Genomic DNA, 72,089 nt, shown 5'->3' with positions numbered 1-72,089 from the left:
TGTGATATTCTGCACGGTGATATTTTGCTCTGTTCAGCTAAATAAACACAATGAAAATTAATTTTGTTTTATTTTTAAACCTTTTCAAGTGTTGCGACATGAAAGTTTAAATTTAAACCTGGGATTCACATTATATGTATTATGTAATAGCACACACGTTGCTCTGGAACTTCTAACCTCTCAAAGCGCAAGGAAGGACAATTAGGGTCCTAGCCAGATGTTGTATATTGCTATTCTGATGTTATCAGTACCTTATTCTAGTATTTGTGATTCCTTCTTGGGGAATTTTCAATTGTTAGTAGGTAAAATTAAAACAAAACAAATCAGACCCCAACAGGATAACAAGTATTTGAAGAGTAATCTTTAGCGCCTAGAAAGTTTCCTAGTGTGGAAATGAGAAGGCCTCTCAGAGGTTGCACATGAAGTATCTCAAACTTGCCAACACCTAGAAGTGGCTGTTACGTTATGCTGAAGCTTTGAGTGTCTCGTTGTACATGGAATGTTTCCAGTGTAATAAAGATGTAATGTTAGGGATAAATCCATTTGTCGAAAATTCTCATGAAATGCTTCCTTATCCACAGATTTGAACTTTAAACCTGCTGAAGGAGCTTTATAATACTCACTTGGGGGCCTATCTTTAGGATAAGTCATAGTGTAACTGCAGCCATCATGATTTTGCATACACACACACACACATACACACACACACACAAACACACATACACACACACTAAGTGATAACTCCTAGTGTTCTATAACTTGACCCAGTGTCATCAGTGTAGAATACCATTAGTTTGCAGTTATATTCTGATTTCAGAGTTATATTCTGATTTCATAGGTATATTCTGATTTCATATGAATAGAAACATTAAAAATAACATCATTATCAGGGCAAATAGGGCTTTTGCAGTAGCATTCACTACAGAGGTAAAATAGCAACTCAACTGAAGCTGCTATATGCTATCAGAAAGATGATTTCCAGGTCATCTTGGCAGTACTTTATGTTTCTGATGGAGACAGTGACTGTTTACTTTATCTCACATTATACCTTCTACATTGCTGACCAAAGGGTTGATGGCTCCCTCTCTGCTCCTTAGCACCGTTAGGCTTGGAAAATTCATCTTTCTAAAACTTTATGTCAATAGGGAATTCTTGAACGCTTCTGTGGGGAGTAAGCTTGCATTCAGAAGGCTTTCTCAGTGGAACTGCGCTCTATGAAAGTCTGCTGGAAAAAAAAGTGTGTGCTATAATTTCAATTATTTAATAGGACTTATGAAAACGTTCTTTGTTGAATACTTAAAAGCCACCAATTACACCATATTTATTTTAGTATGTAGGGCAATTAGCTTGATTAATGTAAGGCATACTTGTGGGGTTCCTGTGAGAGGCAATGGTCTTAGTATTAAGGTAAGTTAATTTCCTGTTGCCTAAGTAAGGATAAGTATTTCAGTCATTTGAGATTTGCTCTTAGATTTGTGTATTCAATCTAATGTATCAAAAGACAGGAAAGGGAAAAAAAAGTCTCTTTCCTGTACCTGATCAAATAGATACAGACGGCTTGTTTTTCTTTCTCTGTACCACTTGTTCATTTGTTGAAACATGAGCCTGTTTCAAAAGCAAATTATTAAATGGATTATTCCCTCCCCCGCACCCAAACACATAGAAAATTTGATTCTGATGGCCTAGAAAGGGCCAAGTGGTATATACAGGAATTATCTGCCGTGGTAGTTGTGTTGAGAACTTTAGAATCTGTTTTTCTACTACATTCCCCTTATTCGTCACTTAGTGGGAGTGATCATGAAGCCTCCTTTCATGCCTCTCGCATCACCACACTGTTAAGAGCGAATGTCACAAGCTGGCAAACAGATTAATTACAAATAATAGCATTTTGTTTGGTTTCTAGATTTTTTCTTTTTTTATTGAAAAAAAGAAAAATTTCTGCCTCCTTCCAGCCTCCCATTTCCTTCCCCCTCCTCCCACTCCTCTCCCCCTCCCCCCACTCCTGTCCCCCTCCCTCTCCAACCCAAAGAGCAGTCAGGGTTCCCTGCCCTGTGGAAAGTCCAAGGTCCTCCCTCCTCCATCCAGGTCTAGGAAGCTGAACGTCCAAACTGGCTAGGCTCCCACAAAGCCAGAACCTGAAGTAGGATCAAGACCCAGTGCCATTGTCCTTGGCTTCTCAGCAGCCCTCATTGTCCGCCATATTCAGAGAGTCCGGTTTTATCCCATGCTTTTTCAGTCACAGTCCAGCTGGCCTTGGTGAGCTCCCAATAGATCAGCCCCACTGTCTCCGTGGGCGGGTGCACCCCTTGTGGTCCCGACATCTTTGCTCATGTTCTCCCTCCTTCTGCTCCTCATTGGGACCTTGGGAGCTCAGGCCAGTGCTCCAGTGTGGGTCTCTGTCTCTATCTCCATCCATCGCCAGATGAAGGTTCTATGGTGATATGCAAGATATTCATCAGTATGGCTATAGGATAGGGTCATTTCAGGTTCTCTCTCCTCAGCTGTCCAAGGAACTAACTGGGGATATGGCCCTGGGCACCTTGGAGCTCCTCTACGTTCAAGTCTCTTGCCAACCATAAGATGGCTCCCTTAATTAAGATATATATTTCCCTGCTCCCATATCCAACCTTCCTTTATCCCAATCATTTCATTTCCCCAAGTGCCCCCCATTCTCCCCTTCTCACTTTTCTCTTCCCATCTCCCCTTACCCCTATCCCACCCCACCCCCAAGATCCCAATTTTTTGCCCGGCAATCTTGTCTACTTCCCATATCCAGGAGGATAACTATATGTTTTTCTTTGGGTTCACCTTCTTATTTAGCTTTGTAGGATCACAAATTATAGACTCAATGTCCTTTATTTATGGCTAGAAAACAATTATGAGTGAGTACATCCCATGTTCATCTTTTTGGGTCTGGGTTACCTCACTCAGGATAGTGTTTTCTATTTCCATCCATTTGCATGCAAAATTCAAGATGTCATTGTTTTTTTACCCCTGAGTAGTACTCTAATATGTATATATTCCACACTTTCTTCATCCATTCTTCCATTTAAGGTCATCTAGGTTGTTTCCAGGTTCTGGCTATTACAAATAATGCTGCTATGAACATAGTTGAACAGATGCTTTTGTAATATGATAGGGCATCTCTTGGATATATTCCCAAGAGTGGTATTGCTGGGTCCAAGGATAGGTTGATCCCGAATTTCCTGAGAAACCGCCACACTGATTTCCAAAGTGGTTGCACAAGTTTGTATTCCCACCAGCAATGGATAAGTGTACCCCTTCCTCCACAACCTCCCAAGCAAAGGCTATCATTGGTGTTTATGATTTTAGCCATTCTGACAGGTGTAAGATGATATCTCAAAGTTGTTTTGATTTGCATTTCCCTGATCGCTAAGGAGGTTGAGCATGACCTTAAGTGTCTTTTGGCCATTTGAACTTCTTCTGTTGGGAATTCTCTGTTCAGTTCAGTACCCCATTTTTTAAATGGGTTAATGAGCATTTTAAAGTCTAGTTTCTTGAGTTCTTTATATATTTTGGAGATCAGACCTTTGTCTGTTGCGGGGTTGGTGAAGATCTTCTCCCAGTCAGAAGGTTGCCTTTTTGTCTTAGTAACAGTGTCCTTTGCTTTACTGAAGCTTCTCAGTTTCAGTAGGTCCCAGTTATTCAATGTTGCCCTTAATGTCTGTGCTGCTGGGGTTATACATATGAAGCGATCTCCTGGACCCATATGTTGTAGGGTACTTCTCACTTTCTCTTCTCTCAGGTTCAGTGTGTTCAGACTGATATTGAGGTCTTTAATTTATTTGGACTTGAGTTTTTTGCATGGTGATAGATATGGATCTATTTTCATTCTTCTACAGGTTGACAAGGGGTTGTGCCAGCACCATTTGTTAAGATGCTTTCTTTCTTCCATTGTATACTTTTAGCTCCTTTATTGAAAATGAGGTTTTCTTAGGTTTTTGGGTTAAAATCCAGGTCTTCTATTCGATTCAATTGGTCAACTTTTCTGTTTTTATGCCAATACCACACTGTTATCATTACTGTAGCTCTGTAATAGAGCTTGAAGTCAGGGATGGTAATGCCTCCAGAAGTTCCTTTATTGTATGAAATTGTTTTGGCTATCTTGGATTTTTTGTTTTTCCATATAAAGTTGGTTATTGTCCTCTCCAGATCTGTGAAGAATTTTGATGGGACCTTGATGGGTATTGCATTGAATCTATAAATTGCCTTTGGTAGAATTGCCATTTTTACAATGCTGATCCTCCCAATCCAAGAGCAAGGGATATCCTTCCATTTTCTGGTATCCTCTTCAATTTCTTTCTTCAAAGACTTAAAGTTCTTGTCAAAAAGATCTTTCACTTCCTTAGTTAGAGTTACCCCAAGATATTTTATGCTGTTTGTGGCTATCATGAAAGGTGATGCTTCTCTGATTTCCCTCTCTGCTTCCTTATCCTTTGTGTATAGGAGGGCGACTGACTTTATGCAGTTAATCTTGTATCCTGTCACATTACTAAAGGTGTTTATCAGCTGTAGGAGTTCTTTGGTAGAGTTTTTGGCGTTGCTTATGCACACTAACATATCATCTGCAAATAACGAAAGTTTAACTTTTTCCTTTCCAGTTTGAATCCCCTTGATCCCCTTATGTTGTCTTATTGCTATTGCTAGAACTTCAAGCACTATATTGAAGAGGTATGGAGAGAGTGGACAGCCTTGTCGTGTTTCTGACTTTAGTGGGATGGCTTTTAGTTTCTCTCCATTTAATTTGATGTTAGCTGTCGGCTTGCTGTAAATAGCTTTTATTATATTTAGGTATGACCCTTGTATCCCTAATCTCTCCAAGACTTTTATCATAAAGGGATGTTGAATTTTGTCAAATGCTTTTTCAGCATCTAATGAAACGATCATATGGTTTTTTTCTTTCAGTTTATTTATATGATGGATTACATTGATAGATTATCATATGTTGAACCAGCCCTGCATCTCTGGGATGAAGCCTACTTGATCATAATGGATAATTTTTCTAATGTGTTCTTGGATTCAGTTTGCCAGTATTTTATTGATGATTTTTGCATCGATGTTCATGAGTGAGATAGGCCTGTTATTCTCTTTCTTGGTTGAGTCTTTGTGTGGTTTTGGTATTAGAGTAACTGTAGCGTCATACAAGGAAGTTGGCAATATCTCTTCTGTTTCTATATTGTGAAATACCTTAAGGAATATAGGTATTAGGTCTTCTTGGAAGTTCTGGTAGAATTCTGCATTGAAACCATCTGATCCTGGGCTTTTTGGTAGGGAGGTTTTTGGTTACAGCTTCTAATTCTTTGTGACTAACAGGTCTATTTAGATTGTTCACCTGGTCCTGGTTTAACTTTGGTATATGGTATTTATCTAAAAAAGTGTCCATTTCTTTTACATTTTCCATTTTTGTGGCATATAGGCTTTGTAGTAAGATCTAATGATTCTCTGAATTTCCTCTGTGTCTTGTTTATGGCCCCCTTTTCATTTCTGATCTTATTAATTTGCATATTCTCTCCCTGCCATTTGATTAGTTTGGATAGGGGTTTATCAATCTTGTATTTTTTTTTGTTTCGCCTACAATATTTAATTCTTTTTTTATTTAATTTTATTTATTTATTAAGGATTTCTGCCTCGTCCCCAAAACTACTTCCCATTTCCCTCCCCCTCCCCCGATCAACCCCCCCCCCCATCTGCTCGAAGAACAATCAGGGTTCCCTGACCTGTGGGAAGCCCAAGGACTGCCCACCTCTATCCAGGTCTCGTAAGGTGAGCATCCAAACTGCCTAGGCTCCCACAAAGCCAGTACATGCAGTAGGATCAAAAACCCACTGCAATTGTTCTTGAATTCTCAGTATTCCTCATTGTCCGCTATGTTCAGCTAGTCCGGATTTATCCCATGCTTTTTCAGACCTAGGCCAGCTGGCCTTGGTGAGATCCCAATAGAACATCCCCATTGTCTTAGTGTGTGGGTGCACCCCTTGTGCTCCTGAGTTCCTTGCTCGTGCTCCATCTCCTTCTGCTCCTGATTTGGACCTTGAGATTTCTGTCCGGTGCTCCCATGTGTGTCTCTGTCTCTGTCTCCTTTCATCGCAAATGAAGGTTAATATTCATGAGGATGCCTATGTGTTTGTCTTTGGATTCACCTTCTTATTTAGCTTCTCTAGGAACATGAATTATAAGCTCAATGTCCTTTATTTATGGCTAGAAACCAAATATGAGTGAGTACATCCCATGTTCCTCTTTTTGGGTCTGGCTTACCTCACTCAGGATAGTGTCTTCTATTTCCATCCATTTGTATGCAAAATTCAAGAAGTCCTTGTTTTTTTACTGCTGAGTAATACTCTAATATGTATATATTCCATACTTTCTTCATCCATTCTTCCGTTGAAGGGCATCTAGGTTGTTTCCAGGTTCTGGCTATTACAAACAATGCTGCCATGAACATAGTTGAGCATATACTTTTGTTGTATGCTAGGGCCTCTCTTGGGTATATTCCCAAGAGTGGTATTGCTGGATCCAGGGGTAGGTTGATCCCGAATTTCCTGAGAAACCGAAACACTGTTTTCCAGAGTGGTTGCACAAGTTTGCATTCCCACCAGCAATAGGTGAGTGTACCCCTTTCTCCACAACCTCTCCAGCAAAGGCTATCATTGGTGTTTTTTATTTTAGCCATTCTGACAGGTGTAAGGTGGTATCTTAAAGTTGTCTTGATTTGCATTTCCCTGATCACTAAGGAAGTTGAGCATGACCTTAAGTGTCTTTTGGCCATTTGAACTTCTACTGTTGAGAATTCTCTGTTCAGATCAGTGCCCCATTCTATAATGGTTTGATTAGCCTTTTGCGGTCTAGTTTCTTGAGTTCTTTATATATTTTGGAGATCAAACCTTTGACAGTTGCAGGGTTGGTGAAGATCTTCTCCCAGTCAGTGGGTTGCCTTTTTGTCTTAGTGACAGTGTCCTTTGCTTTACAGAAGCTTCTCAGCCTCAGGAAGTCCCATTTATTCAATGATGCCCTTAGTGTCTGTGCTGCTGGGGTTATACGTAGGAAGTGGTCTCCTGTGCCCATGTGCTGTAGAGTACTTCCCACTTTCTCTTCTATCAGGTTCAGTGTGTTCGGACTGATATTGAGGTCTTTAATCCATTTGGACTTGAGTTTTGTGCATGGTGATAGATATGGATCTATTTTCATTCTTCTACAGATTGACATCCAGTTTTGCCAGCACAATTTGTTGAAGATGCTCTCTTTTTTCCATTGTATACTTTTAGCTCCTTTATCGAAAATCAGGTGTTCATAGGTTTGTGGGTTAATGTCAGGGTTTTCTATTCGATTCCATTGGTCGACTTCTCTGTTTTTATGCCAATACCAAGCTGTTTTCAATACTGTAGCTCTGTAATAAGAGTTTGAAGTCAGGGATGGTAATGCCTCCAGACAATCCTTTATTGTATAAGATTGTTTTGGCTATCATGGGTTTTTTGTTTTTCCATATAAAGTTGATTTTTGTCTTCTCCAGATCTGTGAAGAAGTTTGATGGGATTTTGATGGGGATTGCATTGAATCTATAGATTGCTTTTGGTAGAATTGCCATTTTTACTATGTTGATCCTCCCAATCCATTTGCAAGGGAGGTCTTTCCATTTTCTAGTGTCTTCTTCAATTTCTTTCTTCAAAGACTTATAGTTCTTGTCAAATAGATCTTTCACTTCCTTGGTCAGGGTTACCCCAAGATATTTTATGCTATTTGTGGCTATCGTAAAAGGTGATGCTTCTCTGATTTCCCTCTCTGCTTCCTTATCCTAAGTGTATAGGAAGGCAACTGATTTTTTGGAGTTGATCTTGTATCCTGCCACATTACTAAAGGTGTTTATCAGCTGTAGGAGTTCTTTGGTAGAATTTTTGGGGTCGCTTATGTACACTATCATATCATCTGCAAATAACGAAAGCTTAACTTCTTCCTTTCCAATACGAATCCCCTTGATCTCCTTATGTTGTCTTATTGCTATTGTTAGAATTTCAAGCACTATATTGAAGAGGTATGGAGAGAGTGGACATCCTTGTCGTGTTCCTGATTTTAGTGGGATGGCTTTGAGTTTTTCTCCGTTTAATTTAATGTTAGCTGTCGGCTTGCTGTAAATAACTTTTATTATATTTAGGTAGGACCCTTGTATACCTATTCTCTCCAAGACCTTTATCATAAACGGGTGTTGAATTTTGTCGAATGCTTTTTCAGCATCTAATGAAATGATCATATGGTTTTTTTCTTTCAGTTTATTTATATGGTGGATTACATTGATAGATTTGCGTATGTTGAACCAGCCCTGCATCTCTGGGATGAAGCCTACTTGATCATAATGGATAATTTTTCTTATGTGTTCTTGGATTCGGTTTGCCAGTATTTTATTGAAAATTTTTGCGTCGATGTTCATGAGTGAGATCGGTCTGTAATTCTCTTTCTTGGTTGGGTCTTTTTGTGGTTTTGGTATCAGTGTAACTGTAGCTTCATAAAAGGAATTTGGCAATGACTCTTCTGTTTCTATATTGTGAAATACATTAAGGAGTATAGGTATTAGTTCTTCTTGGAAGTTCTGGTAGAATTCTGCATTGAAACCATCTGGTCCAGGGCTTTTTTTCGAAGGGAGATTCTTGATAACCATTTCTAATTCTTCGTGAGTAACCGGTCTATTTAGATCATTCACCTGGTCTTAGTTTAGCTTTGGTATATGGTACTTATTTAAAAAAATGGCTATTTCTTTTGTATTTTCCAGTTTTTTGGCATACAGGCTTTTGTAGTAAGATCTAATGATTCTCTGAATTTCCTCTGTGTCTGTGGTTATGTCCCCCTTTTCATTTCTGATCTTATTTATTTGCATGTTCTCTCTCTGTCGTTTAATTAGTTTGGATAGGGGTTTGTCGATCTTGTTGATTTTCTCCTAGAACCAGCTTTTTGTTTCATTGATTCTTTGGACTGTTTTCTGTGTTTCTATTTTGTAGATTTCAGCCCTCAGTTTTATTATTTCCAGTCTTCTACTTCTCCTGGGTGCGTCTGCTTCTTTTTCTTCTAGAGCTTTCAGGTGTGTTGTTAAGTCCCCAATGTATGCATTCTCCGTTTTCTTTAAGTGGGCACTTAGTGCTATGAACTTTCCTCTTAGGACTGCTTTCATAGTGTCCCATAAGTTTGAGTATGTTGTTTCTTTATTTTCATTGAATTCCAGGAAGACTTTAATTTCTTTTTTGATTTCTTCCTTGACCCAGGTGTGGTTCAGTAGTTGACTCTTCAGTTTCCATGATTTTGTAGGCTTTCTGGGGGTAGCATTGTTGTTGAATTCTAACTTTAATCCATGGTGATCCGATAAGACCCAGGTGGTTACTAATATTTTTTTGTAACTGTGGAAGTTTGCTTTGTTACCAAATATGTTGTCAATTTTCTAGAAGGTTCCATGAGCTGCAGAGAAGAAGGTATATTCTTTCCTCTTTGGGTGGAATGTTCTATAGATGTCTGTTAAGTCCATTTGATTCATTACCTCCATTAATTCTCTTATTTCTCTGTTAGGTTTCTGCCTGATTGACCTGTCCATTGGTGAGAGAGGAGTGTTAAGTCTCCTACTATTAGTGTGTGTGGTTTGACGACTGCCTTGAGTTTTAGTAATGTTTCTTTTGCGTAAGTGCGTGCTTTTATACAAGGGACATAGATATTCAGGATTGAGACTTCATCCTCATGAATTGTTCCTGTTATGAGTATAAAATGTCCTTCTCCATCTCTTCTGTTTGATTTTATTTTGAAGTCAGCTTTGTTAGAAATTAGTATGGTCACACCTGCTTGTTTCTTAGGTCCATTTGCTTGATAAGCCTTTTCCCAGCCCTTTAATCTGAGTAGATGCCTGTCTTTGTGGTTGAAGTGTGTTTCTTGTAAACAGCAGAATGTTGGATCCTGTTTTCGTATCCAATCTCTTAGCCTGTGCCTTTTTATAAGTGAGTTGAGTCCATTGACATTAAGTGATATTAATGACCAGGGGTTGTTAACTCCAGTCATTTTTTGGTAGTAGAGTTTGTGTGTTTCCCTTCTTCGAGTTGTGCTGGTGAAAGTTCTCTACATGTCTGAGTTATTGTGGACATTGTTGGACTCCTTGGTTAGTGCTTTTCCTTCTATTACTTTCTGTAAGGCTGGATTTGTGGCTACGTATTGTTTAAATTTGTTTTTATCCTGGAAATTTTGTTTTCTCCATTTGTAGTGAATGAAAGCTTGGCTGGGTATAGTAGTCTGGGCTTGCATCCATGGTGTCTTAGTTTCTGCAGTACATTGATCCAGGACCTTCTGACTTTCATGGTTTCTATAGAGAAGTCAGGTGTAAGTGTGATAAATTTACCTTTATAAGTAACTTGACCTTTTTTGCAGCTCTTAATATTCTTTCTTTATTCTGTATGTTTTGTGTTTTTATTATTATATGGCGAGGGGATTTTTTTTTTGATCCAGTCTATTCAGTGTTCTGTATGCTTCTTGAACCTTCATAGGTATATCTCTCTTTAGGTTGGGAAAGTTTTCTTCTATAATTTTATTAAATATATTTTCTGGACCGTTGAGCTGCACTTCTTCTCCTTCTTCTACTCCTATTATTTTTAGATTTGGTCTTTTTATTTTTATTTTTTTTTTAATAATTTTTTTTATTAAGAAAAGAAGAAAAAAAAACATAAACAAAAAACAAGTTTCCACCTCCTCCCAGCCTCCCATTTCCCTCCCCCTCCTCCCACCCTTCTCCCCCTCCTCCCACCCTTGTACCCCTCCCCCCACTCCTCTCCCCCTCCCTCTCCAGTCCACAGAGCAGTCCAGGTTCCCTGCCCTGTGGTAAGTCCTAGGTCCTCCCCCCTCCGTCCATATCCAGGAAGGTGAACATCCAAACTGGCTAGGCTTCCACAAAGCCAGCACACTAAGTAGGATCAAAACCCCGTGCCATTGTCCCTGGCGTCTCATCAGCCCTCATTGTTCGCCATGTTCAGAGAGTCCGGTTACATCCCATGCTTTTTCGGTCACAGTCCAGCTGGCCTTGGTGAGCTCCCAGCAGATCAGCTCCACTGTCCCAGTGGATGGGTGCACGCCTCGTGGTCCCGACTTCTTTGCTCATGTTCTCCCTCCTTCCACTCCCCATTGGGACCTTGGGAGCTCAGTCCAGTGCTCCAGTGTGGGTCTCTGTCTCTGTCTCCATCCATCACCAGATGAAGGTTCTATGATGATATGCAAGATATTCGTCAGTATTGCTCTCGGATAGGGTCATTTCAGGTTCCCAATCCTCAGCTACCCAAGGAACTAACTGGGAACCTCATGTTGGGCACTTGGGAGCCCCTCTAGGGTCAAATCTCTTGCTCACCCTAAAGTGGTTCCCTTAACTAAGAATTGTGGTTCCGTGCTCCCCTATCCACCTTTCCTTTATCCCAATTCTCCTGATTCCCCAAATCCCCCCTCCTTCCCTTCTACCTTTTCTCTCCCCATCTCCCCTTACCCCCATCCCACCCCACCCCCAAGATCCTAATTTTCTCCCCGGCAATTGGGTCTACTTCCCTTAGCCAAGAGGATAACTATATGTTTTTCCTTGGGTTCACCTTCTTACTTAGCTTCTTTAGGTTCACCTATTGTAGACTCCGTGGCCCTAATTTATGGCTAGAAACCAATTATGAGCGAGTACATCCCATGTTCATCTTTTTGGGTCTGGGACACCTCACTCAGGATAGTGTTTTCTATTTCCATCCATTTGCCTGCAAAATTCGAGAAGTCATTGTTTTTTACCGCAGCGTAGTACTCTAGCGTGTGTATATTCCATACTTTCTTCATCCATTCTTCCATTGAAGGGCATCTAGGTTGTTTCCAGGTTCTGGCTATTACAAATAATACTGCTATGAACATAGTTGAACAAATGCTTTTGTCATATGATAGAGCATCTCTTGGGTATATTCCCAGGAGTGGTATTGCTGGGTCCAGGGGTAAGTTGATCCCGAATTTCCTGAGAAACCGAAACACTGACTTCCACAGTGGTTGCACAAGATGGCATTCCCACCAGCAATGGATGAGGGTACCCGTTCCTCCACAGCCTCTCCAGCAAAGGTTATCCTTGGTGTTTTTGACTTTAGCCATTCTGACAGGTGTAAGATGATATCTCAAAGTTGTTTTGATTTGCATTTCCCTGATTTCTAAGGAAATTGAGCACGACTTTAAGTGTCTTTTGGCCATTTGAACTTCCTCTGCTGAGAATTCTCTGTTCAGTTCAGTGCCCCATTTTTTAATTGGGTTTATTAGCATTTTAAAGTCTAGTTTCTTGAGTTCTTTATATATTTTGGAGATCAGACCTTTGTCTGTTGTGGGGTTGGTGAAGATCTTCTCCCAATCAGTAGGTTGCCTTTGTGTCTTATTGACTATGTCCTTTGCTTTACAGAAGCTTCTCAGTTTAAGTAGGTCCCATTTATTCAATGTTGCCCTTAATGTCTGTGCTTCTGGGGTTATACATAGGAAGCGATCTCCTGTGCCCAGCTCCTGTAGGGTACTTCCCACTTTCTCTTCTATCAGGTTCAGTGTGTTCGGGCTGATATTGAGGTCTTTAATCCATTTGGACTTGCGTTTTGTGCACGGTGATAGATAAGGGTCTATTTTCATTCTTCTACAAGATGACATCCAGTTGTGCCAGCACCATTTGTTGAAGATGCTTTCTTTCTTCCATTTTATACTTTTAGCTCCTTTATCGAAAATCAGGTGTTCATAGGTTTGTGGGATAAAATCCGGGTCTTCTATACGATTCCATTGGTCGACTTCTCTGTTTTTATGCCAGTACCACACTGTTTTCATTACTGTAGCTCTGTAATAGAGTTTGAAGTCAGGGATGGTAATGCCTCCAGAAGATCCTTTATTGTATAGGATTGTTTTGGCTATCCTGGGTTTTTTGTTTTTCCATATAAAGTTGATTTTTGTCCTCTCCAGATCTGTGAAGAATTTTGATGGGATCTTGATGGGGATTGCATTGAATCTATAAATAGCCTTTGGTAGAATTGCCATTTTTACTATGTTGATCCTCCCAATCCAAGAGCAAGGGAGGTCCCTCCATTTTTTGGTATCCTCTTCAATTTCTTTCTTCAATGCCTTAAAGTTCTTGTCAAATAGATCTTTCACTTCCTTGGTTAGATGTACCCCAAGATATTTTATGCTCTTTTTGGCTATTGTGAATGGTGAAGCTTCTCTGATTTCCCTCTCTGCTTCCATATCCTTTGTGTATAAGAGGGCGACTGATTTTTTGGAGTTGATCTTGTATCCTGCCACATTACTAAAGCTGTTTATCAGCTGTAGGAGTTCTGTGGTGGAGTTTTTGGGGTCGCTTATGTACACTATCATATCATCTGCAAATAACGAAAGTTTAACTTCTTCCTTTCCAATTCGAATCCCCTTGATTCCATTATGTTGTCTTATTGCTATTGCTAGAACTTCAAGCACTATATTGAAGAGGTATGGGGAGAGTGGACAGCCTTGTCGTGTTCCTGAGTTAAGTGGGATGGCTTTGAGTTTCTCTCCGTTTAATTTGATGTTAGCTGTCGGCTTGCTGTATATAGCTTTTATTATATTTAGGTATGACCCTTGTATCCCTAATCTCTCCAAGACTTTTAACATAAATGGATGTTGAATTTTGTCAAATGCTTTTTCAGCATCTAATGAAATGATCATATGGTTTTTTTCTTTCAGTTTATTTATATGCTGGATTACATTGATAGATTTTCGTATGTTGAACCAGCCCTGCATCTCAGGAATGAAGCCTACTTGATCATAATGGATAATTTTTCGGATGTGTTCTTGGATTCGATTTGCCAGTATTTTGTTGAGGATTTTTGCGTCGATATTCATGAGTGAGATTGGCCTGTAGTTCTCTTTCCTGGTTGAGTCTTTGAGTGGTTTTGGTATCAGAGTAATTGTGGCTTCATAAAAGGAGTTTGGTAATGACCCTTCTGTTTCTATCTTGTGGAATACATTAAGGAGTATAGGTATTAGATCTTCTTGGAAGATCTGGTAGAATTCCGCATTGAAACCATCTGGTCCTGGGCTTTTTTTGGTAGGGAGGTTTTTGATAACCTCTTCTAATTCTTCGCGACTAACAGGTCTATTTAGATTGTTCACCAGGTCCTGATTTAACTTTGGTATATGATATTTATCTAAAAAAGTATCCATTTCCTTTACATTTTCCAATTTTGTGGCATATAGGCTTTTGTAGTAAGATCTAATGATTCTCTGAATTTCCTCTGTGTCTGTGGTTATGTCCCCCTTTTCATTTCTGATCTTATTAATTTGCAAATTCTCTCTCTGCCGTTTGATTAGCTTGGATAGTGGTTTGTCAATCTTGTTGATTTTCTCCAGGAACCAGCTTTTTGTTTCATTGATTTTTTGTATTGTTTTCTGTGTTTCTATTTTGTTGATTTCAGCCCTCATTTTGATTATTTCCAGTCTTCTACTCCTCCTAGGTGAGTCTGCTTCTTTTTTTTCTAGAGCTTTCAGGTGGGCTGTTAAGTCTCCAATGTGAGCTTTCTCTGTTTTCTTTAAGTGGGCACTTAGTGCTATGAACTTTCCTCTTAGGACTGCTTTCATAGTGTCCCATAAGTTTGAGTATGTTGTTTCTTTATTTTCATTGAATTCCAGGAAGACTTTAATTTCTTTCTTTATTTCTTCCTTAATCCAGCTATGGTTCAATAGTTGACTGTTCAGTTTCCATGACTTTGTATGCTTTCTGGGGGTAGCATTATTGTTGAATTCTAACTTTAATCCATGGTGGTCTGATAAGACACAGGTGGTTACTAATATTTTTTTGTAACTGTGGATGTTTGCTTTGTTACCGACTATGTGGTCGATTTTCGAGAAGGTTCCATGAGCTGCAGAGAAGAAGGTATATTCTTTCCTATTTGGATGGAATGTTCTATAGATGTCTGTTAAGTCCATTTGATTCATTACCTCCACTAATTCTCTTATTTCTCTGTTAGGTTCCTGTCTGATTGACCTGTCCATTGGTGAGAGAGGAGTGTTGAAGTCTCCTACTATTAGTGTGTGCGGTTTGATGGCTGCCTTGAATTTTAGCAATGTTTCTTTTATGTACGTGGGTGCTTTTATATTAGGGGCATAGATGTTCAGGATTGAGACTTCATCCTGATGAACTGTTCCTGTTATGAGTATAAAATGCCCCTCTCCATCTCTTCTGATTGATTTAAGTTTAAAGTCAACTTTGTTAGAGATTAGTATGGCCACACCTGCCTGTTTCTTAGGTCCATTTGCTTGATAGGCCTTTTCCCAGCCCTTTACTCTGAGTAGGTGCCTGTCTTTGTGGTTGAGGTGTGTTTCTTGTAAACAGCAGAATGTTGGATCCTGTTTTCTTATCCAATCTCTTAGCCTGTGCCTTTTTATAGGTGAGTTGAGTCCATTGACATTAAGTGATATTAATGACCAGTGGTTGTTAACTCCGGTCATTTTTTTTTAGTCGTAGAGTTTGTGTGTTTCCCTTCTTTGTTTTGTGTTGGTGAAGGGTCTCTAGATGTCTGAGTTATTGTGGTCATTGTTGGACTCCTTGGTTAGTGATTTTCCTTCAATTACTTTCTGTAAGGCTGGATTTGTGGCTGCGTATTGTTTAAATTTGTTTTTATCCTGGAAAATTTTATTTTCTCCATTTATAGTGAATGAAAGCTTGGCTGGGTATAGTAATCTGGGCTTGCACCCATGGTCTCTCAGTTTCTGCAGTACATCTATCCAGGACCTTCTGGCTTTCATGGTTTCCATAGAGAAGTCAGGTGTAAGTCTGATAGGTTTACCTTTATAAGTAATTTGGCCTTTTTCCTTTGCAGCTCTTAATATTCTTTCCTTATTCTGTATGCTTTGTGTTTTGATAATTATATGGCGAAGGGATTTTTTTTTTTGATCCAGCCTATTCGGTGTTCTGTATGCTTCTTGCACCTTCATAGGAAAATCTTTCCTTAGGTTGGGAAAGTTTTCTTCTATAATTTTATTAAATAGATTTTCTGGACCATTGAACTGCCCTTCTTCTCCTTCTTCTACTCCTATTATTCTTAGGTTTGGTCTTTTTATTGTGTCCCATATTTCCTGAATGTTTTGTGATGAGAGTTTGTTGGACTTGCTGTTTTCTTTGATCAGTGTGTTTATTTTCTCTATGGTATCTTCAGAATCCGAGAGTCTTTCTTCTATCTCTTGTATTCTGCTGGTTATGCTTGTTTCTGTAGTCTCTATTCGTTTACCTAGATTTTCCATGTCCAGACGGCCCTCTGTTTGTGTTTTCTTCTTTGCCTCCATTTCAGTTTTCAGGTCTTGAACTGTTTCCATTATCTGTTTGATTGTTTTTCCTTGGTTTTCTAGGGTATCATTCACTGATTTATTCAATTCTTCAAACTTTCTGTTATATTTCTCATCCATTTCTATAAGGGCGTTTTTTACATGCTGTTTAAGGGTGTCAATCACTTTCATGAAGTCAATCTTTTCTCCTTCCTCTTGATTAAGGGGTTCTTGTCCTCCCGTTGAGAGGTCGCTTGTTTCTGGTAGCTTCATGTTGCTTTTCAGCTTGTTGGGCGAATTCTTGCCTTGACGTCTGCCCATCTCTTCTTTCAAATGCTCCCTATGGATCTTCTTTTACTGGATTAGGTCTCCTTGCCTTCCAAACGCTGTCTCTCCCCAATGTTGGCTCTCCCAATGCTGGGTCTCCTGGCGCCGAAAGATCAGGCCTCCGTGCTGGTTGGGCAGCTCGCAGACAAAGCGCCTACCCCGCTTGGTGCAGGCAGGCCACAGAAACAAAGGAACTGCTGCCCCCCGGGAGCCCCGGGTACTCGGACTCAGCGCCCAGATAGGCTGGGCTGGGCGATGCCACGCGCCAAAAGAGGGCAGTGGGGGCGAAGTGGGGAGGGCTCTGGACGGAAGCTGGGTGGGCCAGGAAGAAAGAGGCAGCACCCGGGGAGTAGAGGCCCTGCAGAGAGCCCAAGCAGGACAGGGGGCCAAGAAACCCCCGAGCTCCCCGTCCCAGGCTGGCGCCATGGGCCAGAAACTCACCCCAATGCTGGGTCTCCTGGTGCCGAAAGATCAGGCCTCCGTGCTGGTTGGGCAGCTCGCAGACAAAGCGCCTACCCCGCTTGGTGCAGGCAGGCCACAGAAACAAAGGAACTGCTGCCCGCCCGGGAGCCCCGGGTACTCGGACCCAGCGCCCAGATAGGCTGCGCTGGGCAATGCCACGCGCCAAAAGAGGGCAGTGGGGGCGAAGTGGGGAGGGCTCTGGACGGAAGCTGGGTGGGCCAGGAAGAAAGAGGCAGCACCCGGGGAGTAGAGGCCCTGCAGAGAGCCCAAGCAGGACAGGGGGCCAAGAAACCCCCGAGCTCCCCGTCCCAGGCTGGCGCCGTGGGCCAGAAACTCACCCCAATGCTGGGTCTCCTGGCGCCGAAAGATCAGGCCTCTGTGCTGGTTGGGCAGCTCGCAGACAAAGCGCCTACCCCGCTTGGTGCAGGCAGGCCACAGAAACAAAGGAACTGCTGCCCGCCCGGGAGCCCCGGGTACTCGGACCCAGCGCCCAGATAGGCTGCGCTGGGCAATGCCACGCGCCAAAAGAGGGCAGTGGGGGCGAAGTGGGGAGGGCTCTGGACGGAAGCTGGGTGGGCCAGGAAGAAAGAGGCAGCAGAGAGCCCAAGCAGGACAGGGGGCCAAGAAACCCCCGAGCTCCCCGTCCCAGGCTGGCGCCGTGGGCCAGAAACTCACCCCAATGCTGGGTCTCCTGGCACCGAAAGATCAGGCCTCCGTGCTGGTTGGGCAGCTCGCGGACAAAGCGCCTACCCCGCTTGGTGCAGGCAGGCCACAGAAACAAAGGAACTGCTGCCCGCCCGGGAGCCCCGGGTACTCGGACCCAGCGCCCAGATAGGCTGCGCTGGGCGATGCCACGCGCCAAAAGAGGGCAGTGGGGGCGAAGTGGGGAGGGCTCTGGACGGAAGCTGGGTGGGCCAGGAAGAAAGAGGCAGCAGAGAGCCCAAGCAGGACAGGGGGCCAAGAAACCCCCGAGCTCCCCGTCCCAGGCTGGCGCCGTGGGCCAGAAACTCACCCCAATGCTGGGTCTCCTGGCGCCGAAAGATCAGGCCTCCGTGCTGGTTGGGCAGCTCGCAGACAAAGCGCCTACCCCGCTTGGTGCAGGCAGGCCACAGAAACAAAGGAACTGCTGCCCGCCCGGGAGCCCCGGGTACTCGGACCCAGCGCCCAGATAGGCTGCGCTGGGCGATGCCACGCGCCAAAAGAGGGCAGTGGGGGCGAAGTGGGGAGGGCTCTGGACGGAAGCTGGGTGGGCCAGGAAGAAAGAGGCAGCACCCGGGGAGTAGAAGCCCTGCAGAGAGCCCAAGCAGGACAGGGGGCCAAGAAACCCCCGAGCTCCCCGTCCCAGGCTGGCGACGTGGGCCAGCTGGTCTTTTTATTGTGTCCCAGATTTCCCGAATGTTTTGTGATGAGAGTTTGTTGGATTTTCTGTTTTCTTTGATCAGTGCATTTTTTTGCTGTATGGTATCTTCAGAATCTGAGATTCTTTCTTCTATCTCTTGTATTCTGTTGATTATGCTTGTTTCTGTAGTCTCTATTCATTTACCTAGTTTTTCCAAGCTCAGCCCGCCCTCTGTTTGTGTTTTCTCCCTTGCCTCCATTTCAGTTTTCAAGTCTTGAACTATTTCCATTATCTGTTTGATTGTTTTCCCTTGATTTCCTAGGATATCATTCACAGATTTACTGAATTCTTCAAACTTTCTGTTATTCTTCTCATCCATTTCTTTAAGGGAGTTTTTCACCTCCTGTTTAAGGGCCTCTATCACTTTGATAAAGTCAATTTTTTCTACTTCTTCTTGATTAAGGTGTTCATGTCCTCCTGTTGTGAGATCGCTGGGTTCTGGTGGTTTCATGTTGTTTTTCAGATTGTTGGGTGAATTCTTGCATTGGCGCCTGCCCATCTCTTCCTCCGAATGCTCCCCTATGAATCTTCTTTTACAGGATCAGGTCTCCTTGCCCACTGATGTACCTTCCCAGTGATGGCTCTCCTGGTACCGAGATCATATCTCCGTGCTGGTCAGGTAGCTTGTAAACAAAGGGCCTTCCTTGCTTGCTGCAGGCAGGCTACTGAGACAATGGAACTACCACCTGGCCGATTGCCCTCACGACTTTGTCCCAGTGCCCAAACAGGCTGAGCTGGGTGATGTTATGTGACCCAGTGATGGCTCTCCTGGTGCTGAGAGCAGATCTCCATGCTGGTCGGGAAGCTCATAAACAAAGGGCTTACCTTGCTTGCTGTAGGCAGGCTATTGAGACAAAGGAACTACTGCCTGCCCGGTTGCCCTCACAGGCTGAGCTGGGTGATGTTATGTGCCCGAAGAGGAGAGGGAGGCGGGGGGGTGGTTCTGGAGGCAAGCTGGGTGGGATAGGAAGAGAGAGGCAGTATAGCCCCTTCAGGAAGACCAGAAAGTGTAAGTAGATGAGGAATGTCTGAGTTCCACGTCCCGGGCTGCTGCTGCAGGTCAGAAACTCATACTAGAGAGTTTTTACCTCTACCAATCTGGTTTCTAGATTTTTAATCTTTTGAAAAATTGCCATTGGATGTATACACACACACACGCATATGGGATACAGTATTATTTTTGGTATACCTTCACATTGTGAATGGATTACATTAAACTCGTTAGCAAATCTCCTATCTCATGTAATTATACTTTGAGGTGAAAACATTTGAAATCTTTCAGAAGCAGTTTTATAACACAGAAGGCTGTTACTAATTGTGGTCTCCATGTAGTGTAACACGTCCTTAAAGCTTTTTCTGTTTACCTTGAAGCTTTCTTCCCTTTGACCAACATCTTCTTTTTCCATTCCTTCTAGATCACATTAAATTTGTTTAGTATAATGAGCAAAAATGTGATATATCCTGTGTCTAATAAATACTAGTCCATCCATTGTACAATGTAGAGCTGTAATTTGGCATGCTCATGGTGCATCCAGCTGGGCGAGTGCAGGATTCAGCATGTGAGATGACTTTTTGAGTCTGGTCACATTTCTGGTGGATTTGTACAATCAGCACTTGTCACAATGGCTATTTATCTAGACTTGTATAATCAGCCATCTATGCAAGGGTTCAATTAAATATGATGATGGAAATGCTGCCAAGTAAATATGATGATGGAAATGTATCTGTGGAGGCTATTTACTACTGAGGATGCTCTACTAAAAGAATCCTTTAGTTGCTGAGAGCTACAAACAATTATTTCTCTTGCATTGTGCCATATTCATGACTAATATTCTACTCTTTTGCCTCAGACACTTCCTAGTATACACTAATTGCTAAGTTTCCCTCTCTTTGAGACCTGATATCCCCCTTACTATCTATATTGCAAATACATTTGTTCTCACATACATCTCTCCTTACTCCAAAGCCAGTTTCAGGCAGTATTCAATGTAGTTCCTTCCATTTGCGCTTTATTTGGTGTCCTGTAAAGACAGAGAATATAGGACCTGGAGAGAAGGCTCAGTAGTTAGGAGTACATACTATTCTTTGAAAGGACCTGTGATATCACAACTGTCTGTAACTCCAGATACCGGTGCCCTCTTCTGGCCAACATGGCACTTGCATATCATGGAGCATGTGCATGTATGATTGTGCATGCCTGTGGGTGTGCACACACACATGTATGAATAGAAATAAAAAATAAGTCTTAAAGAAAAAAGACAGAGCATATAAATTTATACTATAAAACCAAATTCTTCTTAACAAAGAAAGAAAAACATATCTTTAAGATTTTCCAGAATAAATACATAGGAGTTTCCTGGTAGGAAATATAACAAATGTGACAAAAACTTCAGTCTTGATAAAGTTCTTGAGCAGAACTTTCTACTCTGAGAATCTGGAGCATTTGGACTGGTAATTAGGCTGGCATGCATTGAACCCTGACCTTTCTTTTCATGCACAGTCCTTGTGAGCGTGGAAAGTAAAAGAAAATAGATCTGATGTTTGTTCTGTCTTGATTGGTTGTGGCACAGGATGGCTATTCTCAGCCAGCGTCACTAAGAACTTCCTTAGAATTAATGAACAAAATTCCTCAGGCTAAGCCCTTAGTGCTCCAGCCTGATAGGCCAATCCCTGTCTCTGCTTAGGACAATGATCTCTCAGACAATCAGACAGGGGTCAGAGTATGTTGTGGACAGCCTCGCCTTATGTAGTTAAAGGGGCTGGCGCAATTTTATGGATAAAAAAATGGGACAGAATGTAAAGTATTAACTGTTGCCTTAGAAGGAAACAATTTATTTTGGTTTTAGTGAAATGTTATTGATATTTTGAATTTAAATTTTATTGAGTTCAGAAAAAAAGTGTGTTTCTTTTTTTAAATAAAGTGAAGTGAGAGCCAACTTAAAAAATTCATTTAGCTTTCTTTTAATGGCATCAATAACTACTTTATCTGAGAGTAGAAGAGCACTCTTTCTGTTTATACACAAATTCTTTTCCCCCCTAACTCAGTCAACCTGTTCTTCAGCATAGCTGCTATACTTCTATTCAGACAACGGAACAGCTGACTTTTGATTCATAGACCTGTGCTCTGCGCCCCACTGTCAGTGCATACATCAACCAGGAAGGTAGAAAATGGGGATACCACTTAGCTGTGACAAGTTGATTTTTTTAACTTTTAAAAATAATCTCTCATTTTACATAGCAATCCCAGTTCCCTCTCCCTCCCTTCCTCCTGTCCCCCCTCCACGACCTCCCACCACCCCACCTCTATCCATTCCTCAGAAAGGGTAAGACTTCCAATGGAGAGTCAACAAAGTCTGGCACAACACATTGAGGCAGAACCGAGGCCTTCCCCCCTATATCTAGACTGAGCAAGGTATCCCTCCAAAGAGAATAGGCTCCAAAAAACTAGTTCAAGCAGTAGAGATAAACCCTGGCCCCATTGCCAGTGGCCCCACAGACTACCTCAGCCACACAACTGTCATCCACATTCAGAGGGCCTAGTTCAGTCCTATACGGAGTCCCCAGTCCAGAATTACTGAGCTCCCACTAGCTCAGGTCAGATGTCTCTGGGGTTTTCCCATTATGATCTTGACCCCTTTGCTCATATGATCCCTCCTCCTTCTCTAGGAGCATGCCCAGTGCTTGGCTGTGGATCTCTGCATCTGCTTCCCTAATCTATGATACAGTTTACACTCTAAAATAGTAGTAATTCCTTTGAGCTGAAGTCCAGTCTAGTTCGGGGGGGGGGGGGAGTCACTTTTCATGAGTATAAAATGGTGCTTTTTCGGTTCGGAAACAGTGTTTATATGATAACCCCACACTTCAAAGAAGCAGTTGTTGAGTTATTACATCCCTATTAGCCTCTGTTAAAGGGACAGAAAACTGTTCTAAAATCATCCTTTAATCTTCCTGGATAACATGAAACTGGGAAGGTTTTCGTGATACATTTTCTTTTTCCCCAGCTGTAAGTCAAGCCAATAGTCCCAGTCTGTGAAATACTGAAGAACGCAGGAAGAGGCATCACAGCCTTACATACAGTGCAAAATAGAATGGACTGGGAGTACATAGGTGTTGGTTTAATGACTTTGGTATTGATTCCTCAAGAAACGGCCAGAAGAGAGGAGCAATTTGAGGCTCAGTAAATGGCCCAGTCACTGAAGATGAGGAAAGTACACAATACCCTGCGAGTGCAGAAGATTGGAATTCAAGAAATTATAGGAAGACTAAGGCAAGTGAAGCGAGAGTGATGGTGGAAAGCAAATGAAAGACAGGATCTGAAACTATTGGGAAGATATTGTAAGTTTTGCTACTTTAAAAGCAATGTCCTAGGGCAGGCAAGATGGCTCAGTGGGGATGAACTAAGCTCAGTCTCTGGAAATGGCATGATGGTAGGAGAGTACTGTTTCCTGCTAGTTGATCCCTGTGCATGTACACAAACACACACGCGCGCGTGCGCATGCACACGTGCATGCACACACACATACATACACACTAAATAAATGAATAAATAAGATGTACTAAAAATAAAAAAAACTATCCTAACTGTCCAATGATTGACTGGATAAGGAAATCCCCCATCACACACACAATGGAACATTACCTCTTTTAGGAGGCAAAATCCTATCATTTGTAACAACATGGAAGATCTAGCATTAAGCAATAGACAAAAATTACATAATCTCACAAGTGGAAGCTAAAATTATTGAACTCATGGACATATGGAAAAGGATGGTGGTTACCAAAGACTGGGGGTCAGAACAGAAGGTCAAAGGGTAAAAGGTTTTAGCTATGAACTATAAGCACTGGAGATCTCTTGCACTACTACAGTTAATAATCTATTGTGTATTTGAAAATTGCTAAGAGACTATACATTGACAAGGATGTCAGTTAAATTAGTATGATAGTCATTCCACAGGGTATAAATTTACAAAATGTCATGTTGTAAACAATAAATATTTTTAATATTTTGTCATTTCAAAAATAGTCTTAAAATGACTTGAGTGGAGAGTATTTATTCTGTCCTGTGAGACCTGCCAGCCTCTCCTGGTTTGACAGTAGAGAATCCATTTGGAAGGTGCTTCAGTGTCTTTCTAGGACTGGATGAACTATCCGCTGTGGTAGAATTTCCGAGGAAATGAGAAGATTAGCTGTGTATTTACTGCAGGCTATTAAGAGCGTCCTAAAAGAAGATTAACCCCAAACTTACTGCAGTCTGCTAATGCTTTTGATTAATGTCGCTGACATTTTCGCATTTTCAGGTTTTTTACTGAAACCTGTGTTTGTGACTCTTAGAAAACACTTGTAGTGATTAAGAACTTGGAGAGTGCTTTGGCTTGAAAAAGCCCAGGATCTGCTTCTCTGCGGGCATGCAGAATATCTGCCCACATCGGGAGCCTGGGTTGTGACTGGGTTGTTAAGACAAAGCGGAGTTGAAATAACGTTGGTCAATAGGAGGAGAGATGTTTGCTGGTGTTCCTTCACCTTTGCCCATCTCCCTCTTCTCTCCCTTCCTGAGTCCCTTCCTGAGGATGACTTTAGAAAGGGGCACTAAAGCAACTGCCAGAGAACACTTAGCCAGCTTCTCTTTTGGGCCTGCCAGGGATCCTGGTGTAGAAGTGTGGGCGTCTGTTGTCCAGGTTCCTCTCGGCTCCCTAGGTTTTTCTCACACTTTCATTTCATGTGCTGCTGTTTTGTCCACTGTGCTCTTTCCCCTCGCTTCTGCTGTTCAAAACTTGCCCCTTCCATCGAGCACTCACCTCAAGGACTTCCCTGTCATGCCATCAACCATAAGCAAGAAAGCACATTGTCAGCAATTTCTTCTGTTTTCAGCTCATTGTGATTAACAGCTGTGCCTCAAAAGGTCGTCAGTTCCAAGGTCAAGAGAAAGATAGGGAGGGAATGAAGCCCCCCGGAGTTTGTTAACTTCCCTGTCTCTTACATCAATAATCTGGGGCTCGTTTGTCCAACTGCTGGATACGGACATTTGCTCGTTATCTTCTTTATATGGTGTATGGATAGTTCAAGGGTTTCTGTGCTCTGTGCAGTCTCCCTGGTGAAGATCCTTTATTGCTGTGTCAAATACTTCAAATTTTCAAGTGTATCATAGATTCAGAAGGATATTTTGCACTTTTATAGACCTTCACACTAAATCATACTGGTAGTGTATAGTGTATAATAAGCCAAATGCTGGGCAATTGGGGAGTTTTATGACTCCTCTGAAATTAAGGTAAAATAAATAAAACTTTTTATGGAAGTTAAACCCTTAGCTAGATATGGTGGTTCATGCCTATAATCTCAGCACTCAGAAGATTGAGTTAGGAGGATTGCTGTGAGTTTGAAAATGGGTTGGAGGTTCACAGTGGGTTCCAAGTGAGGCTAGGGTACAGAATGAGGTCTTTTCTCAAAATCAAAACAAACCAGGTAAGACTCTTAAATCCCGATTCTAAATGTTGAGGTACATCAGAACAGTGTGTTTTTCTCTATAACCTGTGTGTCCATTTCTGATATAATTCAAATTGTAGTGTTCTAGTAATTAATTATACGGACAGAAATCTATAACAAGATATGTGGTTTCCTGTACTATTAGATCAATTATGCCTTTGAACACTAGAAGTTTGATTTTTCTTTCAGTGACGTATATATTCTTTTTTGTAATCATCTAAATATTTCGAGGGTAGAAGTTGTACCTTCTTGGACAGTCTTAGCACAGTGACTTGTGTGGGGTGGTTTGTGACTTGGTGAATGAATAAAATTGTGTGTGTGTGTGTGTGTGTGTGTGTGTGTTAGGTATCTATGTGTTGGCTTTTTGCTCAGTTCTCTGATGTGACAATGGCAAGCAATAGATAAACCAATATTGAGTGGAACAGAATTATCTTCAGGTCAACACTAGCAAACTACTGAGGAAATAATTAAAGAAACAAAAAAGTGCCTCAAACACAATGACCCAGAGCTCTCTCTAGTATAGACAAATGCATGTTCGGGAAGCGCATGTGGATAGTTACTAGAGTCTTTGAAATAAAGACTTTTTAGTTCCCATGCATTCCTGAGTATCAAGCAGGTGGCTGTTTGTATTGAAATGACCTTTACTGACTCTTCCATCTGAAAACAGATGCTAGACTAAAGAGGTTGTATAACCAACCAGTGGGCTGTAACACCCCAGATACTCTTTTGTTTAATATAAGACTGTTAATGAGGCATCTGATTGTTCCTACCAGATGTGTGGATTGTTCCTGAAATCATTCACTCCATTCAATTAGAAACCCCCTGAGTTAATTTGGTCCTTTAACCATCTCATTCTTTGTGTGCTGAAACTGAGGCTTGAAGAGGTGCCAAAAAATCTGTCCATCCCAACAAGGTGGAAATTACTTCAATAGAAAATGAAAAGCTGCTCTGATAAATTTGACTAAATGGTAGAAATGTGAATTGCTGCTGACATTTTTTATTTACTACACAGAAGGTCAATTTCTTTACTTTATTCATCATGGAGAAAATAACTTTTGCTAATAAGGAAAAGAGAAAGTTAGGAGAGATAACACCTTTTCAACAGCCAGTCCCTTTCAGGATGTTTAGACCAGCTTGAGATTCCAGGAGTCTTTGTGCTGTCACTAATAATCAATCTAGTCTGGGCCAAGTCTGCCACCCTAGGGCCTCTGCCACCTTGAAGGGAGATAAAGGAGTTTGGCTAAATGCTATTGGGATCTGCAACACTTTGAAACATTTTTATCTTTATTGCTGTAGGCAATGTCATCTCAGAGGGGTAATCAACAAGGGCTTGTTCTCCAGCGTAGAAGATTTGATGAGTTTGTAAAAATGTCCTACATGTATATATTATAAATTTAGATCTAGATTACACATACATCTGAGTCTGAGTCTGGCTAACACAGTTATTTCAAAATCATCCATTTTCCTGCACATGACACAATGCTACTTTTCTTTATTTTCCTTTCGATTTTTCAAGACAAGTTTTTTTCTGTGTAGCTTTGAGTGTCCTGAAACTCACTCTGTAAACCAGTTTGACCTCAATCTCAGAGATCCACCTGCCTTTGTCTCCTGAGTGCTGGGATTAAAGGTGTGCACCACCATCCTTGGCTTATTACTTTTCTTTATGGCTAAATGAAACTCCATTGTGCACACATATCATATTTTCTTTATCTATTCTTCTATTAAAATTTAAAGGCCCTGAATTTTTCATAAGGTTCTGATGGTGATGGTCATATTAAAGAAATAATATTCTGTTACATGAATGCCAGAGGTGTGTCTAAACTCAAATTGCAGAGTTGCTGAATGAATGGAAAACAAAATACTGAACTAGCCCTGACCTTAACCACGTCTCAGGAGCAAAAGAGGCTTTTCTCTAGCTCCTGATTTTTTTAAAAATCAAGCAGACAGTATACAGAAACTTGAATCAATTCCATTTTAGTTGCTGTTTCTTGTTTGAGTGACTGAAGATCAGTTTACAGTTTTTCATCTGGATTGCTGGCAGATAAATTGTGTTTCGTAATATGTTTTCAGGAAGGAGAATAGGACTCAAGGATTGGTACCATCTCCATGCTCAAGGGGAATTTTTTTAAATAAGATTTTTCCTGATTGGGTTTTTTTGTTGTTGTTGTTTGTTTCAGTTGAAGGCTTTTTGGATACATAAGAGAATTAAGGCGGTAAAGACAGAAAGTACAGTTTATTCAGAATTGGACTGATGTAAAAAGTTAAGCAGCCATCAGTTCTATCCTCACATTCCCAAGGCCACCCTTCTCTGAGATTGGTCATCCCTTTGTCCTCACTAGATTTCAGTTTCTTGAGGTTAGGTCTCACCTTAGGCCTCAGGTAAAGGCACAACCTGCTACTGTCTCCTGATAGTTCTCTGAGCTGCGGAGTTTGCCCATCCCATGTGGATAACTAGTGTTGGAGTCCTGGTGATGAATTTAGAAATAATATTAAAAGTAACTAAAACCTCTGGGCTGTCAAAAAATAAGTCTTTAAAAATGGTTTCTTGGAATTCCAGTCATCCTACAACTTTCTGTCTTTATATGTCCTTGAAGAAAAGGTACTGAAGAACAGTGACTATGAATGTCTACAGATAGTGTCACCTTCAGCAGTGGTGATGACTTGTCAAATTTGACTTCCAGGAGGTAAGCTTGTGTGTCTGCAGTGTCCCAAGACTTACCTTTGACCAAGAATGCTGATAAAAGTCTTCTCTGAGCTAAAAATTAACTGAGGAGATCTGCTGTCTAAATTATTTGAAAAAGGAATCTGCCATTTTCTTGCTATGTCGCACGAAGCAAATCACTTTGTTAAGGTCTCCTGTTAAATAGCAATCATAAATAGTATGTATTGCATATTATGATTGTGAGGAATTCACAAGTCACATATTTCTCACACTTGCAGTGAAGTTCTGAGAATTGCAGCTGAAGAAATGTCTGTGGATTGAACAAATGAGTAAATACATTAATTCTGCCAAGGAAAGTATAAGCTTACAGAAGCGTCCTCATTTCAGATCTGTCCAAAAGTATCAGGTTTTATTCTGGTAGGTTATTGCCACTGCACAATTTTCTATCAAATAATTAGGTGGTTTATCCAGTTCCTTGGCATTTTCACATAAAAGAGGAGAAATAGAGCAAGAGAACTTATCCTATACCAACTGTCATTGAGTGGTAACATTGCTCACACTTTATGTCTTATTATATTAGAGATACTTGAGAGGATCAAATTTCACTCAAACCTGAAAAGTGATAAATATATATATATATATATATATATAATTACATTAAATACAATTTATAGTAATGAAATGTCCACTAAATGAACAAATATATGCTATATTGGCAACTTATCACATATGAACTATGCATATACATTTGAGTATGAAAAAAGTATTCTCTGAATGGGTTATATGGCCTCTCCTGCCAAATAAAATAAATATGAATGAGAAGCTAACTTTTCCTTTCAAAGTGAAGCTAAAAGTGAGTAATGACATCAACACAAGAGATACTACATGAACTATGGCTGAAGTTGTTTTTCTCTTTCTGTAATGTGAAGCTTCCAAAAGATAATATCCCTTTATACTCAGGATTGAAGGACTGATATTCTGAAATTTATTTATTATGCAATAGTCATAACCTACACTACATTTCAATGAAGTTTTGGAGACAATAAAATCGGAAAGCTCTTGTATTTAGACATATTTATGGCCACAGTGAATAAAAGTGACATGCTTTGAAGTTAGGTCAAGTGTAGAGTGATTCACCCCGGCATGTGTCAATGGAATTCCAATTAGCGAGCCGGATCACCTCCACAGCTTCATTTCATTCATTTTTAATCCCATGATTAGTTTTCTTTAGGCATCTCCATCATAGAATCTCTATGAAATGGAGGGCACTGGGAATAATAGGACCTCTCACATGTGTAGGGACAATGTGCAAAAGAAAAACAGGTGCAACAAGAATATGGGTGGCTGTATGCACAGTTGTCCCAGCAGGTGCTACTGTGAGCTGGGTCACTAAATCAAGAGGGGTTTTCTCCTAACCCACATGCCTGGCTATCATAGGAAATGCACATTGATAATGTCATTGCTTTATTTTCTATTTTAGTTAACAGCTTTTCCAAATCAACGTGGTATTTTATAGTAGTTAACTCTAATTACAAATTTTAAAAACATTTTAAAGGATAATTGTGTGCCTAATTTTGTTCCTTCATTCTTATTTAATCTAAAAGACGTTAACTGTGACATTTTGACAAGTGCTTAGTGTTTTTAAAACTGGTAGTGAATACTCTTTTACTTCACTATTTCATGCAGTTTAACAATCTGTCCCAAGTTTGCAAATGTCTTAAGATGTTTGCAGCTCACCCACACGCTGGTTGCACATTAACTGTCATAGCTGATTCTTTGGAAGGGATTATCACCATGGCCAAGGAATAGTGTTTCTGACAATGTGATGACAAGGCCAATTAATCACCGAGAACAAGAGAAGAATTGAGCTCCATATTTTCTGATGGTGACTCAGGACTTGGCAGCAGGCCACCAAGTGAGTTATTGATCTAGTGGAATGTATTCCAATTTGGATTGTCACTACTGCATTTCTGTCACCAGGCTATTAAAGCTGTGCATTTGTTGGCAGATGAGCACCATCCAAAGGCTAATTTGTATAGCTCAACAAGTTTAAACTGTAAAGTGAAGTGAAATGCACAGTGATTATTAACAGCATAGTTGTCAGATGGCAGAGATACACTAGCTGGATGTGTGCCGTATTGAGCAAACGTTCGCGAATATGAAGAAACGGCCCAGATAGAATCCATAGTGTTGTTTGTGGGGAAGAAGGATAAAGTCAAATAGTACTGATGAGGAATTCCAGGACGTAGTATACGTACAATTTTTTTTGTGGTCAGGTAGAGCGGAGAACAAAAGAGGTAGACTCAAATTCTAACTCAGGTGCTTTTAGCTATGTCACTTCTGTTTGCATGCTTTTATTGGAGGAACACACCAGATGATGGACAGTATTTAATATGTAGTAGATATAGAAATATCTTGTTGCTTCTTGAAAACCTTCGGTTTGTGTTCTGGAAAATCCTCAGTGTTGACGATTACTTCTTCCTGGAAAATCTTATCTTAATTTATCAGTTAATGATATGGGGAGAATTCATAATTAATTGGTATTACCAATTAATTCACATTTAATTGGTAATACCAATTAATTCACAATTAATTAGTAGGCCCATCTAATTTTTATGTTTTTAACCTTTCTGTCATTCCATTATAACACACACCTTGAAATTTATTCCTTTTTGTTATCAAACCAGGTGGTAAGGTGATTAAGTAATTATCTTTAGTAATTCAAACCTGATGTGAAAAGAATGGTGTGGTTGGGGTACAACCATACCAGCAAATTAATATAGTTTATTTTTCTAGAATATATGCAGCTATTTTATGAGACTAATACTTTGCATGAAAATAATTTTTGTTATAGATTATCACTGTTCTAATCTGTTAGAAGTTGCTGTTTCTTCTAATTTCTACTGTGGTATAGCAAAAAAAATATATTGAACTGCCTGTCATGTCACAAGTGTGACAGTGGTAAATGACGTGTGCTTCACAGGGTTGGAGAAAGCAGCAGAGTCTGGAGCCCACATCCCTTTTACCACACAGCACTTCTCCTTAGCCAGAGAAGCTTAACCACTCTCCTTAACCAGTAAGCAGCCACATTCATTGTGACAAATCTCTTATTTATAAATATTTGTGGAACTCACTTGTGAGCCTTGAATACTGGCAGGTGTCAGTACTATGGTGCTTATTTGACAAGAGGTCTAAGACTTGTCTATAGATAATTAAGACATGTTTGAAAACAAGGATCACAAGGAGTATATTGCTATCGGCTTTCAGAGAAAGAAGGATTACTTCTAGTTGGAGGCATTCAAGAATGACATTACTCATTCATTCTTTCATTCATTCATTCACTTGCTAATTCTCTAAGCATGTAAGCAAAAGACTATGCCAGACTGGAGGGTCAGAGACAAAACACCTTAAGGGCATTCATTTCATTAGTTAAGGCATAGCCTCATGCTACTAACTTTAAGTATTGCATGTAACTGAGATAAGTGTTGAGAGGGTTTGGGTTACTGTTTTTTTGGGGGGGAAACCCAGAAAGGAGTCATTGTTGAAGAATACATAAGTATTTACCATAACAGATAAAGTATGCTAAGTACCTTAAGAGAAATTCATACAGAGAGCTGTATAAGAAAGTGTATCGATTTCCAACTGTGGTCTTGGGTACAGACCTACTAGAGAAAAGATCAAGCTAGAGATGGGCCTTATAAGTTGAGTTCAACAGGGATGAGTAAAACAGAAGGAACTCATAAATGGACACCTTCTAGGTTACTGAAGCGTGCTACAGAGAAGGTAGAATGGAGCCGACTTGGCAGTGACACAGGCTGAGAAATCTGTGATACAGAAAGTACAAATACCAGGATGACCAGATCACTGGGTATCACTGAATAGACTAGACTGTGTGGACTGATGTATCTTTTCTTTTTCTGCCAGTTTTGTGTGTTTGAGGCAATAGTAACTAAAAGCCATTGTTCCAGTACTGCATTACCTGGCTTCATATGCTGCTTCACCATATACTAGCTGTGAGAACTTAAGAAAGTCTTAGGCTTTGTGTCAAATTGTGTGTGTGTGTGACAATAATAGTGTAGTCCACAAATACAAATACCTTAGAATGCTGCCTAACGAGAATATTCTGTAAGTACATGCAGTTATTATTAATGACACAACTAGTCTTGATATAAATGCCACAAATTTAAATAAATTCTCATGCTGTGAACCTATAGGGATATACTTGCAATGGCCTGATATGCCTGATAAAGAATGAGCTTTGGGAGAGTATAAAAATGAGCAATACTATTCTCTGTATAATTGATGTGGTACCAAAGTTGAGCATACAACAGCCACATAAATATGCAACCTTTAACATTAAGAAATGACTCATCAAGAGTGTTTGCAGTCAAGACATGGGACATAGGGGGGTGGGCCCAGGATCAAGTCCAAGCTAGAAAGTTCCAGAGACATTCTTCATCCATGACACAAATTATGTCAACACTCTTTATGAATAGTAGGGTTCATTTGTGTTTAAATTAAGGTTGTGTGCAAAGTCCAGTATTAAATTATTTTATACTGGTGCTTACTCCGACTCTGAAGTTGATATAAAAGCTTTATTTGTATTTTAGTTTGTGTGTGGGTTCCTGTGTATATGTGCATTCCCACCCTGTTTGTGTGCACATACACATGTATGTGTTCCATGAATCACTTTTCAGGAGTCACTTCTGTCCTGTTAACTTTGTGTTTTAGGCGGGGCCTCTCTTGCTTCTGCTACTTACATGCTCCAAGATAGCTGGCCCATCAACTTCTAGAAAATGCTATTTTCCTCTCCGATCTTGTCATAGGAGTGGTAGCACTTCAGATGCATGACACTGCATTCATTGTATTTATTTACCTACTTAGTAGTTTTAAATGTGATTTCGAGGCTCCAACTCAGGTTGTTAGGCTGGCATAATAAGCACTTTTACCTACTGAGACGTCTCTCCAGCCTCCAAGCTGAAAATGAAATAGAATTTTTTGCAAGTATTTTGAAGTATTCATGAAGAGGACTTGTTTACAAGAAATAGGAGCAACCTGGGAGCAATGATCTGCAGAGCTCTGATGACTGTCTTTTGTTGATTTGACCTCTGTGGATTTTTGAACACACTCAGATGCAACTGCATGTAGCAGCTGCCCTCCACTTTGGTGCACATTCTATTCCAGACTGTGGGGCCAGCAAATGGATGACATCACAAATGCACATCTTTCTGTAATGTTCCCCACCCTTGGTTTAATTGAACCTGCTTCTCAGTCAGTCCCTAGCCACATGGGTGATCTTCTGGTGCAGAGGCGCCATAGGAAGAGAGGCAGGAGCCTCAAGCCTTCTTTCCCAAATGAGCCTTTAGCACAGCGTGCTCTGGAATCCCCTTGCAGATTCTCTACAAGCCCCTGGAATTTTCTGAGACTCTAAGTCATGAAAATGGATTTCTTTTTGTCCTCCTTGTCTTATACTCTCAAAGCTCTGTACAAACTTCTTTTTTTGTAAATCGTATTTACAAAATCAAACTACAGAATCATATTGTTTTTGAAAAATTCTTATTCTAGGTCTTAATCAAAAGGGCTTTAAAAATAACATACTGCAGGTCTTCTCCCTGTCGCCAGAAAGCCCTCCAAGGGCTGAACATTGAGTATCCATTGCCCAAGTTATACATCTTCTATCAGAAAACTGACTGAAACTAACCTTTTTTTGATGAGTACTAATTAAATCCTTACATAGGAAAAATAATGTTTGCCCCTTTAGATTTTGTACCCCTCAGGAGGGAATGCTTTGATGGTTCATGTTTACTTAAGAAAGACTGTCCATGGAGATTTCCTGGAATAGATGCATTTGTCACAAATACTTTCAGAATCCTGAAGCATAGATTCAAAAGAGAAGAAAGGAGAGAGTCTAATCTCAGAGGGGGTATAGTCATGGCATTTGGGCTAGAGCCTGACCTTATGACCTCAACTAGTCCAGACCCAGTGTCCTCCTTAGCAAATATGGGAACGATCTGTTTGGCTGACAGCATTGTGCTGAGGTAGTTGTCAGGGAAACACTGTGCTTTAGGAAATGTATTTTTCCATGACAAAGTGCAGCTCTCAAACATAAGATGCCACTGTTAGTAGCAATATTGTTGAAAGCCCTACAGTTTCTAGCTAGCTCCTCTGGTTTGTCAGAATAAAGAAAATAGCATACTCTCATCTCTCTCCATTAGATGACAGGTGAGCCACTTAGTAAAATGCAGACTGGGTATGGCATCTAAAGACCACAGCAACATTCTAATTTGTGAGTGGAGCAAAGGACAAAGAGTGAAGTCATGGGAAAGCAAAGACAGCTGGTAATGTTGAACACAAATCTTGTTCAAACACGGCTGGTGTGCAGTTGGCAAAAAATCTGTATCTATGAGAGCATATCTTTTTCATCAGATCATGACTTAGAGTTAAGCAAATACTTACTGCAAATAAGGAAGGTTGTAGTCCACAGAGAATTAAAGCTGACACACACGTTTAAGGACTATTTGTAACACCACTTCACAGGAAATGACTTTATCAGTGTCTGGGGGTGAGAAAGCACTGCTGATAAAGGTCAGGTGGTCAGTATTTGTGGCTGTGCAGGTCATAGTCTCTGGTTAAGCAATTCAGCTCCACTGCCATATCCCACCCCCATATCCCTGCCCATCCCACCCCCAATCAGAAGCAATAAGAAAATGGGTGTGGTTGAATTACCACTGTTTATTTGTTGACACCAAAGTTGAAATTTTGCACAATTTTCACTGGTCACAAAATACTGTTTTTTTTAAATGTCCATTTTAAAGTGTAAAATTATTATTTACAAAAGATCACAAAACTGTGTCCAAGGCTTTTTGACTAATGGACAGCATTTTTCCGACCTGTAAATTAATGTTAAAGACTCAAAAATTTTAGTTATCAGATTCGTAGTCCCTTTCATTAATATTTCAGTACATATATCTACAGCTTTCATAATAAATATATTACTGCGTTGATATGTTTTACACATATAAATTACTAAATGTCCACTTAGCATTTTTGTCTATCTCTATTATTGCCTAGTTTAAGACTCCAAAAAATAATTTCAAATAATTTTTGTAGTTCATTGAGTTGATAGAAGAAACTATACCCAATTAATTTTGAATTTCTGTTAAATGAGAAAAAATAGTTTAAGAGCTTGCTTAGACTATTCTGATCCATTAGTCCCTCCTCACCGTAGGGGATACATTCTAAGAGTTCCCCTATTGGATGTTTGAAACCACAAACAGGAGGGGCTCCTGTGAGTGCTAAAATTTTCCCCCTGCTTACACAAAATGATTGTGTCTCTGTATCTTATTTAAGCAAATATCGTACATGGTGTCTGTCCTTTTTACAGTTTATGGTATGTCAACAGAACTAGCAAAGATTCTGTTTTGTAAGTAATTTTTGAGTTGTATAGTTTCATTATACATTTCCTATATGCATTTTGTAAATTGTGATCATGTTCATCCCTTCTATTACTCTAGTATCTCGCCCCTGTCCACAACCCTAATGTCCTTGATTCGCATGCATGTCCTCTCCATTTCCCCTAGATTCCACAGGTGAGAGGAAAGAGATGATGTTGGTCTTTGTGGAACTGGCCTGTTTCACTTAAAGTAACTGAGCCCAATTCCATCCATTTCCCTAAAATCATAAATAAATTGCTTTTGATTTCACAATTTCATTTATGAACTTATTCTAACAGGGAATATTAGCAACCTCCTCAACACACCCAACTTTAACTCTCCCTTGAAAGGTCCTTTTCATGCCTTTGCTTTGATGTTGGAAGTTGTTTTTGATTGTTTGTTTTTTGTTTTGTTTTCATCAGCACTGCTATACTGGGACAGTCAGTCTGGGAATGGAATGAATTAACAGAGGGATGGCTCCTCCATGTTCTGGGTGGGTTGGAACAGGAAGGCATAGGGTTTGCCATGTTATTAAGAACAGTACAAAATTTAAAAATTTCTGATTTGCTTATTTCTGGAAATTTTCTGCTTAAAAATGTCAAGCCATGGTTTTTGTGGGTAACTAAAACCTTGCAGATTATGGAGCACGGCTGCATTTTTTTTTAAAGCATTGGCTGTTTACCTCAGATGCGATTTTAACTGGGTGACCTGAATTTTTCTTTGCTAAGTCTGACATTTGTTCTTGTGCTTATGGGCTTTGCTTAATCCTCTGTTATTAAAGCCTTCAAATATCAGAAGGTCTGAAGGCAGACTCCTCAAGCAAAATATGTTTTGAGAATGTAGAGGAAATATGCATCATTCATGCCATGATTGCTTTCAGGTCAGGTTTTTTTTTCTGTTGGAGATGGCACACAGCACCTCAAACTTGCATACACAAGTCTCAGTTGAACTCTGTCCCCAGGCACGATCATGCACCTTAACATGTATGACATAAGCATAGGTCTTTCAGGTCTATTTTCTAGGAGTGAGTATTATGGGCTGTTATGCTTGGTTGGACAAGTCTTATTAAATACTGTTTAATAAACTCAAAATTGCCTGTGGCAGGCGTTTGTCCTTTTTTCCTTGTAAAGAATTTCTGAGAAATCGGAGGTCTTACAAGGAGATTGGGTGGTGACAGCAAATCCAGACCTGTCCAACCAGTGTTATGTAGGGCAGTGTGCTCAGGCCACTTGGCCTTGGAAAAACTGCCTTTCTCTAAACTCTCATCACACTGCTTGATGAAGGCTATAAGTTGCATGGCAGTGACTGGCCGGACCTGAGTTAGTGTGTTTCTTTATATGTGCACCCATTAGGATTCCCCACGGATGCCAAATCTTGACCCCTATTTAAGCTACCATGTAACTTTACTAAAGGCATTGTATGATTAATCCTATTTTAATCTGATATATTCCCTGCCATTCCCCTATAGTCTGTTATCATCATTGACAAACGCACAAACCCTCTGGGGATGGCCTATCTCATCAGCCCTGATAGAATTAATCCGGAATGATTGCCTGTGACTTTCCTGGGGGTGAAGATGGTGCTGACGAAGGTAGTAGTGAAAATGCCTGTGTATTCTCCAAACTGGATCATAAGTGGGAAGTGACAACACGTAGTGGTCCCCTCACCCTAGCAGGAATTGAGCTGGTGGTCCAAGCTGCCTAAAACAGAGAGAGGTGAGCTGCTGAGCTGCAGCAGACAGGCAGGAAGGCTGGTGGAGGTGGGGCAGGGGGGGGGTATGGATGCCAAGAATGAGGGTAATTGTTTCCAGAAGCAGAGAGCTGATGAAGGTGGCAGTGAACGGTACTGCGGTACTGTGTCAGCATCATGTACCTTCCTGAGGGGAGCAGATCTTTCCCGGGGTGATTAAAGGAGGACCCCATGATAACAGCCTGACTAGGGAAGCAGACATTTCTTAGGCAGGCCTCTTTAGTGATTGGTTTCCTTGGAGACTTGGTACAAATTATGAGCCCAGGCATGTGAGCTTCATCTTCTATTCAGAGCTGGTCTCCGTACCTGGCTTCAGTTGCTGCAGATGTCTACCGGTTCTTTAGTTGCAAAATCTTGAACCTAATGGCTTGATTTAAATCTCCAGAGAGCCTGACGTGGGGCAAATATAGTGAGGCACTTAACTTCAGGCACAAAATTTAAGGAATCAGAAAGGCACAAGAAAATCAAGATAAGGATTTCTCCATACCAATTCTTTAAAATTCAAAATCAGTGACAAAAATTACATGAAGTATTATGGACAGAGTCTGATCCTGCATTTTATGATCTGGTGTCTGGTGTCACTTGCCGTACTGTAATGCTGAGTTTTGTGACCCAAATCCAAAGGGAGCCCTAACCCTTATGTTCCGTGTTGTCGGTAGAGGGCAGACGTGTCATTTATCTTCCTTTGCTAGGAGTCCGATTTTCGTGATGTTTTCCCTCAACAGCAGAAGGTAAGAAGCTGGGACTGATGCTTCCTGGTTTTGTGCCTCCAGGAAGGCTTTGCTTTCTGGGAGTGAGCAGGGGGCGATATGGAGATTGCAGGAGCTTGTGCAATCAAAGTTTGTCTTTGCCACTTCCCACATCTCACAGAAATGGGTGCAAGGGGGGAAATTGTGCTCCCTTAGTCAGGGTTTAGGGAACCATTCTAAATTTGTAGAGAATGCAGAAACTTTAAAGCCGTGGTTCTCAACCTGTGGGTTGAGATCGTATGGAGGGGGTCAACTGACTCTTTCACGGGAGTTACATATTAGGTATTTATATTTCATAATTTATATTTCATAACAGTAGCAAAATTAGTTATAAAGTAGCAACAAAATAATTTCATGGTTGGGGTCACCACAGCATGAGGAACTGCATTTCAAGGGTCGCAGCCTAGAAAAGGTGAGAGCCACTGCTTTAAATGAGCCGCAAGTAGCCAAGAATCTGTTTAGAGTTTCTGAGAAAAATAGCATGCCTCTGGTTAGGAAGCATGGCATCTGTGTAGTCCACAATAAAATAAGCATTTACTGCTACTAACACCATCTGAATTTGCAATCTAAGCACCTTCTGATGTATAGTATATTAATTTACACTGCATCTCGCTCATCATTCTACATTTAATTCTGCCAGTACATGCTGTGGCACTAAGCTAGGTCTTATGAAAAGACGGCTTTCAATTCTTTATTTTTTATTTTTTTTATTTTTTTAATCTTTATTTATTTATTTATTAAGGATTTCTGCCTCCTCCCCGCAACCGCTTCCCATTTCCCTCCCCCTCCCCCGATCAAGTCCCCCTCCCTCATCTGCTCCAAGAGCAATCAGGGTTCCCTGACCTGTGGGAAGCCAAGGACCGCCAACCTCTATCCAGGTCTCCTAAGTTGAGCATCCAAACTGCCTAGGCTCCCCCATAGCCAGTACGTGCAGTAGGATCAAAAACCCACTGCGATTGTAGGTCTGAAAAAGCATGGGATACTGAGAACTCAAGGCTTTCAATTCTTAAAATGCAGGGAAGCCATTTTATGCAAGTCTTATTTGTTGTAAAGTCGTGTTTGTTAAGTAGTCCATGACTGGGCTATGACATAGTGGCATTTTAGGTGGGCTTTTGTCTTGTGTAGCCATCAAAAAGTAGTAAAACTAGGAAGCAGAAATGGAAAAGATGTAGAAATCAATGTGTAGTTTATCTTTTAAAAAGAAATTTCTGGAAGAAACTTTGGGTGTGGCCAGTTTTCTAAAAGGAAGAGAATGGAATTTTCTGGATCACTTGCCCAATTTTTGGCATGGCAGAATGACCTTGTCTTCCTTTGCTGGAGGGGGTTTTAAGTCAATAGTCTACTTAGGCTTAAAGGGGAAGTAAGTTGGTGAATATTTGTTAGGGCTCACAGCTTCTGCTTTACAGCCCGTTCGGCTCTTCGCTCTGTGGCCAGCAGAGGGCACTGTTGCTTCATGGATTCTTTTTTTAAATTGATTTTTACTGAGCTCTACATTTTTGTCTGCTCCCCTCCCTGACTCTTGCTTTTTTAAAGAGACATTTCAGAGATACAAGAACATATGAATGGCGTTGCATGACATTTTAATTTAAAAAGTAAATTATTAGTAACAACTTAGAGATGTCTATTTTCTTAATGATCCATTGAACCATAAAAGGAAAGCGAAGATGTTTCTTAACTGTCTTTATTATCAAATTTTGAAATAGCAGGAGCAACCAAGCAGTGTGGGAATCAGTGTCATCATTTATACCTCTAATTTATTTTGAATATAAGTAGGAGTTATGCCTATAAGAATGACATTTACACTTTAATGTGTGGATTTCTATTAATTTATTTGGAAGAATGAAGACTAGACCATAAATAGTCATGTGACTTTTATACTTTACGACTGAGGATTACCACACAGGCACCCCAGGAAGGGATAATATTAAATGCACTGTGACTTAAGAATTGAAAATTACAGTACTGTCCTGTAAATAAAATCATAGGGTATGTGGCGTTCTGAACAGGGTTACCTTGAAATCTATTTATTACAATTAGTTAATATGGGAAAATTTAGTAGAATGTTATTCCAATGCTAAATGGCTTGTTACGTTTTTCACAAAACATATGGAAGAGACCCATAGACTGTATTGGAACCAGGCATTATTCTTCATGTTCTATTTTGGCACGACTTCATTAATTGTTATAACATTGGTGGTATACATTTTTTCTTTTCTTTTTTGTTTTGTTGTTGTTGGTGGTGGTCGTGGTGGGTTTTTTGTTTGTTTGTTTGTTTGTTTGACACCAGGTATCATGTATCCCAGGCTGGTCTCAAAATTACAGTGTAGGTGAAGATGGCCTTGAACTTTGAACTCCTGACTCTTCCCCGCCTTGTGCTGAGACTACGGGTACATGTGACCATACCCATCATGTAAATATTTTTGAACAGTCAACGTATTTTTTTTTTATTTTGTTTTTATTATTTTTAAGGCGTGTGTGTGTGTGTGTGTGTGTGTGTGTGTGTGTGTGTGTTATGCATTGAGTACAGGTATGCCCAGAAGCCAGAGGTATCAGACCACCCTGGATCTAGAGTTACAGGCAATTGTGACCCACCTGACATGGGTGCTGGTGTTTGAACCTGGATCCTCTGCAAGAACAGTATGTGCTTCTTACCACAGAGCTATAACTCTAGACTCAAACATTTCTTTAAAATTTAATCAAGAGCTTAATGCATTAGACTGGTTTTATAGCAGATGAGAAATATAAGATCTTGCTGGGTACGTTGCATAGTCTGAGCTGCTTTTTAGTCCATGCAATCCAGACTTCATGTAGGCCTACTATCCTGCTGTCTTTGCCTCCTGAGTGCTGGGATTACATATGTGTGGCATTATGCCAGGACTTAAAGGGGCTCTCCTAAGAATGTGTCTATGTCATCTGACAGTTTCATTGTTAGGCAGCTGACAGCTATAGGAGGCAGCCATGGTGTCCATTTTTCAGAGCTCTTGATATTATTTTGTGAGCTTTTATTGTTTGTTTTGTTTCATTTTTCCAGACAGGGTTTCTCTGTAGCTTTCGAGCCTGTCCTGGACCTAGCTCTTGTAGACCAGGCTGGCCTTGAACTCAAAGATCCGCCTGCCTCTGCCTTCCATTTTCTGGAATTAAAGGCATGTGCCACCAATGCCCGGCTTCACCTACTTTTTGAGGCAATGGCATTATAGAACAAAGGTGGGCATGCTATGGCATCCTGACAGGTAAATGTAGACTTCCTTTAGAATGTAGTGGGTCTGTACTTCTGACATACTTCACACTTCATCTTTCTTTCTTAAAGGCTTTCCCTCTGCCCAGGATGGATATCATTTCACCAACAGTGGTCTTCTGGGACCCTCTCCCCAACTAACTGGTTCAGAACAGCTAGTGTTGTGTTAGGGTGCTTATACCCATTAAGTTTGGGATTGTCATTTTGTTGGCCAGCTGCAGAGAAGGTGTTGTTCAAGTGGTGTTAGCTTAACTAGCGAAAGCAGGGACAAGAACAGGAGAGCATAAACAAGTAATAGCATTTGCTATGGAAAGTGTTTCTAGTTCTCCTCAGCATCCCTGCTGCTTCTCCTGCTGCAGCTGCTGCTCCCACTGCTTCAGTGGCGGCAGCGGCTGCTGCTGCTGCTGTGGTGGCTTTGGCTGCTGCTTCTCTTTCACCTTCATGGTCACCATCTAGTTGTCCCTCCTCCTCCTTTGCCTGTTCGCATGAGGTCTGCTAGGTGGTAGCGACAAGGCTTCTGTGGAGTAGTAGCAATCTTCTTTTCCTGGCAGAAACGTTGATAAAGGAAAAAAGCAAGAGTTCGTTAATGTTGAGTCTTGGAAATGGGCAGGAACCATCAGACAGGGAGTATAGGACAAGGCTCAGTAGGACATAGGGGTGCATTTTAAAATGAAATAAGGGTTTTAAACCCCATTTTAAAAAGGCTGCTCTGGCTTCAAAACTCAGCTGGATGGTGTCTTTATTCGTAGTAATGCACTAACTGTGGATACATCATTCATTTTGAGAAAAATAAGATCCCTTATAGAAGCCTCATTGGCAGTTATAATTCTGGGTATTATAGTTTAAAATGTTAAATGATTCACGAAGGCTTATGGTTTTTAAATCCACTAATTAAATGTTTGTCAGGTTTTAAGACTTTTGAAAGGGAAATTGAGAGCTGAGTAGTTGTAGAAAAGCAAATTCCGTAAACGCCAATGTTCTTTCTTTACAGCAGCAGCAATTAACTTGGTCCTATTTGTTCATGCAAATCCTCACAGGGTGTGGTATTTCAAAAGTAGTCCTTGTTCTTTCTTCAAGTCTCAAGAGAAAAAAAAATCCTGTTATTCTCTTGCCTGTCTGAGCTCTAACTCCTGTCAGAAGAAAACAGCCAGTCAAGATTTCTCCTTCCGAGGGTGCCAGGGTTCTTGTTCTCACAAGAATGGCTTTAAGCTTTTAGCCTTGTGGATTTAAATGAGCTTGGGGAAAATGCCTTGAGAACAAGTGTACTTGATTACAGCCTTATTTCTTAGCATCCTAACAACTTCGAGGCTCTTTGTAGTGGAGCTTTTAGTACAGAAATATGGTAACATGAAGTTTATTTCAAAGCCCCTAGTCTTCATGCTGACAGCTTCAGCATCTTAACAATCCTTACATTTTCTTTGCCAGGACAGAGATAAAATTCCAATAGGAAGTGAATCTTTTGATGTATAAAAGTATATTGTATCATTTAAAAACTGGTTGAATGGAGTCTTACCCGGTGATATAGTTCAATATCCACTAATCCTTCATTCTACACACTCAGCTTACCTTCTTTTATAAGTCTCTGCCATGTGCCATAGAAAGCATGAAGTTGAACTCTTCTTATGTTCAAATAACCAAGTTTCTGGTTAAGGCTTGAGTATTGAATTGTTTACCTTTGATAAGGGGGTGAGGGAGGGAGGGAAGGAGAGAGAGAGAGAGAGAGAGAGAGAGAGAGAGAGGGAGGGAGAGAGAAAAGTGTTGGAGGTAGAATTCAGGCTAAATGAGTGAGTATTCCACTATTGAGCTACACTGTCAGTTCAGGCTAATGATTTCTCTAGCATTAGCCATCGGTGTGAAGATTTCATAGTAATTTCTCTCCAATAATTATCTATCTGATTATATATTTTAATTTAAGATGATAAGCCCCTAATATGTGTTATTGCCAAAAATGTAGTCAAGAAACATAAAATTATTTTACAAACACATTTTCAAATGTACAAGGAAACATAATAGTGCAGTGAATAATCACCTACCAGCTGCATGAATTTTATATTTTTCATAAACTATTGACATATATATTATTTCTGCAGTATTCTTCCAAGAAATGGCTATTAGCCTATGTTACCACAGTGTCACTCTTGTATCTTTGTAAATTTGTATAAATCAGGATGAGAGTGACTTCCAAGCAAAAACCCCAAAAGGATGGATGATGGACAAGCATGAAGATTAAATAGGGCAAGAAAGATGATGTTGAGAGCAAACTAAATGGATGTTTTAAAATGTTTGATAATGATAAAAGCAAAACCTCTGTATGGCAATATTTGTTGTTTTTGAATCTCAGGCTTATGAAGTAAAGAAAAATGGGTAAGCTCAGGGCAAGTGCAATGAGGGACAGACTGGAATCTCTGAAAAAATTTACAAATAACATGCAATCCTGAAACAGAGAAAAATAGAAATTTATTTATTCTTCTAAAATAGAGGTTGAACGGTCCTCTTTGCATTTGCATAAACTGTTGATGAACATCCCTGAATTCAAATTTACCTTCGTATCTAGATATGATTTTAGATTATTCATTTCAAGGAATGGGTGGTGAGATGAGCCTAAGAAACATTAGGACTGCATGGGAAAAGGTGGCAGACAGAGAAAGCAGGTCATGAAGTTGTTGCCAAGTACCCTGAAAGTGACAACATGAATATCAGAGATGGCAGCTTGCCTGAACAATACAGATGTAGTGGTTCTCTTCATCTATAAGGGAATGCTAACTTGAGTGTTTATTGCTAAGGAGAAGAAAACGAGCAGTGTCCTCGAGTCTAGAAAAGGTATTGTCAAAATTACGCTTTGTTCCAGTGTTTCTGATAATATCCTTCTTAAACTCTGGCCACTTCAAATTCCAAAATACTTGTTCTTTTAAAAAAGACTATCAGACACTAGTTTATGTTTACATGAATGAAAACCACCAAGGAAGGGTAACTGAGAAACTCTTTGTGAACTGCCCTTCAGTGCATTTTCTACTGAGGTTAATCAATACTGACAAGAAAATGATACTGACTTGAGTATAGCTGATTTGGGAAAATGTAACCACTGGAAAAAGTATGATAGTGAATATTGGTCCTTGGATGCAAATCATGTCCATCTCCCCAAGAACAGCTCTTTTCCTTCAGTCCCCATGTTGTTCATGATGTGCTTTACTCAGCTCTATGAAAGTAGCTCAGAGAGTTTTCTTCACTTGTCCCAACAACAGGAGGAGAATAAGTAAGAGAAATTAAAAATTCCAACCCCCAGTGGAATCTGCCAGAAGTTTCAGACTGAGGTTATTGCTGATTCTGAGTGTCTTCTTCTAGTCATAGAAGAAATTGAGAATGTACCACTGGATAAAATGTTTAGGTCACAGAGGGTTTGAAGAGATGGAGTTAAGTGATACTGCTGATCTGTTGACTCTCATCCTGAGAATACACTTGAGAAATATTCTACAATCAAATGTTGATTAAAATTAGTCTAGTATCCAAAAACTCAAAGGAATATGAAAGTGTGAATTCTGAATATCAAATCATCAGGCAGGAAGAGATCCTTTAGTAAAATACATACTGCCCTTCAGAGAGGCTTATGTGATAACACACAGCCCTATGAATCTGTATCAGCCAAGGTCAGTAAGTCTGTTCTCTCTATTTTAACAGGGGAGGAAGAGTGTGGACAATCTACCCAGTCCTCTAAACAACGCCACACACCAGTAGTTGAAACCTGGGATTTGTATCCTCTGTGGTGGTCCTGATGATAAGCTTGGTGATCCATGTGCTGGAGGAAGAAAGTGGAGAAGACCACAAATACTCCACAGCAGACTCTAATTTTCTCTGTTCATAACTTACCTCTGTTGTCATGAACAGCATTTTCATAGGTGCATTGTTATCCTCACCACGAGGACAGAGAAGAATAGAAAGTTAATTGCAAAGTAACCACAACTGCTCATGTCAAGATTGTAAAATATCACTGAGATGCTCTTTGGTGTTTCTGTCATCAAATCAGTTTGTCGTGGACTTTTACACTGCTCCTTTCTGTCTCTTACTCGACCACAAAGACCTTAAATTCCTCTGACGTGCATAGTGTGAGGGTTTCTGGAACACATTCTAGAACCTAGCAAAATGGGAGGGGCCTGTTATCTGTACATTGTCCTCTTCATCCTGAAATTCTTTAAATTGTGAGTATGTCTAACTTGATATCTTTCCAAAGGGAAAAATTTGGCATAAGTTCATTTGTTGTGTGGCAGTTTGCAAGATAAGTATTGGCTTATTTTGAGAGGTAGTGCATTTATAATGAATTCTTATGTTTGTATTGGTACTTAATCAAGGAGGAAGAATTAGTATAGTTCATAGTATAGTTCATTTCCATAGTTCCTTCCTGTTCTCATGTTTGTCCTACCCCTACTGTTCTGAGATAGTGAACATCCTCCAGAAAAGGGATGCTGATAGTTCCTCTTCCCAGAAGATACTGCAGAATTCTAGTTTGAGTGTTTAATTCACCTTCATAATCTCATTATTTGACTAAAGTGTATTAAAGTGAATTTTGAATATTTCAAATTTCCTATGCAGATTTACCTGAGGGAAGAAAAATCCTAAAACTAGAGGTATTATTTTGTCACAGGCATATGATGAGCCTGCCTCGTCTTTTAGCTACTAACACACATTCTCACCTGCTGTCTATTTTAAAGTCAGTTGGACAGTTTTTCTGGAAACAGACAGGAAGTTTGACTAGCATTGCTTAATCTTCTGCTCTAAATAGCTTGAGCACCCCACCCTGATTGTAGATGATAACGATGTGAAAGTGTCTGAATAGAGGAGGGAAGAAGAATAAATCTTGGCATGAAGTTGCCAAAAAAGAAGTTTAATATAGCCGAAGATGCACAAAGATAATTTGGTATGCACAAAATGTGTTCAGTAATTGAACTAAATGCTGCGTTTGAGCCACAGTATTAAAGGCCTTGCTCACCCAGTTGTGAATGAGATGGTCCACGATCTCAACACACTGAGAAGAAGCAAATATGAGTTGAAAGCCTGTTGTTGGGTATTGTAGATCTACCTAGTATTGTCACAGTGCTGAGCATTGCTCTAATCCACAGATATTCTTAGCATTGACTGTATTTTGGAGTTAGGGAATGGAATTTCTGGGATATGTTTCTGAGGGCAGTGGGGCCAGCACTTATGTATTTGGAAAACAACTCGTGGTTCTATCTTCAGCCCTAGCTGCAAACTGCTGCTCCGAAGTGAAATGAAATTAAGCTATAAAAATAGAAGAGAAATAGCAGTGGGCCCAGGAAGCAAAGCAGACAATTTAATATTTGTTCTGTCACTAGTCTAATGGGTAGTCTTATTCAGAGTCACTCCATGCTTTTCATAGCTTCCAAATGTGAATATACTCTCTTGGTCTTTAAGGTCCTTCTAAGTCTGTCACTGTCACATTGAGAGAAATTGCATCCAACTTACTGGTTGACTTTGTGAGTATCTTAGCCTTTATAAAGAAGCCAGAGTAAATAGTAGTGTTAAATTATGTTAATATCATTTGAAAATTGTGGTTGTTTGGACTGTGCATACAGTCCAGCAATAGTGCCGTTGCTTGGAAAGTGAGAGGTAAGGGGTTCACTCCCCAGAATTGTAAAAATGTGCTTGTGATTCAAGCTTTATACTTTTTAGACTCCCAGAAAAGAAAGTTAGGTTTAAGTGATATATAATAAGAAGCAAACATAGTCAACTTCTTAATGAAAAAAAAAACCAGCTTTCATGAGGAGTGTGTGTGTGTGTGTGTGTGTGTGTGTGTGTGTGTGCGTTTTAGAATCTGATAACTTTCCCACGCATTGATATTACCACCTTGGCTATTAGTCTCCTTAATTTGATCAGATTTAAAGAAACTAATTTTTTAAATAAAATTACATCAACTAAAAACTCAAAGTAATAAAGTAAAATATTGACCATTATTTTAATGGTGTAGGACTATCTAGACTGGTATTTCTCAACCTTCCTAATTCTGCGATCATTTACTATAGTTTCTCCTGTTGTGCTGACCCCCAACCATAAAATTACTTTCATTGCTACTTCATAACTGTAATTTTTCTACTGTTATGAATCCCATTTATTTGAATATTTTTGTGACCCACAGATTGAGAACCACTGATTCAGACTTTGGATGACAGAAAACAATGATATAGGATTCTAACCATTTGATTAAAATGCTGAGATAAATCTAATTCTTGTTTAAGACAATGTCCAGTTAAATTCTCAGAAGTATCATGGGTGAGAATAAATGATATATTTTAGTGTGATTAATGCTAGAACACTTTAATCTGGTTCAGTTCAAAAGTCAGCCAAACTTATAGGAAGGTAGAATAATTTGGTATAGGCTAAGTGATAGAAGCAGACTTTAATGGCAACACTGTCAAGTAAGTAGGTATCCTTATTCTTCTTTAAACTATGAATATTCTGCAGAAATTAAAAGGTTTATGTCTATTAAACTTCTCTTTGGGGGATATATAAATGAATATGTATGTTGCCGTATGATGTGTGTGTCTGTGTATGTGTGTCATTTATACATGTGTATAGGTTTATGCACCAGTGTGTGGACATGGAGGCCACAGTGGGACATTGGACAACTTGCTCTATCACCCCCAGCTTATTCCCTTGAAACTTAACCTGAAATCTCTAACCTGAATTTTAACCTGAAATCTCTAACTTAACCTGAAATTATGCTGGCAGCCAGAAAGACCTACCAACCCTCCTATTTCTACTTCATCATCCAACTTTGAGGTTACAGTCTAGCTTACTTTGTTAAATGTGGGTTCTTGTGATTCAAATTTGGGTTCCCATGCTTGTAGAGCAAGCACTCTTCTCCACTGAGCCATCTCCCCAGGCTTGGCACATTTATTTTATTTGTTTTATTTTATTTTATTAAAAATTTCTGTCTCCTCCCTGCCTCCCTTTTCCCTCCCCTCCCCCCACTTCCCACACCCCACTCCCCTCCCCCTCCCTCTCCAGTCTGAAGAGCAGTCAGGGTTCCCTGCCCTGTGGGCAGTCCAAGGTTCTCCCCCCTTCATCCAGGTCCAGGAAGGTGAGCATCCAAACAGGCTAGGCTCCCACAAAGTCAGTACATGCGGTAGGATCAAAACCCAGTCCTTGGCTTCTCATCAGCCCTCATTGTCAACCACGTTCAGAGAGTCCGGTATTTTTAGTTGGTTTTATACAGCTTCTGTCATATAACGGTTTGGGCAAGTTCTTGAGCTGAATATAAAGAAGTACACAGAGAGTTCCTTTTTTTTTAATTTATTTATTTATTAAGGATTTCTGCCTCGTCCCCACAACCGCTTCCCATTTCCCTCCCCCTCCCCCGATCAAGTCCCCCCCCCTCATCTGCTCGAAGAGCAATCAGGGTTCCCTGACCTGTGGGAAGCCCAAGGACTGCCCACCTCTATCCAGGTCTCGTAAGGTGAGCATTCAAACTGCCTAGGCTCCCACAAAGCCAGTACGTGCAGTAGGATCAAAAACCCACTGCAATTGTTCTTGAATTCTCAGTATTCTTCATTGTCCGCTATGTTCAGCTAGTCTGGATTTATCCCATGCTTTTTCAGACCTAGGCCAGCTGGCCTTGGTGAGATCCCAATAGAACATCCCCATTGTCTTAGTGTGTGGGTGCACACCTCGTGGTCCTGAGTTCCTTGCTCGTGCTCCGTCTCCTTCTGCTCCTGATTTGGACCTTGAGATTTCTGTCCGGTGCTCCCGTGTGGGTCTCTGTCTCTGTCTCCTTTCATCGCCTGATGAAGGTTAATATTCCTGAGGATGCCTATGTGTTTGTCTTTGGATTCACCTTATTTAGCTTCTCTAGGAACATGAATTATAGGCTCAATGTCCTTTATTTATGGCTAGAAACCAAATATGAGTGAGTACATCCCATGTTCCTCTTTTTGGGTCTGGCTTACCTCACTCAGGATAGTGTTTCATGCTCAACTTCCTTAGCGATCAGGGAAATGCAAATCAAGACAACTTTAAGATACCACCTTACACCTGTCAGAATGGCTAAAATAAAAAACACCAATGATAGCCTTTGCTGGAGAGGTTGTGGAGAAAGGGGTACACTCACCCATTGCTGGTGGGAATGCAAACTTGTGCAACCACTCTGGAAAGCAGTGTTTCGGTTTCTCAGGAAATTCGGGATCAACCTACCCTTGGATCCAGCAATACCACTCTTGGGAATATACCCAAGAGAGGCCCTATCATACAACAAAAGTATATGCTCAACTATGTTCATGGCAGCATTGTTTGTAATAGCCAGAACCTGGAAACAACCTAGATGCCCTTCAACGGAAGAATGGATGAAGAAAGTATGGAATATATACATATTAGAGTATTACTCAGCAGTAAAAAACAAGGACTTCTTGAATTTTGCATACAAATGGATGGAAAAAGAGAGTTCCTTCTTGATAGGCATATTTAATCACAGAGAAAAATACAAAGGAAGGTGGAGAGAAAGGACAGTTTAACAGCTGAAATAGAATGAATTAAAAAGCTGGCAGTTGATTTTATTTTATTTTTATTTATTTATTTATTTATTTATTTATTTTTTGGTTTTTCGAGACAGGGTTTCTCTGTGGTTTTGGAGCCTGTCCTGGAACTAGCTCTGTAGACCAGGCTGGTCTCGAACTCACAGAGATCCGCCTGCCTCTGCCTCCCGAGTGCTGGGATTAAAGGCGTGCGCCACCACCGCCCGGCTGGCAGTTGATTTTAAAAGACCTTTTTCTTTATGATCTTAAGTCGAAAACATGGGAGAAACCTATTTAATTTGCACATTTACATCATATGTCTGCCACCACATGAAAGTTAATAAAGGACTTCAGCGGCATCTTTTTAACAATCTGTGAAGAGTGCCATTGTCATGAAATATGTTGATCACTGATCCTTACATCTAGGATCCTTATCTTTTAGTGGTTTTGGATGCCAGTGTTGTAAAATAATTGTGTTGTGAATAGAAAATATGTATTTTATGGAAAATAAAGTTAAGTGAAGGGATAATAGAAAATTTCATTAGCATAAGTTACATATAAGGCAAAATTAAATATAAATTTAGTGTATTTGAGACAATGGATTTTTCCTTGTATTGCTAGTTAGCCTATCATCACAAGTATTCAGAGTAGGTGCTTGATCAACTCTTGAGAAATACAAGTGACTTCAAGTGAGGGTTAGAACATTGAATTTTTGTCTTCTCTTAGTTGGGGATGTTCTGTATTTGGGTTAATGGTACTTAGTCCTGGCAAGGTAACCTTTGGCTTTTTGGGGTATGGGAAGTCAGCACAGAGATAGGTCTTAGAATTAGAGAGACCTGTATTCAAATTTTCTCATGCCAATTGCTAGCTGTGTGGCAGTGGGAATGTTTGTTAACTATTGTAGATTTCATTTTCTAATCTATAAAATGGGGTGGACTATGCCTGTATTATAAGGTGGCAAATTGAAATTACACAAGATGCTTAGTACAGTGCCTGGCACATAGTAAGCGCTCAATAAAATATTGCTATTATTATTATTATTATTATACTGTAAGTATTGTATATTCAAACATGACAATTTATTTTTGGCAAAATTTTAATATTGATTCCCTTCAAAATATGGTATACGTGATGGTTTTTAAAAAAAGAATAAGAATTTTAGTATTCTTCCTTGTTTGCTAATAAGTGACACCTGAAACAGTTCCATTGTTCTTTCAGTAATTCTTTTATACTGTATTTATAATGTGATTACTATTGCATGATGTTGATTTACCTGGTGATTAGAGGTAATGACTTTTTGACATAAATGTATTCTAGTACTCTTGAAAATCCATCTACTTAGTCCCACTTTAAATATAATTAAGGCACTCTGATATAGGTAGTGATAATAAATCTGTATGGAATGCCTTCATGACCACTAAATTTTTAGCTTAGTTTCCTTACAAATAATTGTGCAAAGAAAAGTATTCTTGATAGGCAAGGGAGATTCTTTACAACTGACTTCTGAACTTTTTGATATTTCATACATTTATCATGGAATGTAGGAATTTTTAAGGATTGGTATTTAGAAAATAGGGGATTCATCAAGACTTTGGTACTGTTATTTTAAAACTATGCACCTTTCATTGCCTCATTCAATTTCAGACTACTGCCTACTAGTATTATTGCAGTGGACTTCCATCACAAACCTTTTATTTCAACTTTGAATATTTGGTATGCTAGGCACTATATGTGTGACTGTATGTGCCTAGTACTTGTTGGTACTTGGTACCTCTCTCCATGACTATCATCATCTTTGGTAGTGATCCACACATTGCCTTGTAAGAAGACCCACATGAATGCCCACTGTGTCATTGATAGTTGTTTGATTTTTAAGTCATGGGCCATTCCCAGTGCACCTTACTAGTTTTGACTTATTGAGTTCTTTGTGTGCAATTCATGTGCCAATTCCTATCCTTGTAAGCATTTTTTAGTATACTGAGGGACTTGAGGCTATACCTCAGCTTTCATCTCATATGGCTGTTACATAAGTTCTAGGGAGTGAGATCAGAACTTTACATATACTTTTATCCATGAGATGATCCTACCAAATTATAATTTTCTTCATTTTCCCTGTCTACAGGGGTGGATTCTCTCTCTCTCTCTCTCTCTCTCTCTCCAAGTAAGTAATTTACTAGCTCTACCTTCTGACCATCATCTTCCATGACTGGGACTTAGGCCCAGGCTACTAATCTACTAATTTTGTCTCTGAATATAAGGGCTCCTAAACAATTGCCAGTCTTAACTCCTGATTTTCAAAATGTTATACAATATCTTTTATGCCACTAGGCTCCAAAATGTTGCATCTGTACTCTTGCATGTGAATGCTAGCCTTGGATGTGCTTAAGTTTACTATACTCTAGGTTTGATATCTAGAGCTAGCTTGGCAAACTACAGCCTTTAGGCCAAATCCACCCACATACACATTTTAAAAATAATTTGTTTTAGTGGAATATAGCTCTAGCTGTAATTTTCCTTGTCTGTGTTTACACTAATAGCATAATTGAGTAGTTTCAACAGACACTATTAAATTTTAACAAACCAATCTTTTACAGAAAGTATTTGCAGAACCCTGATCTAGAACCAAGTAATTTTTCTAGTTGAAAGTAGTACATATTCTTCGATAATTTTCATTCTACTGGCATGTATTCTGTCAATCCATAAATGCTAAAAAGTCAGTTCATTGAGATTGTGGAGATAGGTTCTAGCACATTCAAATTACTTTTTTCCTTGAACTTTCTGCTTCCTCTTTGTTATCTACTTGTTGCCCTTGTTTTCTTTTTAGTAGAAGAGATGTTGTGATCGTAAAAGCCTGTGCGATGATTTAACTATCTTTTAATCTAATATCTACATCATGATACAAACATGGTCTTCTAATTTCTAAGATCAGGCCTTTCTATCTTTCAGTATCTCTAACTCAGGTCTTCTAAGTTCCACAAAGGACAATAGCTTGGATAACTTGATTTTCCTCACATCACAAAATCCTTATTTTCTAGTCTCTGGCCTGAAGCATTTCCAGTTCTTGTGTTTTCTAATCTATCCAGTATATTAGAGTTGTTAAAAGCCTCCCATCTTCCAATAATTTTTAGCAATACTTAAAGTTAAGCCCTGTCTTTCACAGTCCAAAGAAATACATTTCAGATCTTCTGTGGTCCCAATCACTCAATATTTCCTATTTGCAGGCTTTCTGGAGTCCATTTATTTCATAGCACCCAAGTGTAGCTTTTCCAGTAGTGTATTTTTCAGTTATCAGATTATTATTATTATTATTGTTGTTGTTGTTATTATGTATTAATATCTTCTAAATCTTGATAAAACAGTCTTTTTAAAAATCAAATTTATTAGTTGACTATTTCATGCATGTATACATAATGCATTAAGATTACTCATCTCTATCCTTTCTAATCTCCTCCTTTTCCCTGTCAATTGTCATCTTCACTATAAATCTGTTTACTACACTCATATCTCTTTTGTGATCCACTGAGTTTAACAAGGGTCATCCATATAACCACGAGTGTGGAACTATCCTTTGGAGTATGGGAGGCTCATTAGAGTCATATCTGAAGACAGTGACTCCTCTTTTCCTAGTATAAGTAAGTAGCCACTAGTTCCCTAAGGAAGAACAGGAACCCGTTAGTCTTTTTCTCATCTGTGATTGACAAACCCCATCTTGTGATAGGCTCAGGAAATGTAACTGCATTTATTGTGAGTTCCTGATAGCAATGGCTTTGTCATGCCCAGAATATAGCATTTCATTGTCCTTTTCTCTGTCATCCCGCTCTTGTATTCTTTCAAGTCTGACAATGTCTTTTTATTGCCAATTCTTCCCTGACAGGAACTCTCATTTTCTAACACTCAGGGTTCCATTATTCTGAACTCATAAATAACAAGATCTAGCATCTAGAGCTCTTAAAATCTAGAGTTACCAAATCATTTAAACTTAATTCTTATAAATTATGTCAGTTTTTGACAGGACTATGATAACATTGAGGTTTTCTATTATCTCTCAATAGGTAAGGTTTTCAAATTTGTGATTTGTAAATGTCCATGTCTTTTGTTATCCATAAAACTACTGATTAAGGATTCAAAAATACAAGATATGTAATGACTTGATTATCCAAGACTTCTAATATAGGGCTTTAACTATCAAATATGCAAATATTCAGGGCCTCTGAAATCTTTAATGTCCAACATAACCAATGTTTTCAAAAATTCAGTATTTCCAAAAATCCTATGCTTATGATGTTTCCAATATCTAGGGTTTCCAGTGGTGCCAGTATCAAGGTCTTCCAACATCTCCAGGTCTTCCAGCAATTGCAAGTCTTCCAACAATATCAAGGTCTTCCAGACAATCCTGAACTTCCAGAAAATACATGTCTTCCAGACAATCCATGTCGTCCAACAACCTCCAAGTCTTCCAGAAAATCCAGTCTTCCATAAAATCCAGACCTTCCAGGAAAATCCATGTCTTCCAGGAAAATCCACGTCTTCCAGAAGAATCCACGTCTTCCAGTGCAATCTATGTCTTCCAGAAAAATGTCTTCCACAAAATACAAGTCTTCCCATCAATCCAAGTCTTCCAGAAAAAAATCCTACGTCTTCCAGGAAAATCAGTGTCTTCCAGTCAATCCAGGTCTTCCAGAAAAATCCAGGTCTTCCAGATAATCTATGTCTTCCACCAGTTGAAGTCTTCCAGAAACTCAAGTCTTCCACTAAATCCAGGTCTTCCAATAGATCCATGTCTTCCAATAACCTCCAGGTCTTCCAGCCAAGATAGGTCTTCCTGAAGATGTACGTCTTCCTGAAGATCGATGTCTTCCAGAAACTTCTCAGTCTTCCACATATTCATGTCTTCCAAATAATCTTGGTCTTCCAGATAATTCAGATCTTCCTGAAAAATCCATGTTTTCCAGAAAATTTATGTCTTCCCAATATCTATGTCTTCCAGTAATGTTCTGGTCTTCCATCAATCTATATCTTCCAGAAAATCCATGTCTTCCATCAAATCCATAGCTTCCAGGAAGTCCATGTCTTCCAGGCAATCCATGTCTTCCCAAATTTCTATGTCTTCCCAAAAATCCAGGTCTTCCCCAAAATCCAAGTCTTCCCAAAATCCAGGTCTTCCCAAAAATCCATGTCTTCCCAAAAATCTACATCTTCCTGAATAACCATGTCTTCCTGGAAATCCATGTCTTCCTGGAAATCCATGTCTTCCTGGAAATCCAAGTCTTCCTAAAAAATCCAGGTCTTCCTGAAAATCCACGTCTTCCAAAAAATCCATGTCTTCCTGGAAATCCACGTCTTCCTAAAAATCGATGTTTTCCTGAAAAATCCAGGTCTTCCTGGAAATCCATGTCTTCCTGAATATGTATGTCTTCCTGAAAATCCACATCTTCCTGGAAAATCCAAGTCTTCCCAAAAAATCCAGGTCTTCCTGGAAATCCACGTCTTCCTAAATCTCTACGTCTTCCGGAAAATCCACGTCTTCCTGGAAATCCATGTCTTCCTGGAAATCCACGTCTTCCTGGAAATCCAAGTCTTCGCCAAAATCCAGGTCTTCCTAGAAATCCATGTCTTCCTGGAAATCCACATCATCCTGGATATCCACGTCTTCCAGGAAAATCCAAGTCTTCCCAAAAAATCCAGGTCTTCCTGGAAATCCACGTCTTCCTGAATATGTATGTCTTCCTGGAAATCCATGTCTTCCTGGAAATCCATGTCTTCCTGGAAATCCACGTCTTCCTGGAAATCCAAGTCTTCCCAAAAAATCCAGGTCTTCCTGGAAATCCACGTCTTCCTGAATATGTATGTCTTCTGGAAAATCCATGTCTTCCTGAAAATCCACGTCTTCCTGGAAATCCACGTCTTCCTGGAAATATAAGTCTTCCCAAAAAATAAAGGTCTTCCCAAAAAAATCCATGTCTTCCTGGATATCCACGTCTTCCTGAATATGTATGTCTTCTGGAAAATCCATGTCTTCCTGGAAATCCATGTCTTCCTGGAAATCCACGTCTTCCTGGAAATCAAAGTCTTCCCAAAAAATGAAGGTCTTCCTGGAAATCCACGTCTTCCTGAATATGTATGTCTTCTGGAAAATCCATGTCTTCCTGGAAATCCATGGCTTCCTGGAAATCCACGTCTTCCTGGAAATCAAAGTCTCCCCAAAAATTCAATGTCTTCCTGTAAATCCTGTCTTCCTGGAATTCCACGTCTTCCTGAAAATCTACGTCTTCCTGAAAATCTACGTCTTCCTGGAAATCCATGTCTTCCCAGAAATCCACGTCTTCATGGAAAACCAAGTCTTCCAAAAAAATCCAGGTCTTCCTAGAAATCCATGTCTTCCTGAAGTCCAGGTCTTCCTGGAAATCCTCGTCTTCCTGGAAATCCATGTCTTCCAAAAAAATACAAGTCTTCCTGAATATCCAAGTCTTCCAAAAAAAAAATCAAGGTCTTCCTGGAAATCCACGTCTTCCTGAAAATCTACGTCTTCCTGAAAATCCACGTCTTCCAGGAAATCCACATCTTCCCGGAAAATCCAAGTCTTCCTGAAAATCTATGTCTTCCTGAAAATCCACGTCTTCCAGGAAATCCACGTCTTCCCGGAAAATCCAAGTCTTCCCAAAAAATCCAGGTCGTCCTGTAAATCCACGTCTTCCTGAATTTCTACGTCTTCCTGAAAATCCACGTCTTCCAAGAAATCCACGTCTTCCCGGAAAATCTAAGTCTTCCCAAAAAATCCATGTCTTCCTGGAAATCCACGTCTTCCTGAATATCTACGTCTTCCTGAAAATCCAAGTCTTCCCAAAAAATCCAGGTCTTCCTAGAAATCCATGTCTTCCTTAAATCTACGTCTTCCTAAAAGTCCACGTCTTCCTGGAAATCCATGTCTTCCTGGGTATCTATGTCTTCCCGGAAATCCAAGTCTTCCTAAAAATCCACGTCTTCCTGAAAATCCACGTCTTCCTGGAAATCCATGTCTTCCAAAAAAATCCATGTCTTCCTGAACATCCATGTCTTCCCGGAAATCCAAGTCTTCCAAAAAAAAAAAAAAAATCCAGGTCTTCCTGGAAATCCACGTCTTCCTGAAAATCTACGTCTTCCTGAAAATCCACGTCTTCCAGGAAAGCCACGTCTTCCCGAAAAATCCAAGTCTTCCCAAAAAATCCAGGTCTTCCTGAAAATCGATGTCTTCCTGAAAATCTACGTCTTCCTGAAAATCCACGTCTTCCAAGAAATCCACGTCTTCCTGGAAAATCCAAGTCTTCCCAAAAAATCCATGTCTTCCTGGAAATCCACGTCTTCCTGAATATCTACGTCTTCCTGAAAATCCAAGTCTTCCCAAAAATCCAGGTCTTCCTAGAAATCCATGTCTTCCTGGAAATCTACGTCTTCCTGGAAATCCATGTCTTCCCAGATATCCATGTCTTCCCAAAAAATTCAGGTCTTCGGGAAATCCATGTCTTCCTGGGTATCTACGTCTTCCTGGAAATCCATGTCTTCCTGAAAATCTATGTCTTCCTGAAAAACCATGTCTTCCTGAAAATCCATGTCTTCACGGAAATCCAAGTCTTCCCAAAAATCCAGATCTTCCTGAAAATCCAGGTCTTCCCGGAAATACACGTCTTCCTGAAAATCTACGTCTTCCTGAAAATCCATGTCTTCCTGGAAATCCATGTCTTCCCAAATATCCAAGTCTTCCCAAAAATCCAAGTCTTCCTGGAAATCCACGTCTTCCAGAAAATTCACGCCTTCCCGGAAATCCATGTCTTCCCAGAAATCCACGTCTTCCTGGAAATTCAAGTCTTCCCAAAAAATTCAGGTCTTCCTGGAAATCCACGTCTTCCTAAAAATCTAAGTCTTCCTGAAAAATCCACATCTTCCTGGAAATCCATGTCTTCCCGGAAATCCAAGTCTTCCCAAAAATTCCAAGTCTTCCTGGAAATCCATGTCTTCCTAGAAGTCAAAGTCTTCCCAAAAATCCAGGTCTTCCTGGAAATCCATGTCTTCCTGGAAATCCGTGTCTTCCTGAAAATCTATGTCTTCCTGAAAATCCACATCTTCCTGAAAATCCATGTCTTCCCGGAAATCCAAGTCTTCCCAAAAATCCAGGTCTTCCTGAAAATCCAGGTCTTCCTGGAATTCCATGTCTTCCCAAAAAATCAACATCTTCCCAGGAAATCCACGTCTTCCTGAAAATCCACGTCTTCCTAAAAATCTACGTCTTCCTGGAAATCCATGTCTTCCCAAAAAATCCATATCTTCCCAGGAAATCCGCGTCTTCCTGAAAATCCATGTCTTCCTGGAAATCCACGTCTTCCTGACAATCCACGTCTTCATGGAAATCCATGTCTTCCTAAAAATCCACATCTTCCTGAAAATCCACGTCTTCCTGGAAATCCATGTCTTCCTAAAAATCTACATCTTCCTGAAAATCCACGTCTTCCTGAAAATCTACGTCTTCCTGGAAATCCATGTCTTCCCAGATATCCATGTCTTCCCAAAAAATGAAGGTCTTCCTGGAAATCCACGTCTTCCTGAAAATCCAGGTCTTCCCAGAAATCCATGTCTTCCCAGAAATCAATGTCTTCCGAGAAATCCATGTCTTCCTGAAAATCCACGTCTTCCTGAAAATCCACGTCTTCCTGGAAATCCACGTCTTCCTGAAAATCCACGTCTTCCTGGAAATCCATGTCTTCCTAAAAATCCACGTCTTCCTGAAAATCCACGTCTTCCTGGAAATCCATGTCTTCCTAAAAATCTACGTCTTCCTGAAAATCCACGTCTTCCTGAAAATCTACGTCTTCCTGGAAATCCATGTCTTCCCAGATATCCATGTCTTCCCAAAAAATTCAGGTCTTCCTGGAAATCTACGTCTTCCTGAAAATCCAGGTCTTCCCAGAAATCCATGTCTTCCCAGAAATCAATGTCTTCCCAGAAATCCACGTCTTCCTGGAAATTCACGTCTTCCTGAAAATCTACGTCTTCCTGAAAAACCACGTCTTCCTGAAAATCCATGTCTTCCTGGAAATCCACGTCTTCCGGAAATCCAAGTCTTCCCAAAAAATTCAGGTCTTCCTGGAAATCCACGTCTTCCTGGAAATCCATGTCTTCCTAAAAATCTACGCCTTCCTGAAAAATCCACGTCTTCCTGGAAATCCACGTCTTCCTGAAAATCCAAATCTTCCCTGAAATCCAAGTCTTCCCAATAAATCCAGGTCTTCCGGAAATCCATGTCTTCCTGAAAATCTACGTCTTCCTTGAAATCCACGTCTTCCTGAATATCTATGTCTTCCTGGAAATCCACGTCTTCCTGAAAATCTATGTCTTCCTGAAAATCCATGTCTTCCCAGAAATCCACGTCTTCCCAGAAATCGAAGTCTTCCCAAAAAATCCACGTCTTCCTGAAAATCCACGTCTTCCTGGAAATCCAAGTCTTCCCAAAAAATCCAGCTCTTCCTGGAAATCCAAGTCTTCCTGGAAATCCATGTCTTCCCAGAAATCCCAGTCTTCCCAAAAAATCCAGGTCTTCCTGGAAATCCACGTCTTCCTGAAAATCTACGTCTTCCTTAAAATCCAGGTCTTCCTGGAAATCCAAGTCTTCCCAAAAAATCCACATCTTCCCTGGAAATCCGCGTCTTCCTGAAAATCCACGTCTTCCTGGAAATCCATGTCTTCCTGGAAATCCACGTCTTCCTGAAAATCCACATCTTCCTAGAAATCCACGTGTTCCCAGAAATCCATGTCTTCCCAGAAATCCAAGTCTTCCCAAAACATCCAGGTCTTCCTGGATATCCATGTCTTCCTGCAAACCTATGTCTTCCTGGAAATCAAGGTCTTCCTGGAAATTTAAGTCTTCCCAAAAAATCCACATCTTTCCAGGAAATCCACGTCTTCCTGGAAATCCATGTCTTCCCGGAAATCCATGTCTTCCCAAATAATCCAGGTCTCCCTGGAAATCCATGTCTTCCCAAAAATCTACGTCTTACTGAAAATCCACGTCTTCCTGAAAATCCAAGTCTTCTCAGAAATCTAAGTCTTCCCAGAAATCCAAGTCTTCCCAAAAAATCCATGTCTTCCTGAATATCCATGCCTTCCTGAAAAATCTACGTCTTCCCAAAAATCCGCAACTTCCCAAAAATCCACAGCTTCCCAGAAATCCATGTCTTCCTGGAAATCTTTGTCTTCCTGAAAATCCACGTCTTCCCAAAATCCACAGCTTCCCCAAAATCCACAGCTTCACGAAAATCCAAGTCTTCCCAAAAATCCACATCTTCCTGGAAATCCACGCCTTCCTGGAAATCCACGTCTTTCTGAAAATCCATGTCTTCCTGGAAATCCACGCCTTCCTGGAAATCCACGCCTTCCTGGAAATCCACGCCTTCCTGAAAATCCACGTCTTCCTGAAAATCCACGTCTTCCTGAAAATCCACGTCTTCCTGAAAATCCATGTCTTCCTTGAAATCCACATCTTCCTTGGAAATCCATGTCTTCCTGGAAATCCACATCTTCCTGAAAATCCACGTCTTCCTGAAAAATCCACGACTTCCCAAAAATCCACTTCTTCTGGAAAAATCCATGTCTTCCAAAAAGTACATGTCTTCCTACACCTCCAGGTCTTCCAGCATCTCCAGGGCTTCCAGCATCTGCCTGTCCTCCAACATCGCCACATCTTCCAACATCTGTGTCTTCCAATATCTTCAGGTCTTCCTGTAACTACCCATTCTTCCATCAGCAGGCTCCATATCTGCACCTACCAGTGTCTACTGTGTATTGGTTTCCAATATTCAGGTTTTCCAGTGTCTTCCATATACAGGTATTGAAAGTTGTTTTATAGTTTATTTTTCCCAATATTTACCTAGTTTGGGGATTTTTCAAATCTAGTCTTTCCATCTAAGTCTTTCTAGGTGCAGATATTTTTAGACTAACTTCTCAAATTAACTATTACTGCTTCTAGTAGAACTAGCTTCAGAATATTTAAAAGCATATTAGCTCTTACAGATTAAATTTTAGGGGACAACAGTAGAATTATTTGTGACTTTTTTGAAATTAGAAGATGTATATTCTTTATAACTTTTAAAAGGTTGTGCTAAGAAAGAGGCTCTATAGAACTGATGCAGTAATTTTACAACTTAGGCAATGGTTATGGTTTTGATAGTCAACAATGTTCAAACACAAATTAAAATTTTTTATGGGAAGATTTCATGCTTAAAGACTAGTTTTATAATCTATGTAAAGATAGTGGCATATATTGATTTATTTTGTCTGTTTTTAATATTTGTCCCTATGTGGTAATAATAATAATAATAACAATAATGCAAAGCATTTGCTGTATCCAGGCACCATTCTAAGATCCTTACATGCATCAACTCATTTAATCTTCCCAACTCATTGAGAGAGGAGTTATTATTATTTCTGTTTTACAGATGAGGAAAGTGGTGTATAGTGGTGAAGTGACTTGTCTAAAGGACAGAACTAGTAAATAAAAGCACTAGGATTGAACCCAGCTAGCCTGCTTTTAAAATTCATGATTCTACCACTCTTTTTCATAGTAACTGATGAGGAAAATTGGGATGAAAGTGAGGGGAACTAAAGTTTTATGGTTCCCATATTGTATGTAGAATTTTATAAAATCTCATGTGTCATATTTTAACCTGTCACTGTCTGAGCCTTATTTGAATCAAGTCATCCTAAAACCAGCTACTATACCACCCCCTTGCTCATGCACGTGAAAGTAGGTGCAAATATTTCCTGATACCATGTTAAAAGGATATAGTGAGGTACTGAAGTCAAATACACCTTACTTAGAATTACAGTCATAGCTTCATGCTTGGAATTTTAATGCTTGGAAATTTAACTTTCCTTCTCAGTTTAATACCTTGTCACTTATCATTCTCCAGTCTTAACCATGCTATCTGGGTCACTTACTATTAGTTTGTTTTTGACCTCCAGGATCTTCATGCTTCTTCAGATATCACTGACTTCCTGGGTTCCTGACCATTCACTGCCATGTATCCACATAATGGTAACTATAACTTAAATCCCAAGATGCTGAGCTAGAGAGCTTTTTTTTTGATTCTCTAAGTCTCAAATCTCCTCAGGCACAGCTAGCAATGTTGCTACTCATGCCTCTGGTTGATATGAAAACATAAAAGACATATAATAAACTTATAGTTAGGCAAGTAATATCTAAAGATTTGCAGTCATCTGTGTGATAACAAAAAGTAACAACAATAACAATTGAAATATCAATACATTTTGAATTAGAGTTGACAAAGTGCTATCACCTCATTTATTCATCCATTCATTCATTCAATAAATATTTATTGAGCGCCAAATTTGTGCCAGGCATTTTTAATGGACCTTAAAATTATTTGGGGGTACTGATAATTTTCAGTTGTGGTAAAGGCATGGAGAAAAAGTAAGTATAGGATGCTGTGAGAATTTTGAAAGTCAAGAAGTCAAATTCATGCTGATGCTAAAGAATATTTCTTTTTGGGGTGTTATAGTAAGCTTGCAATTTAGATAATATAGGTGAATTTATATCAGTTTTACCTAATTAGAGCAATGGGTATGGGTTTAAGGTGTTGTCTGAGCTTCTTTTTTTCCTTTACTTCCATTCTGCCTTAATCAGAAACATTGATAATTTGTAATTTTAAACATTTTATCCAAAGCATTTTCCTAATTATTTTCAATGTGAATAATGCAAGCTGGGTGTGGTACCTGACATCTCAGCATTCTATGGACTAAATCAGGCAGAGTGAGAGTTAAAGGCCAGCTTGGCCTGCATAAGGAGAGCTTGTCTCAAGAAAAGGTGGATAAGTTTTAGAAGACTGTGATGGCCAGGTAGCTAAAGCATTAGACTCAGAAAAAATATATAGATAATTTATACATAATGGTATTCCCTATAGTTACTGGCTATAACCAAAATGGAAAAAATATTCTAGATTGTGTCTGTGTCTGTGTGTGTGTGTGTGCACAGATTTATGTCCAATTATATCATTGTCTGTGAGTGTATGTGCAGGAGTAGAGAAATCACATGTACATATATATATATATATATATGTGTGTGTGTGTGTGTGTGTGTGTGTGTATGAGTGTCATTCTTCAGAAGTCGTTTGCCCTGTTTATTTGTGTCTATTTGTGTCTTTTGTTGTTGTTTGTTTTGACCCAAGGTCTCACACTGGTCTAGAGCTTTCAATTAGGCCAACTGGTCTCATGTCTCTGCCTCCCTAGTGCTGGAATTAGAAGGGCATAACACTACATCTAGCCTTTTAAAAATATAACTCCTCATGTTTGTGAAGTATATGCTTTACTATACGGGTTATATCCTCAGTTACTAGCTCTAGCTTTAAGGCAATAAATAAGTAAATGTGTTGTTTATATATGCTATTTGTCATTAAAATATATATGGCTTGTGCATTATGTAATGTTAGTTTCAAAATTAGCTCAGTGATATAAAGTGTGACTTTAGTTATTTTTCAAATATATGATCAGAGACAAATGGCCACCAGACAATGTGAACTGGTTATTATAGGGTAAGAAGGATGTGTGGGATCTTTTTTTTAAAAATATTTCTACTGCTTTCCCCCATAGTATAACCATGCAAAAATTATGTTGAAGAAAAACATTTAATCAGTTGTATACAGTTTATTATTTATTTGCCTTTCTAAAATATATATGTAACTTTTTTATTTCAAAACTTGAAAATATAAAGAAATAAAATTAAAAAGCTTATTCTCAAATTTTCTCAGTTCTTACAGAAAATCATTATAAAGATTTTATGTTCTTTCAGAATTTTCAGCATATTTTTCTTTTTAAAAATGGAATGAGTCCACTATGTAACCTAATATTTTACTTAATAAATTGTTAATTTCCACAAGAGTAAACTGTGATTTTATGTTAAATTTTTTATATAAGGTATATTTATTTCATTTCCTTTTAGTAGACATTATATTCCTTCCAACATTTTAGGTTGATTAAAACATGTTGTGATAAGTGCACAGACAGCACAAGTTGGATGGTACCCAAACTACCATCACATTACAATTCAGTTTGTACTATGGGAAAACTTGTTTACATATTATTTAGATAAAGAATTAAAGTGAGAAGTCACTGATTCAAAGATTGCTAACTTCAATGTGTTTTTTCACAGAAAAACTTACAAGCAATCCAGGTGCCAAAAATTGAGAGATGGTTAAGAAAAAATTATATGTTAGTTACTTTCCAGAAGTTCCAGTTTACAACTGGAAGAATTACTGAAATGCTACCACGTTCACAAGGTGGTATCAGTAAAATGAACAGTCACATACAATATATATAATATTCATGGCTCGTAGATGGGAAATGGCATATGTATCTTCAGAAAAGGAACGAGAATATACCTCCTAAAATTTTAGCAGAAAAAATTCCAAAAGGAGTCCAAGTTCAGCTTATATTTATTTTTATTAAAGAAACAATGGCTCAGTCAGTAAAGTAGCTGCCACACAAGCATGATATCTTGAGTTTAGATGCCCAGCACCCACATAAAAATGGCAGTATCTATCTGAAAACCAATTGTTGAAGGAGATTGGTAGAGGTAGGTAGATCCTTGGAGCTCATTAGCCAGAGTAGTAGCTTTGATAAGTTCAAAATTCATTAAGAGACCCTGTCTTAACAAGTAACATGAAGCCTGATCATAGAAGATGCTTGAAATGCAAGTGTTCACAATGCATGTATAGCTGCATGCACATGTGCACATACTCACATGATGCTTATAATAATTGGTAAGCAGGGGTAATAATACATAGAGTAAAAGCAGAAAGCATTCCGTTCCTAACACTACTGCACAGAAATAGCTACAATTATTTGACTCTTCTTACTGATGTATCTATTAATGTCAATCTATTGTTGAGTATTTTGCAGAATAGAATTATTATATATAGTTACATAACATATAAATAGAATTAATATTGTAAAACTTCCTGCTCATTAGAAAGTCATTTTGCTGCATTAATTATTATTAGGTTCTTTTTGATACATGATAGTCTTACTTAATGTTTTTTTTCTTCTGCTTTGGGTGTTTGTTTGTTTTTGGTAGCATAGTCATTTCCTGTTTCCAGACCTCCAACCTTCTCTGCTACTTTGTTTCTAGTGCGCCCCCCCCCTTTGAAATAACACCTAATACAGTATTTTTACTTTCTAACAAAGTCAGCTTGTACTAATAGGTAATTGAAGCATTGAGCTGCTTTCAATGTGGTCTGTCTCTTGATAGTCCACATCTTCATCGCTTCTCCTCAGAGTGCTGCAACTGTGAAAGCAAAAGGAAATTTTGCAATCATATTTCTTCTGAGAATGTTTACCTTTGGATTCATAGTTTTAAAGTTCACATTCATTACATTTGGTACTGATTTATTCTTTTATTTTGGATTTTTGTCAGTTTTTCCTTTCTGCATTTGTCAGAGTGTATGACTTCTTTTTAATTTTCTGTTTTGCAATTATAATAAATTGTTGAATTGTTCCCTTCCTCCCTCCAAACCCTTTCATATTCCATTGTCCTTCTCCTTCAAAGTCATGACCTCTTTGTTTATTAATTGCTAAAATTTGCATATATATACATATATAAATAGATATCCCTAAATACAACCTGTTCACTCTGTATAATGCTACTTGTATGTTAGTTTTTAGGGCCGACTACATGTCAATGGATTTCTTTTATCTACAATTATTTAAAAGTTTGAAGTGTCACTTTTATTCTAATTATATTGATATATATGTATTTATTTATATACATTTGTATTGTAACTTTCGAGGTAAAGTTTTTAAAATAAAAATGGAGAAAGTATCTTATGTTGAATGTGTCAAGTGTTGGTTCTTTTTCATTCCTTTGTGGGTTCTTATCATCCAAGTTTTGTTTTTTACAATTGTTGATTACACAGAGTAGAACATGTAATGTAGCACATGTGCGGAGCTCAGAGGCCAACTCATCTCATCAGCCTTTGTCTATCCCTCACTGCTCCTGTCCATTCTGTTTACTATTGCCAGATTACTCTCCACAAGGGTAATGTTAAGCACCTTAAAATACCTGTTTCCTAATGAAATATGAGCATCCACGTCCTCTGGAACCCTCTTAATATACCCATATCTGTTTTAGCCTTGCCTATGAATCATCTATGTGCCTTGGTTTCTTTCCTATCTCAAACATCAGTATTTGTTCCTTGTTTTATTTCATTCATTTGTTCTCTACTTTTTTTCTGAAGCTGGTACGTGTATGTATGTATGTGTGTGTGTGTATGGTGTGTGTGTGTGTGTGTGTGTGTGTGTGTATAAGAGAGAGAGCATTTGTGTGCCTGTGTGTGTGTATTTGGCAATAGTTAGGGCATTTTTCATTTTATTCTTTTACTAGTTTTCTGAAAGTGGATGTTTAAGTTTTCAGGGAAGCTGGAATATTTTGATCACAAAATGGTTGGAAGAAGCATCATTTTTTTTACCCTGAAACAGTCAAACATTTGATGTATATCAAAAAAGAGACATTTTGACCATATCTTAAAGTAGCCGTTCACCTTAAAACAAAGGTTTCATTCCACCCTGAGGAACAGTGCTGACTTTCTTTAGTTCCGTTGACACCTTTCCTCAATTTCTCAGTTTCTCTACTCTGCTAAGGCTTCATAGCACAAGAATCTCCATCTGCCACTTCCATTAGAGGTGCCTGGGTCATGCCAGCACTTAATCCTGGACCATAAGTTCCTTCCAAAGTTTCTGTCAGCTACTCTAAGCTCAAGGCCTCTCCAGAGTCTCTGATTTGATTTCAGTCCATGTCACCTGTCTTCTCATGGAATGAAGCCAAGGACTCAGGACCTTAAAAACAGTAACATTTTCTGACAAATTCCATGAATTAGTTTTATGTTGCTCTTACTCCTATAGAACAAATTTTCCAGCATATTTGGGCTTGTACTTCTCCCTCTACCATTTCCTACAACATGGGAGTTGTAGGTGTAGTTCCAAGCACTAGTCTCCTAAACAATTATAACTACATACTCCTCAGAATCTTGGGCACCAATAGAAGCTTTGCTGAGACAGGAAAACTCCAAACTTTGGGAGCTTTCTTCAATGATAATCAGGATTCCTTATTGATGCTAGCTTAGATTTGTTCTCCAGCGTTGACAGAATTCTAACATGGACAGGAGGCATTTTTAAGACTTCTTAAGGTCAATAGGATGGAACTGGCCTTCCTGGAAGGTCACATAGCAACAGGTATAAATCTAGGCAGTTCATAAAGGGTGCTAACATTACAATCTGCCACTGTTCTCTCTCCCTTTTCGAGTGGATCTTGTCTGTCTGTTGTTCCACATGCAGAATGCCTTGTTTCCTTCCCAAGAACCTCATTGGTTCTTCATATGGTGGACAAACAAGAATGAAATTGGAGTAGACAACCACAAAAACATTCAAAAAGAAGAATGCAAGTCAGATAACAGTCAGTGGTCATTAATAATTTAAAATGAAGATTGTGAGGGACAGATGGGCCATGATTGCAGTATAGTTCTAATCACTGTAAGGGACACTGTTGTTCATTCTTGAACCTTGGCTTTGCCATCTGAGAACATCAAAGACATTTCTCCCCACTGTCTTTGGCCATTTCTAAAGCATGTTTCTCCGCCTGCATTCTGCTCATACAAAGTTGAGAACCCAGATGTGCTTTTGCTTTAGAATTCCTTTCTCCTCTTTGGTCTATGTATAGTGTCTAGGAAACACTTTTACCAATATAATAAATTTTCATGAGCTTTATGAATATGAGTCTTCACTGGACAGAATCTTCAATCACAACTATTTTAAGGTTTTGAAGTTACCATTATGTTTATGTCTGCCATTTCTGTTGATTTAGGTCTAGCATCAGTAAGTTCATTGGAAATTCTTTTGTCTACCTACTACCTTAATTCACTTTGAGACATTATCACAATATCTTATAATTAGAGTTTTTTGTCTGCACATATGCCTATGCACCATATATATATATGTCAGGAGCCCAAGGATGTCAGAAGAGGGTGTCAGATCCTCTGTAACTCAAGTTACAGACTGTTGTGAGCCACCCTTTTGCAGAAGCAGCCATGGCTCTTAACTGATAAACCATCTCTCTAGCACCTTTTTTATTTTGAGTTATTTTACTTTAATTTGATGCTTTTAATTTATAGCTATCTTCTTTTTAAATACTTTATTAATTTTTTTATTCATTTTACATACTAATTACAGTTCATCCTTTCTTCCCATCTTCTGCTTCCCCACCTTCCCTTCACCCACATCCACTCCTCAGAAATGGTAAGGCCTCCCATGTGGAGTCAATAAAGCCTGACATATCAAGTCGAAGCAGGGCCAATGCCCTCCCCATTGTATCTGGGCTGAGCAAGATATCCCTGCATAGGGAATAGACTCCAAAAAGCCAGCTCATGCACTAGGGATAAATCCTGGTTACACTGCCAGGGACCAAACAAACAGACTAAGCCACACAACTGTTACCCACATGAAAAAGGCCTAGTTCGGTCCCATGCAGGCTCCCTAGCTGTCAGTCCAGTGTCCACGAGGTCCCACTAGCTCTAGTCAGCTGTTTCTGTGGGTTTCCCCATCATGATCTTTACACCCTCCCTCACTCATATAATTTCTCCTTTCTCTCTTCAACTGGAGTCTCGGAGGTCGGCCCAGTGCTTGGCTGTGGATCTCTGTATCTGTTTCCATCAGTTGCTGGATGAAGAGCCTATGGTGACAATTATGGTAGTCCCCAACCTGATTACAGGGAAAGGCCAGTTCAAGCACCCTCTCCATTATTGCTTGAAATCTTAGCTGGGGTCATCCCCTTATTTTGCAACTTACGAAGCTTTGGATCTTTTTTATCATCTCTAAATTTTGCTTGTAAACTGGCCAGTTGTTTCTTCAACTCACACAGCTGGGAGTGTCCAAGAGAAATTTGCAAAGTGCTGCATGAAGATCTCCTGAGGCAAACTGAGAAGTTCATTAGATAAATTTTCCATTTTCTAAACTGTCCTCAAACAGCAGCCCTTTCAGTCCAGTGCACTAGAGGTCGCTGCATCCATGCTAACCATTGCCCCGTAACATTTTAGACTTTGCCATTAGTTTTCTAGTTACTACTTGCTCTCATGCCCTACAGATAATGTTTCATAGTAATTTTAGCCTTTATTAGCATGCCTTAAATGTACATGTTATTAGAATTCAGCATGACATTTCAATACATGAATGCACTGTGTCCCAATGAAACCCAGTCTTCACTGATTTCCGTACAGATTTTGAAAAGTCATCACTTTTTACACTGAGGAAGACTTGGTTAGCCCTTAACTTCCACCTAAAAGAGAGAAACATGATTACTACATTTTGTGTGAATTAGTTCACTTCGCATAATGTTCTCCACTTAGTTCATACCTTCTTACTTTGGATGAAGTGGTTAATTGTTTATGGCCTGCAATAATTTAACTGTGGCAATAAAGATACACATGGACAGAAAGGGAATGGATACAAAACGATATTATGCAAACAAATCAGAACTGAGCAGAAATAGCTATTCTTATATCAGACAGATTTAGAGACAAAAAACTCTAAAAAGAGACACAGTTGTTACAAAATTTTCAATGAACAAATTCAACTGGAAGATATGGCAATTGAAAATGTACTAAGTACACTTATTACTAGAGTATTCAACTTTATAAAATAAATATTGGATATAAAGGGAGACACATATTTAGAACAGTCACAGTGGGAACTTAAACAATACCCTTTTATATATATCATCCACATGAACTCTCACAATGAAACTTCAGAATTAAACTAGGCTATGCGACAGTGGATTGTCACATAATTCAGATTTTTTTCTTGGCAGCACCCCACATAATTGAAAAACTCGGTATCACTTATCAATTGTTATGAATTTACCTTAGAACTTACCGTCATTAAGTAACCATTTATTGCTGCAAGCAGGTATGGAGATTGAGGAGAACATTTTGTGATCTTAACTGACCTGGGCCACTGCCTCTACCCTGTGAATCAGGAGAGCCTCACTGTACATATCTCTAACACACACACACACACACACACACACACACACACACACACACACACGGGGGGGGGAGGGAAGGAGAGAGAGAAGGAAGAGAGAGAGAGAGAGAGTAAAAGAATGTTATCTGTCTCTAGGTTGACCTTAGCTGTTCTTATCTGGGACAACTGAGCTTTTTTCCCACATGTTTTGTGCTGGCTTAGGCTTATCCTCATGACTTCCGAGAGGATTTAGAAATGAACGAGTTTTCATAATGCCTACAGATGGAGCTGGAACACCATCACTTCTCCACACTTGAGTGACTAAAACAATTTACAAGGTCAATTCTTATTCAAGGTTGAAGAATCAAATGTCACTTTCTGATGGGAGGACCTAAAAAGTCACATTTTAAGGCATGCAAATTAATAGGGGCCAGAAAAGCAGTCAAAAAAATTTATAAAGTACTACTGTGTATGATTTAACTGAACATCCTGACAGGCTTGTCAGATTCTGGTCTTTGTACTAGGACATAGGAAAAGGTCAGCAATTTGTTCTTAACTTTCCATTTAGAGTGACCCCCTTCCACTGCTACCAGTCCCCAAGAGCAGGTCAGATTGTGGCCCCAATTTCAATCTGCCTTCCAATGTGGCTTTACTTGGTAACTCTCTTTCCAGGACTTGATTCTCTGCAAAGTTTTTCATTTTAGCCCAAATCTTCCCCTCCCTACTGTTCCCTATATGCACTATTATACCTGTAAGAGAGGAAGCTTCGAGGGCAAGTCTCCTGCTATTGGCTGACCTTCTCGTCTATTTTTGATTGCCTTTCCAACAAATACCGTTATGTAAAAGCCAATTCACAATACCTGTTGGGAAATTTCCTCAACTCAGAAAACCACTTTTGCTTTTAACTTCTGGTCCCTTGAAAAACATTTTTGTTTAAAGAAGGGCAGAGTGCTTTTCAGCATGGTACTGCCACCTATGTAGCTTGTTCTTGTCTAGGTTGCCACAGATGCCAAAACTTAAGGCCAACATTTTAACATGACACAAAAGTGAAGAGGGACGCCCCCCCCCCCAAAGACTTCTAGTCATGGAGTAAAAGTCTGGAAAAAATTCTGGGCATCTTTCCAGCTGTTTCTTATTTGAAACAAATGTCAACCATCATAGTGGCTTAATTATTTTAAAAAATGTTGGAGACACAGTAGCTAACAAACTAATATTTTATCTAAATTGTTTCAAGGTAATTATTTTTGCATATAGAAAACATATTATTCCTCATGCTTTAAATACAAAACATAATAATCACTTATGATATATTTGTACAAATCACTGTACTGTTGTTGGGGTTTCTGTTCTGCCGGGTTCCCGTAATTGTTAAGTCCCAAAGAAATCACACAGAGGTCTACATTACTTATAATCTGATTGGCCCATTAGCTCAGGCTTCATATTAGCTCTTATAACTTATATTAGCCCATTATTCTTTTCTATGCTAGCCACGTGGCTCTGTACCTTTTCCAGCCAGGAAGTCACATCTTGCTTCTTCTGTGGCTGGGTCAGGACTGCATAGGAATGGGGTTCTTTTCTCCCAGCATTCTCCTGTTCTCATTAACCTGCCTGTACTTCCTGTATGGTTGTCCTGCCTATACTTCCTGTCTGGCTACTGGCCAATCAGCATTTATTTAAAATATAATTGACAGAATACAGACCATTGTCCCACAGCACTGTACTCAATGTCTATAAGTCTCTTTCAGATTAGTGCTGCCAAAACAACTGTTCTGTGTGTCGAAGCATAATATATCCAGAGTTCTAAAAACACAAATTTGATCTTCCCCTTTCAATTAAAATATTTTTGCAACACTCTCATCATTTCTCTCTACCAAATCTTATACACAGTTTACTATTTGGAACCAACTGATTCCATTTAAGGGAACAGTTGATTAAATCCATGATTACATAGTCTCTTCCTCCAAAGAAAATTCCAGAATGATTTAACAATCCCATGCCATGGATTATTGAACTTCTACACAGTCTATCTCAGATCACCAATAGTTCTTTAATTTTACTAACTTCCCCCCAAATCTGATAGTGGTAGTTGTATGTTTCAGTAGTCCAGATCCAGATTGAATGTCTATTTCAGAATTAGAATGGTGGAAAGAGATAACATACAAAACACCCATGTACACATATGCAGTAGAATTAAATATACTAGTCTGTTTTCTGTCACTATATCAAATAACTGCAAACTGGACACTATACAGAAAAGAGGTCCAAGGACATGCTGAAGGTATTTGCTTGGCTCTGGTGAAGGCTTTCTGGGAATTTTTTTTCAACAACATGCATGGCATTGTAGTGGGGGTGCAAGCAAAACGAGAGGTCACATAGGACAAGAATCAAGATGCCAAGCAGGAATCTGACTTTATTCTCATAGAATCTAACTCATTTCTGAATGATTTATGTCATCTCAGGAGCATAGCATCAATCTTTCACTGAAGGAGAGATCCAAATGTCTTAATTATCTTTCATTATGCTGTACTGCATAAAGGCCACACCAGTTCCATTGGGAACCAACCAAGCTCCAAGAAAAGGGAACTTTTGTAGGACACATTCAAGTTATGTTATAACTAGCTATGGCCATAATTAATTTAAATAAGAAGACAGGCCCTTAATAGATAAAAGATACTCAATCTAATCAGGCTCACACATTCATCTATTGGCTATAGGGTTTCTTGTAG

At 39.5% G+C, this 72,089-nt stretch overlaps 3 pseudogenes; all 3 read right to left on the bottom strand.

Moving 5' to 3' along the window:
* Nucleotides 1-53,687: 53,687 nt before the first annotated feature.
* On the bottom strand, nucleotides 53,688-55,472 carry LOC121437468 (annotated as a pseudogene).
* A 72-nt stretch (nucleotides 55,473-55,544) lies between these two features.
* Nucleotides 55,545-57,646, bottom strand: LOC121437467 (annotated as a pseudogene).
* Nucleotides 57,647-57,993: 347 nt separating this feature from the next.
* Nucleotides 57,994-60,032, bottom strand: LOC121437466 (annotated as a pseudogene).
* Nucleotides 60,033-72,089: the final 12,057 nt, after the last annotated feature.

This window comes from Microtus oregoni, unplaced genomic scaffold, assembly GCF_018167655.1.
Source record: "Microtus oregoni isolate MIOR12 unplaced genomic scaffold, Mior012 000052F_ref0000163, whole genome shotgun sequence".
In the NCBI taxonomy this organism is placed as follows: Eukaryota; Metazoa; Chordata; class Mammalia; order Rodentia; family Cricetidae; genus Microtus; species Microtus oregoni.
This window is presented reverse-complemented; position numbering and strand designations above follow the sequence as displayed.